Source organism: Haliotis cracherodii, unplaced genomic scaffold (genome assembly GCF_022045235.1).
Source record: "Haliotis cracherodii isolate W230 unplaced genomic scaffold, xgHalCrac1.p SCAF_17, whole genome shotgun sequence".
Taxonomy (NCBI): domain Eukaryota; kingdom Metazoa; phylum Mollusca; class Gastropoda; order Lepetellida; family Haliotidae; genus Haliotis; species Haliotis cracherodii.
The window spans coordinates 13617587-13689675 of NW_027266272.1; the positions used below are offsets into that span (position 1 = coordinate 13617587).

At 41.5% G+C, this 72089-nt stretch overlaps 3 protein-coding genes and 1 pseudogene across 3 annotated transcripts in view; 1 reads left to right on the forward strand and 3 right to left on the reverse strand.

Moving 5' to 3' along the window:
• Positions 1-5851: 5851 nt before the first annotated feature.
• On the reverse strand, positions 5852-23891 carry LOC139464417 (solute carrier family 28 member 3-like). Its single transcript, XM_071245950.1, has 12 exons — positions 23801-23891; positions 21875-21957; positions 21332-21750; positions 19730-19874; positions 18084-18275; positions 16347-16508; positions 15406-15531; positions 12685-12815; positions 12009-12177; positions 10914-11171; positions 7633-7813; positions 5852-7044 (listed from the first exon to the last, which is right to left on the reverse strand). The coding sequence occupies exons 1-12, from the start codon at positions 23817-23819 to the stop codon at positions 7010-7012; spliced, it is 1920 nt and encodes a 639-aa protein (XP_071102051.1). The 5' UTR covers positions 23820-23891; the 3' UTR covers positions 5852-7009.
• Positions 23892-27790: 3899 nt separating this feature from the next.
• On the reverse strand, positions 27791-36305 carry LOC139464418 (uncharacterized; annotated as a pseudogene).
• A 2487-nt stretch (positions 36306-38792) lies between these two features.
• Positions 38793-48833, forward strand: LOC139464627 (solute carrier family 28 member 3-like). The gene is made up of 11 exons (XM_071246152.1): positions 38793-38852; positions 39701-40107; positions 40560-40698; positions 41386-41577; positions 42328-42489; positions 43994-44119; positions 45299-45429; positions 45892-46060; positions 46989-47246; positions 48209-48389; positions 48783-48833. Exons 1-11 carry the CDS (start codon positions 38793-38795, stop codon positions 48809-48811), a joined length of 1854 nt encoding a protein of 617 aa, XP_071102253.1. The 3' UTR covers positions 48812-48833.
• Positions 48834-55555: 6722 nt separating this feature from the next.
• LOC139464611 (uncharacterized) overlaps positions 55556-72089 on the reverse strand; it is a 20353-nt gene continuing 3819 nt past the window's right edge. The window contains exons 2-5 of the mRNA XM_071246139.1: positions 62016-62144; positions 59861-59974; positions 56859-57041; positions 55556-55839 (exon numbers count right to left, since the gene is read on the reverse strand). Coding sequence (XP_071102240.1) covers positions 55556-55839; positions 56859-57041; positions 59861-59974; positions 62016-62144 — 710 coding nt within the window. The remainder of the gene's footprint in view (positions 55840-56858; positions 57042-59860; positions 59975-62015; positions 62145-72089) is intronic.

Sequence of the window (72089 nt, forward strand, 5' to 3'; positions counted from 1 at the left end):
CACACATACAAGACGGACCATGAGATCATAACTTGAATTTGGACCTGGCTTTCTGGTGTGATATAACCACTAGTTTATACCCCATCATCTCTTGTAGAAAAAGATCCAAAAGCACGAATATGGGTCAAGAGAACGAACTGATGTATATGTATTGACATATTTTATGTGTGGTAATACTACTTTAATTAAACAGCATATGTGTTTTGCGCAAAAGGATATTGAAGGATCTACGCTGACATGCACATATAACGAATCCACCAGTGTTAAAAAACAAATTCGAGAAGATGTTGAAACTGATACGTTTAGCAAGCAGGTCAATTAACAGACACTCTGAATTAAAAAAAAAAGAAATCATTTGTCTTTTGACACATATTGAAAGGAACATGGAGAGTCTGTCTGAAGAAATCTAGACTTGCATGGGATATTTTGGTCTCTTAGTCTCTGAAAATATATTATTTTGATAAACACGTTCTACTATATTAAAACTGAAAAGAAGCCCCATTGAGAGGGAAGTTTCAGTCTGAACCTGTGGAACCAAGGTGTGCTTCATTTTGGGCTGTAGCATTACAGTAAGGCCTAGACGGAAAGGAAAATAATATGGTTCAGGGACGGTTGGACAAACTACTTCACGGTCTGTATTGCAGTCGTGATCTTTAGAGCTAAGCAAGTTGGGCCGTCTGAGACAGCGACTCGACACCCGTTTGCACCCATCAGATACAAGTCACTACCCTCACGACTTCTTTCTCCCAAGGAAAAATAAAACGAAAAATATCGGAATTGTATATTTCTAAACCCGCAAACTCACTATTTAGATACATGTTTAAACTTAAAGTAATCAATGTATCCAGTGTACAAAATGTATTTTTGATATATGTGATCATGATTCAGTTTTGTAGGTTTTGTGTAGCAACAGCAGAAGCGGAATAGTTCTTTTCAAAACATAAATTACAATCATTTCAAAGAATTAGTGTTAGTCTATGTGACTTACCACCCTTCTTCGTGTGCCCTTGTTCTGTTCTGTAAACGGTCCAGACTCAGCAACATATCCGATTACACTGGCCCAGGCTGTCCCCAGCAGGATTCTCCTTCCACACGATACGGACCCTGCAGTACGTCTCCCCACGCACCTGTACAACTGGGTTATATAGGTCCCTGGTCTCCCAGGCCATAGAAAATAAATTTGAAAAGGATGTCTTCTGTTGGAGATGAGTGCCACTTTGCCTTTACATGTAGAGCTCTTCACCAACTGAGGTTATTGAAATGACAAATGTTGGAATAAAGGAATGTTCAACATCCGAATCTGAACAATCTGAAAAACAAAACCAACTCGAAGTTTGCAAACATGTGTAACTGTTTCCTCAACTGTGTATATAACTTTTTTTTCATCGAAATAATGATTATAATTGTCGATGTACTAAACGATGCCACACGAAACAAACAGGTTAATTATTTAACATACGTTCTATTATTCAAGATAACATAAGAGGAAGTCAGTGTGAACCCAGTGGTACTGGCAAATGTACCACAATGTTTCAACTGGATTTTGATGGTTTTATTTGCAATGTGAAATCCATTGGATCTTGTTGGAACTAGGGGCATTATTTTATTGTTTTCATTCACTCCCAGAAATAAATAATTCTTAAATTGTTGTGATATATATATTTGTCATGGATGGAGACTGTGTAATGGTACACCTATGCACGTTTTATGATGACATCCGCTCTGCAGAATTACAACCATATTTAACCAAAATTGTACTGATAATATGAATATGTAATTTAATGACCATCATCTAGGTTTTTTGGGTTTATTTTTTTTGTTTAACGCCGCACTCAGCAATATTCCAGCTATATGACGGCGGTCTGTAAATACTCGAGTCTGGACCAGACAATCCAGTGATTGACATCATGAACATTGATTCACGCAATTGGGATATGATGACATGCATCAACCAAGTCAACGAGCCTTACCACCCGATCCCGTTAATTAGTCGCCTCTTGCTACAAGCATGGTCGCCTTTTACGGCAAGCATGGGTTGCTTAAGACATATTCTACCCTTGATCTTCACGGGTCTTGCAGCTGAACTTATATAATGTCCAGAGAAAAACATTTGAATCCATTGTTGAGTACATCACTATCCAATAGTATGTAATGAAAAAAAAAAGACGATGATCGTATTTCAGACCAACTGGCAACGTCAATGTATTGAGTCCTAAAGACGTTGATGCAGCCATGGTACAATTCAAGAAAGGACGAAGGCCAATAAAATACCAATTATTTGCAAGATTTGTTGCCTCTCCTTCAGGAACCACTGAGGCTGCGCGAAGTATGAACAGGACTATACTCTGTGAAGTTACTCATTACTGGAAGGTTGGAGTGTGCTCTGATTTCACTTTGAGTCAATTGTAACACACTCATTATTGAAAGTTTTATTATATTTTGATAAGTATAAGTATTTATGGCCACTGTTCTGTAAATATAAAATGACTTTTATGTTCACAGAAACTAAAGGTGCAGAAAACAATGCCTAGATTTTTACAGCTGATAACTGACACAGTCAACACGTAATAGGTAAACATGTATTCCGTCCTACCATCTTGGCATGTATGTAACGATGTCCGATGCAGTCCCCTATTTTGACTCGAACCATATGTTCACGTGTTTTTGCAAGTGAATAACCAATTTGCCTTTGCATGTGTTTGTGTGGGGTGCCGCCGGCGGGGCAGATACGAACACCCGGTATCATCAGTCTTTGACAATGATTCATAAACACATGTTCATGATATAGTCAGAATCGTACAATCAAATCTGCTTTGAGCAGAGATTTCTTGCTGCTATCGAAAGGATTGTGTCTCTTATATATATGTAAATGAGGTGTAATATATTCTGGACACTATGGTCCCTATGATAATAAAGGTTGATTGATAACTATTCACACTGACTGCTTACAAGCTGGTACAGCTGTGCAATGTGGCATGCTGTTGTACATGGAAAGCTTGTGTTCAAAGTTAATTAAGTCACTCATTCGTGTGAAGGATTTGTCATCTGTAACATAACCATGGGGCAACGAGGTGAGGACAGTTTTGGAGAACTTCATGAAATGCACATTGTCTTTAAAAAAGGCCTTAATATTAAAAGCAGTTTACCTTCCTGCCATGACAGCGAGACAATGAGTAAACAGTGACTATTATTTACTGGATGACGTGAGGTGAATTCGGGTTTAACGTCGCGTCAAAGATATTGCACTTATATAGCAAGTGCATGCACGTCTGTGTGTGGCTGCTTGTACTTGTCCGGGCTGATGCCGATTTATAGTGCTAGCCTAATGAGATACCATGCCGCCGTTTAACATGAATACCCCACTCAGACAGAATACTGACTCCGAGCCGACCAGTCCTTGTTTTAGTCCCTTAATGCAGAGCGCCAGACAGGGTAACAACAAGTACCATATTTTAACGTCTTTTGGTATGACGCTCTCCGGGCAGACGCTCTACCACTAGACCACGGAGTCGGTCTCTTACTGGATGACTATGAATATACGAGTGTGAAGATGTCGAGAAACAAATAAATATTATAACAACTATATACTTAAAATGAACATGAACGATTTGTGAGAACGGGTTTGCGGTCGGGTAGACTAGAGGTTAAAGCGTTCGCTCGTAACGCTGAAGACCCGGGTTCGATTCCCGCATTGGTGCAATGTGTGAAGCCCATTTCTGGTCTCTCCCGCCGTTATATTGCTGGAATATTGCTAAAGGCGGCGTAAATGTGGGACATAGTTGACAGTTAGAGGCTCCATTACTTTGCTCATATCTGAGAAGATAGCACTATCTTCCTCCTTAAATCTGTATTTAATGTTTTTGGACAGATTTATAGAATAAGGTGCTTTAACAGTTACTACAGGTTACTGGATCTTTCTATATGTCAGAGTTCTGTTGCTTGATGCACTCATGAAATTGTACAACGCATTAAATTTGTCCCTAAACTTTACCATGAAGTCATGTTTCTTGATTGAGTCAACACAGGCCAAATTAAGTCTATTGGCCACACAGTGTGTTTGTACAGAGAAAGGTGAGTATTTAGCCTTGATTTGCTTGCCTGCGCCTGTGTGTTTGCCGATCATTACAGCAGCACATCAGTGGAGAGTGACACACACTTTGTAAAGTCAATGCCTAACTTGTCAAACTCTGCAGCCATACACCTAACTATGGTGTGAGCACATCCATCATCAATAGGCTGATTACACAGAAATGATGTAATAGGTTCTCCACCTTTCACATATCTCACACATATGCTGAGTCGTTTTTCAGTCACATATGCTGATTCCTTTTAACAGTCACATCTGTACTTTCGTCAAGCATAATTGCAAATATAGGGGAAGAATTAATATCATTCACAAGCGTCTTTGTCAAAACATGACAAATTGATTTCTGTACTTCTGTAATAGTTGTCCAGCTCAAGTTTATATATTTTACATCCAATCCATTCATTGTCTGCAACAACAATAATCCATTCACTTGTTCAGATGGGCATTCAGACTTTGCTGTATAATATACAGTGTTAAACAAAATGTTTATCCAGTAATGTTGTCATCACTGGAGCAGATACCCCAACTATCAACATTTACATCTGGGTCATTTAATAAATCTGCTCCCAAATCTCTCTCAATCTTTTATGATGCACGTTTATGTTCAGTACTGTCGTCATGTCTGATAATACTAGAAATATGTGTGTTTTGTGTGCCCAGAGAAGCCCAGACATGTGTAAGCAAAAGTGTAGATTTTGCACCCTGACACGCCGAAAAACACAATCGCATATCACTATCAAACACTGCTGAAATTTAGCCACGGATACTTAGCTTTCCATTCGGCCATAGTTTTCTTTGAAAGTTTATTCCCATCATGTTTTTTCGATGCTTTACGAGAGATGGCAGCAGTAGTAAGCTCGTTCAGTATATCGCTAATAATCACCTCAGATTCGAAACAAAGTCCGATCATTTCTTCAATAAAAGATTTTACTACCTTCGTAGTTGTGTAAGAACCTTTGCCAATGCTTAGGAAGGCCGATATTTTAGTCTGACCGGCTAGGTTTCGTCCATGTGACTGCCGAGACGCCATGTTTGTTTGTAACTAACTTCATCATTGTACGTTATGAATAATTTCATTGGACACTCATTACTAGCGCGACCAATCAACGACAGTGTTACAATAAATTAGGCTGCGTTCGTTAGGCGTGTTCAATGTTGATTGCAAACGATCTGTTATCTTTTTCAGAATGTGAAAACCATTTTGATTTCAATATTACGGGCTGGACAAAATAAGGTCCTGCAGCGACACGCACGTATTTTTATGGATGATTATCATTACACATTCAAAACATACCTAGGGCGTTTCAGTGATTTCCTTAGCGTATTTGATACACTACAATATTTTCCATCAGCGTTTTTGATATATTTTCATGCGTATTTCACGAACCTTATCTGGGTCTCTGTATTCACACAATTAAAGATCTTTGCAATGATGAAGGTATACTGCCCTTTACCGTATTTAAGGAAAAATATAATGTCAATGGTACTTTTCTAGACTATGCAAAATGTTTTAAGAATATTCCTAGATCCATGAGAAAATCTGTTAGCGGTGCAAATACTGTGTTACAGAATATGAGAATTATAATGTGCAGAAAAGTTTGATTACGCCTTCAAAAGGTTGACGAATATTTTATGATATACTCGTGAAAGCTGACACCCAGGTTGCTATAAATGGGAAAACCTGATAAATGTCACTGTACCGTGGAATAATATATTTACTGATTATATAAGATGCACAAAAGACTTAAGTTCCTAGACCTTCAATATAGATTTATTCCTCAAATAGTATACACCAAAAGGGAACTGCAACAGATGGAGAACTAATAACAATGTGTGTACGTTTTAACGGAATGAGCCTGGAAATAGGAAACATCTCTTTGTGTCCTGTGATCATGTGAAGGGATTTTGGAGTGAGTTGTCATTATATGTTAAAACACAATTGGATATATACAGACATTACTGCATATATTAATGCTGGTTACGATTTGATGTATTGTATCATTTTTTGTGCTAAAAGAAAAATCTACAGTTCAAGTATTAAAGCCAGTACACTTCACCTAGATGCATTCTTGAGACTTCTAGGAATACTATAGTTGTGGAAAAATACGTGGCTAGAAAAAAAAGAGTCTTGCAAAATTTGAGTGAAAATGGATTTAACAAAATACAATGTATTTTTTAGATATGAATTACTTCATACCATGACGTTCTGTACAACATTCTTTTGAAATGGGAATTACATTGTATATAACTGATGTATGTTGTATACACTTACTGAAATGAATAAAATATTTTCGGAGATGTTGCTCCTTCCTTTGCGATTGTAAAGAGGTAGGCAGCGGAGTTAAAGAGGGGAAGTGAGAACCTCAAAGATGATCCAAGATCAGGACGACCAACCGTCACATAGCCAATAAACCGGACACCTCTCATAGGAGAGGTAAAACAATTCTAAGTAATGAAATGGGCATGAATGACAAAGGTTTCAGCACGCTGTGGTGTTCAAATGCTTCTGACTCCAGATCAGAAACGCCCCAATTCACTATCATTCGAGAGAATCAACAAGTTTCGAAGAAGACCGAGCTCATTTTGTTTAGTGATTTGAAACCATGGGTTCCCCACTATGAGAGACTAAACAGTCAAAACATCTAACGGCACCTCCGACGAAGAAGGCAAAGTCTGTTCTACCTGCTGGAAAAGTGATGGTTTCGGTTTTCTGATATTCTAAGGAGATCCTAATGGCAGATTACCCCCGAATCGTCAGACCATTAAGGGCCAAAATGGTATTCATGATACGGAAACACACTCATCTATAATCCGTTTATTGCAAACATGGGTGGTGTTCCAAATCTGAAACTAATGATAAAATGTAATATTGAACTGGTCCCCATTGTACCAGCTACAAGACAACCGCACTGTTAAAGTTGTTCACGCTGACTGTAAAGATTCATCGTATAGCAAACCTGAGAGAAACAGAAAAAAAGTTCATTAAACATAAACACGAGTGAGTGAATATGGATTTCTGGATTTTTGCAATATTCCAACCACACCACAGCAGAGTAACGCCATCAATGGCCTTCTCGCTTGTGGGTTGCACCAAAATGTAAACATCGCATACCTGAATCAGTTCGGGCTTTTCTCACACTTGGTGGAATAACTGATATATACTGTATAAATCAGCGTCAAACATAACTAAGTCACTCATTGGTTGGTATGGTTTGTTGTTTAACGTCGCACTCAGCAATATTCCAGCTATATGACGGCGGACTGTAACCAGACAATCCAGTGATTGATATCATGAGCATCGATCCACGCAATTGGGATACGATGACATGCATCAACCAAGTCAGCGAGCCTTACCACCCGATCCCGTTAGTCGCCTCCTACGACAAGCATAGTCGCATTTTACGGCAAGCATGGGTTGCTGAAGACTTGTCTACCCCGCATCTTCACGTTCCGTTTTCACTCATGGGTCTTCAGCAACCCATGCTTGTCATAAGAGGCGACTAACGGGATCGTATCACATATTTCACCCACTTCTACTCGCTCACCTGCGATGCATGCTGTCATAAAACAGGCCATCTGCCCAGTCACGTTCGCCCTCAGTACATATTTGGTGATAGTGGTCCTCCGTTCAGGGCAAAGCGCGATCAACGTTCCCATGGCAACACCAACAGCTCCTATATGGTTGAGTCCACATAAGGCATACGTACCAAGCACCTCAGAACGTTTCTGAAATTAAATGTTGGACAAGACAACCATTACTATATATTCCGTTTTGACCATTAAAATCCCGCATTCTGATCGGCGGTCTTTAACGTGATTTAGTTGATGACATCACCGCAAAAAAGTACTTATTTGGAAGAAAAGATATCTCAAACCTGATCAATAGATAGTAACAAATGCTGATTTTAAGTTGCGAAATGTCACGTAAACGATAACAGTGAGTGGTTTGGATTTTATGCCGCTTGTAGCCATATCCGAGCACTGTCCGACACCAGAAAAAGGGTTCACACTTTGTACCCATGTGAAACGATTCCGGATTTTTGTGACATAATGACAAAACCTTATTTGACACAGTAAGACCTGGCGTCCCTTCATAATGCATTGCAGTAACGACAAGCAGACTACCTTTTAATTCTTAAACTTTCAGCTAACATTACGACGTCATACCAATTTAGAAATACATGTTGCAAGTGTCGCTTCATCTTTTTGGAGTCCTTAATTATGTTTGATAGCTTCTCACTGAAGTATCATGATGAAAGCCTCAGTTTGACAATATGAAAGGAAAATACGCAGATTAATGCCGACGCTGACCGACACCTGAATTCCCACATCCAACCTACTGGTAATATGCACATGCGCCGAACAGATCGGACCTTGTTTAAGGAGCACGCGTGTCTACCCTCTGTATCTACCAAATAGCCACACAGACTTGAACATTGAAATTTGCGTGTGAATTCAAGTAATTGGGATAATGTTGGAACTGTTGAGATACAGGATTGGATGGTTTTCTACTCAACGCGGTCGGACCGAAAGAAGGACATGGACAACCAGCAGTCTTCAGGACTGTGTTTTCCAACTGTTTGGACATGTCGGTGAGTTAATCCAACGATCTGCTGACGTATTTTCATACGCATGTCCGTTTATGAAAAAAAGGAAACGACGTGACAGTGACGAACTTTAGACATTGCACGCAGATCATGCAGCCTCAAGATACTTAGTACTGGTCCAGTTTTGGGTCGACAAAGAGTTTACATGCATTCTGTCTTGCGTTGGAGACATGGGAAGACATGCCGAATCGACTGATGCGCCACAAACCCGTTAAACAACACAATAGACAGTGTAGTCGATGAAACACGTAACACAGCATCTCTTACGAAAACAATCTTCCTCTTTCTTTGTTCAATCATCGATCATTAGTCAGTCCTCGAATAAGTACATGTATGAAGTCTTTCCATATTCAAGCGCTTTGATCATAAATGGAATGAGTAGCTTCCTACAAGCCTGTACTCAGCCTGTAAATCCTTTTTTGTCTCCTTGTCAAGTCTTTAGCTGCAGCCAGTACAGTCATCTCCCGAGACGAATTTAGCAATAATAGAGCAGATTTCTGTCTTTGATTTCAACCTAAGAACTGTGTCACACGTTATGTTTGAAGCACTGGACTTACAAGCATCTAAGGTATCTGTGTAAAACCTTTCACGTGCTCCTGGCATTCACTTGTGTTTAATATTACCAGCTATTCCGAAAAATACCAGATTGTTATCTTTTGATTTATCAAGAGCTTCCTCCAGCTCCCTAAATGTCACGTTCTGATCAACAGGTTTTCACATGTCCATTCCCTCCCTTTTAACTTCCGTTAGACTATCTTCGATATTCCTTAAATCCATCTACAATCAGATAAGGCAGTCATATCAGATTCACTGTTAGGAAGCAATATTCTTGTGCTAATCCGCCCTGCTATTTTTTCGTAGACCCGCGAAGATCCGGTGTAGAATAGGTCTTCAGCAACCCATGTTTGCCATAAAAGGCAACTGACGGGATCGAGTGGTCAGGCTCGCTGACTTGGTCGATGCATGTCATCCGATCCCAATTGCGTGGATCGTTGCTCATGACATCAATCACTGGATTGTCTGACAGACCACCGTCATATAGATGGAATCAATAATTGTGCGGCGTAAGTAAACAACAGACAAACAAACAAACAACAATGTATAGGCATCTGGCCTTGACAACTCCGCCTCTACATCAGCTACATCCTCCTAATGCTGGGACATCAACGGGTTATACAGCTATCATGGTCTTTTAGATATTTTAAAGATTAATAAATCACCGTAAGATGATCGTCTCCCATCTGAATTCTTTTAAAATATTAAAGAACCAGTTGTATTGTACCGTGCTTGATTGTTACAGAAATTATAACGGTCAGTTTCCTTATGCTTGGACTACTGCTATTATTACTAAAGAAAGATGTTGATCGTCTTTTGTAGAATAGTCTATATAGAATGATTTTAAAGGTGCTTCAAAGTTTGTATGCTAGTGTTAAATCTGTTGTAGTCATTGAGCAGGGAATAAAACTATCTATTTTGACTGTTCTACCGGTTCTCAGACAAGGGTGTACACTGAGCCCTTTCATTTTCCCAACATTTATGAAAGAAATGGTTGAATCTATGAACGCCAGTACCAAAAAAAGCACACCTGTTTGCAGATATCTGATATCGGTTACAGACAGACTCGATACACCTGCAGAAACATGTTGACTTTCCCCATGGTTGTTGTATTGAACAGGGCATCGAAATGTATTTACATGACAGCCCTACCTCCTAACCTGACACTGTGATGATCCGGGGTAGAATAGGTCTTCAACAACCCATGTTTTCCGTAGAAGGCGACTATGCTTGTCGTAAAAGGCGACTAACGGGATCGGGTGGTCATACTCGCTGAGTTGGTTGATACATGTCATCGGATCCCAATTGCGTAGACCCGAGAAGATCCGGGCTAGAATAGGTCTTCAGCAACCCATACTTGCCGTAGAAGGCGACTATGCTTGTCGTGAAAGGCGACTTACGGGATCGGGTGGTCAGTCTCGCTGACTTGGTTGATGCATGTCATCGATCCCAATTGCGTGGATCGATGTTCATGATGTAATTCACTTGATTGTCTGGTCCAGACTCGATTATTTACAGACCGCCGTCATGTAGCTGGAATATTGCTGAGTGCGGCGTAAAACAACAAACTAAACCAAACCAAAACCCAATTGCGTAGATCGATTCTCATGATGTCAGTCACTGGATTGTTTGCTCGTTAAACAACAAACAAACAAACTACTAACCTCAAGAATTCCACCGACCAATGTTACATTTGTTGCGTCCAATATAACGTTGCCATCTTGCCAGTGCCAGGTGCCATTGTGAACAAGCTGGTAGTGCTCGAGATCCTTTCTGTTAAGGACCAGCCTGCCAAACTCCATAAATCCAACAAAAGAATTGGCGAAGATTTTGATGCCCATCAGTTCCCCTATCTTGAAGAGGTCAACCTTGGGGAATCCCATAATATAGGCCAGGGGATAGAACATATAGGAACAGAGGAGCTGCGGAGGAGAGAAGAGGGACAACTTTCAGCACATGGAAAACATGAATGAGCGTGACACCTTCAATTCGTATTGTGTAACAATCTCTGGATGGTTTATTCTCAATTATTTAAACTGATCAAAATGACCGAGCTTGCATACGAGCAACGTTTCAGAGTCGAATGACCTCCATTCGAATACTATTTGGCTGTTGAGCACAGACACAGAGTCAGAGTCGAACCCAAGCGACACATGCTCCATAGAATAGGAAAAACTACCCTTAGCTTATGTTGTCTTTGGCTTTATCAGGAAATGATATCTATGATCCAATTTGGTTAGCTTATGCCACATAACGAATATAAAGACATTAAAAAAATACACACATACTGATTCATTTTGTTTTTTAACGCATGATATATGGACATGCATTGTATATGAACTATCCTCAGGTAATAGATTATGGCGTATCATATGTTTGTGCCATGCCTAAGGGTCGTCTAAGGTCGTCGAGTTGCGTCCCTTGGACACGCCAGAAACCTAAGAGTGTGGGTTCGAATCCCGGTTCGCCCCGATTATGTTTCTAGGTTTGTCAGCACCATACCCGTGCTCTTGGGTTTCACCGAAGTGGTAAACGTCTGAGACCTGCATCACTTCGGGCTTTGCTCCAGCATTAAGCTGACACGCCGCGATATAACTGGAATACTGTTAAAAGCGGTGTTAAACCCAACTCACTCTCCATGCCTAAGGTGTACAATAATAGGTGTTTGAAATGTATGGCTAGGCGAGACGCCTCAGCGTTTCGCCAGTTTATGTCAATACACTACGTCAACCTCTACAAAAGCCTGACAATAGACATACCGAAAACGTCACGCCAGTCACTCCAACCCTGAGACCAAACCATTGAAATGCGGTGTCTATACATTCAATAGCAGCGATGAAGACGATCTGGTTGACAACGACTGTGGACGCCAGTGTGATGCCGTCAACCGCGCCGATGGATATCGCTTCTAGTACGCTCTGAAATTTGCTGGAAGATTAATAATAAGTTCTTATGAACCCCGTTTAGAGACACAGATATTAGACAGAGGCTTGCTTTTGTTACAGTTTTCAGGTTTCACTCATCGTATGTTTGATCCAGCGGACAATAGGGTTCCAAAGGCCTGACATCCATTACATGTGATGATACCCCCAATACACAATAAACAATTTACTAAGATTTCTGTGCGTGTTTATGGTGAAACACATGTGTTCCTTATGTGAGATTACAATTTGTTACGTCTGACATTTCCGAAGTATATTTGGGTACTTTGATTATTGTGAACTTGATGACATTATGTATTATGTGAAAACCGAAGATATCAACTTTGTCAGGTCACACGATGAGATAATTATGTTGGTTGGCAAATAAAAAAAAACTTTCTCTATTTTTTTACAACAAATCGTGTGCCTGCATGAACATTAGCGCCAGTGTAATGGTCAGTTTAATTGTGGGCGGTACCATGTCGAGTGTAATGCATTACGTATTGCAACTCACGCCATTCTTATATTGTAAGCATCCTCTGGTTGGACCCTTGTCCTTCTTGTCTCCGGCATGGTCAGTTTGGCCATGGCGAGGGCGGCGGGGGCAGACATCACAGACGCTGTGAGAAGGTGGTTGGCCGGTGCCTGCAAGAGAATACTTATGACAGGAAACATCACACAGAAACCCCATTTAAGTGTGAGTGAGTGGGTTTATTTTACGCCAGAAATAGACTTCACATGAATCAAACCTGGGTCTTCAGTGTGATGAGCGAACGCTTTTCCCACTATGCTACATGGTGTCAGCCAAAGTGTGATCAGCAGGCCATGGAATCGATACCAGACGTTTGGATCAGCTAACCAACGACATGCACGTGGTCGACATCGTCCCACAACACAGAAATAAGACACGTTTCATCTGATTGCAACGAGACGTCATCACTGCGTGACTGCCACCACACTCAGAAATGACCTGCGGAAAGTGGCAATGACGTTTCTACTTAGACAGTGCATAATCATCCCCTTGAGGCTGGTCTCCGGTCATGGAGAGCATGATTTTGCATCCCACTAACCCGATATCTTAGGCAGGCACTTTTGAATTGGGCTGAAGATGACGTCAATTAGACAGACCAGGACTGGGCTCCAGAGCCTTTCACTGATGAATCGAAATACTGGCTAGATCAATCATGATTTGGGGTGGTGTCAGACCTCCTTGTCCTACAGCAGGGCACGGTGCTAGGTGTGCGCCACAGGGATGACATTCTGGATGTGAACACCATCTGCTGGTGACATCGGACCATCCTCATGGACGATAAATATAATGACCTATCATGCCAGGGTCGTTGATGCCTACTTAGTGCAGATTACCATTGTCTGCATGGAGTGGCCAGCCCGGTCACTAGACCTCAACCCTTTCGAAGACATGTGGAACGAACTCCATATCTCCTGTCTCGGCGTCATGTACTTCCAGCTAATCAACAGGAACACGGCAATGCTCTAATTAAGAGAGGAACAAACTTCCCTTGGCAACCATGATGAATGGATCCAGAGACTTATTGGGAGCATGAGACATGGTGCCAGGGTATTATCGCATCACGTACATCACATACGCGCTTCTGGGAATTTGTTTTCACTGTTACACTGGTTTGGTCAGATACTCTCATTTTGACGGGTGATCTGACTGATTATTGGTCATATGGTGTGTTATGGCATTGTGTGGAAAATGACGGAATTTTGTTAACATTTATTCACGCAATATTGCCTTTGGCTATTTCAACAGATGCGCACAATTTGACGTATTACCTTTTATAGTTATGAACACACAATGCCATTTAGAAAGTGGTCAAGTGTAACAAATGTTATATTTAAGATAACACTTTGTGTGCTGGCGATTAGGTGCCTCACTCTGGCGGTGTGGCGGTACGTGAATCTTTACTTCTCTCAGAAAGTGTTATCAACATTTGTTACATTTGACCACTTTCTTAATGGTATTGTGTGTTCATAGCTTTCGGCCATGGTAGCCGTGCCAATTTACACCTGTCAGAGGGGTACACAAAGTATGTGATCTAGACTACCAGTTGTCAAACTTTCGTTTTGTGGAAGCCTCGGTGGCTGAGTGGGATAGATCGCTGACTTTGTGTGCTGGCGATTAGGTGCCTCATTCTGGCAGTGTGGGTTCGAATCCCGGACGGGACTCAAACCAAAAAATAACGAGAATCTGTACTTTACTCAGAAAGTGTTATCCCAAACATAACATGTGTTATCCTTTAAAGTTTTTATCCTCAGCAAATTGTAGTAGCATATAGTTAATACATACATGTACAACATGTCTGGGACTTAACTAACAGCAAATATACAACAATATTACTGACTGTATTGTCCTGTTATTGATTTAGATTACTTCAGTATTGTTACAATAACATATCCTCAAACAGAGCTGTAATGCTGGTTTGAAGAATGTAATTTGTTTACTGTGATAAAAGTCGTTTCAATATTTCAATATTTTTTACTCCAACAAAACATTAAGGCAGCAGCATACACGCAGAAACGTTAACGTTTTAAGCGGTGTTATTATATTCTGAGATTCCCATGACAGCGAATTTAGTTTCGCTCACGTCTGACATAAATGAGAAACTGAAAGTTAATGTTACTGTAAAACAAAATTCAGTATTGTGCTGTACTCACGTTACCTCTTATCAATACACCCTGAACATTGCCAGAAATATCGACCAGATGGGGTGTCAGACAAGATGAGGGTAGACAAGTTGATGGAGAGTCAGACTAGATGGGGTGTCAGACAAGATGGGGGTAGACAAGTTGATGGAGAGTCAGACTAGATGGGGTGTCAGACAAGATGGGGGTAGACAAGTTGATGGAGAGTCAGACTAGATGGTGTGTCAGACAAGATGGGGGTAGACCAGACGGGTAGATAGAGTATATGTTTACCTTCAACGGTTCTGTTGCACACATGCTACCTCTAGTCAAGGAGTTTAATGCACACAGGAAATTGCCAGAACTATTGACTAGATGGGGTGTCAGACTAGATTGGGTAGATTAGATGGGGGATCATATTAGATGGGGTAGACTAGATTGGGAGGGGGCTGCTGGATGGGGAGGATGGTGACTAGATATGGGTAGATCCACCGACAAAGAACGGCACTATCTGCATTATGAAGCCGCTATCTAGCCGCTAATTATGTGTATATTGATGAAGAGACAATGATAAGATATTACTTACTCCAAAGTTCACAAGCATTCCAAAAACACTTCCAGAAATACTGGCGAATGTTGCCACCATGATGGCATGCATCTCGGATGCAGTCAGTAGTGGCAGGAAGGGTTTAATAGCCATTGGAGCCTCGGACTGAAGTGGGAACATCCGAAGAATCAGGCAATACATCACAGCTTGGTAAACAAATACAATTCTGATTATTACATTTAACATTTGATGTTCACTTAGTTTCATTGTCATATGAGTATACCTACAAAGAGGGCCAATCTGCATGAGCATGAGTGACGTCGATATACAAAGGGCGGTTGAAAAGATCTGGGTCCAGCTATGATTGCCTGAGTTGATGGAGTTGGTTGCTGATTATTTTCAACATAAAATCCCAATGGTCCATACACTTCTGACAATGACACCATATCTGCCTGCATATTTTCATTTGGAGATATTGGTCATCCTCATACCAATTTTGTCCATTTTCATAAACAGGGAATACCAAGTCACTTTGATGTCTTCAGAAATAATGCATCCTCTTATTATGATTTGGTTGGTTGGTTGGTTGGTTGTTTAACGCCGCACTCAGCAATATTCCAGCTATATGACGGCGGTCTGTAAATAATCGAGTCTGGACCCGACAATCCAGTGATTGACATCATGAGCATCGATCCACGCAATTGGGATCGATGATATTATCAACCACGTCAGCGAGCCTGACCACCCGTTCCCATTAGTCGCCCTTTACGACAAGCATAATCACCTTTTACGGCAAGCATGGGTTGCTGAAGACCTATTCTACCCCGGAATCTTCACGGGTCCCTCTTATCATGAAAACTGATATGAGAGTACTATACATCCTTTGTAGTTAGGCTCAGAACGTGCCACGCTGTACAAGAAAGGTTAGGCTTGAGACAATGGAGAAGATTCTAGTCACAGTAAGCATTTCGTGTACTCACAGGTCCAAGAAACATGTTGAAGGCAGCGTTCACAGATTCAATAGCGCTCGTACCCATACAGAAATAGAGAAACTTCCCGAAGTTCTTGACAATAGCTTGGAGCACCCCATAGTGGTAGAGCATGTTGACTGTGGAACTCATGAAAATAATCAGTGGCATTGTCTGAAATGATAAAACAAATCACATCTGAAACGATGTCACCATTACAATTCTTCTTTGATGGTACACAAGAACATTTACCATCAGTGTTTGGCATGATTCAAAGATCAAATATAAATAAAATAAGTGTCAGCTAAAGTTGGTTTGTTGCTTAACGCCGCACTCAGCAATATTCCAGCTATATGACGGCGGTCTGTAAATAATCGAGTCTGGACCAGACAATCCAGTGATTGGCATCATGAGCATCGATCCACGCAATTGGGATCGATGACATCATCAACCAAGTCAGCGAGCCTGACCACCCGATCCCGTTAGTCGCCTTTAACGACAAGCATAGTCGCCTTTTACGGCAAGCATGGGTTGCTGAAGACCTAGTCAACTAAAAGAATTGTTCATTTACTACAAAAGTTGTCAATGGTTTACCCAGTTTTCTGTCAGGATTCACGTTATTTGAACTTTGAAATGATCATTCGATTTGTGCTTCGTCGTATGAAGATGTCTTTCTATGTATAAAATATTCAGATTGTTTCATACAATCCTGTCTTGCCATTATGACGAGTGCGGTTATCGACAACCATATGATCACAACACCATATACCCACCTTAGGCACGCCAGAAACCTATGATTGTGGGTTCGAATCCCGGTTCGCCCCGATTATGTTTCTAGGTTTCACATTAAGCTGACACGCCGCGATATAACTGAAATACTGTTAAAAGCGGCGTTAAACCCAATTCACTCACTCACTCACCATATACCCACCACATCTACATGTAGTGATGCTGACTGCTTTTGTCAGCTACAAGATCAAAAAAGAAACCATATACCGGACACCTCGAGGGGCATGTATCTACAGGAGTGAGTGAGTTGGGTTAACGCTGCTTTTAACAGTATTCCAGTTATATCACGGCGTGTCAGCTTAATGTGGGAGGAAAGCCCGAAGTGATGCAGGCCTCAGACGTTTATCACTTCGGTGAAACCCACGAGCACGGGTATGGTGCTAACAAACCTAGAAACATAATCGGGGCGAACCGGGATTCGAACCCACAATCATAGGGAAGCAACTCTGTCAGCGAATCACGGTGCCTAAGACGACTGGGCCACCCGTACCCCCGTATCTACAGGACGTTATGCTGATGGCTATTGTCTACATGGTCATCACGAAGGATTATATCGGCCACCTCCAGGTACAGACATATACAGTAGGTGTTCCGGACAGCTATTGTTTTCCACATGATCATAAAGATACTACATACCAGCCACATCGGCATTCATGTATTCAAAGGGAGGGATGGTTGGTTGGTTGGTTTGTTGTTTAACGCCGCACTCAGCAATATTCCAGCTATATGACGGCGGTCTCCAAATAATCGAGTCTGGACCAGACAATCCAGTGATTTATATCATGAACATCGATCCACGCAATTGGGATAGATGACATGCATCAACCAAGTCAGCGAGCCTGACCACCCGATCCCGTTAGTCGCCTTTTACGACAAGCATAGTCGCCTTTTACGGCAAGTATTGGTTGCTGAAGGGAGGGGTGGGGACGGCTAATGTCAACTACAAAAGGACAAACGCACCACAAATACAAACTGGTGATCTCTGAAGCTGTCCCCAAACACAAATTGGGAGCCTTTGTCTGTGTGCCTCATGTACTCTTCGAGTCTCGCCCCCAGCCAGTTGAAAACACTGTATCCAAATCTGGACCTGAGGATGAACAGCGCAAACAGGAACTGTGTGGTAATCCCCCAAAACACTGCATGCCAGTTGACCTGCAGGAAATGAGTGATTTCTCAATACAGATTTTAAGTGGTTTCCGCATTTAGTGTATGTTAACTGACAATCCGTAATTGAATTTGTTAGTGAATGAGTTTTCGGTATCATTGCTGGATAAATATAACATGAAATTCAAACATCAAGACAACTGAATCAAAAGTATTCATGCATAGCTTCATAACTGACAGCCAGTCGATACTTGATGGGTGTTGAGTGTGTGAGTCTAAAGCTATATTTCGGGTGTTGAGTGTGTGAGTCTAAAGCTATATTTCAGTTATGTCACAGGGTTTCGGCTTAATGTTATCACTTTGGTGAAACCCATGATCACTATCACAGGTTTGGTGCTGAAAGACCGAGAATAATGATCATATGCATTGCGGATGCGAGATTGGAGCCACGATCTTAGGATTCTGACATGCCAAGGGCAACTCTGGACATAGAATTGTGATGCATTAGAAACTAGGCCAACCCTGCACTAGGTTTATTAAAAGTTTGTTTGTTGTTTAACACCGCACTCAGCAATATTTCAGCGGTCTGTAAATAATCGAATCTGGACAAGATAATCCAATGATTGACATCATGAGCATCGATCTACGCAATTGGGATACGATGACATGTATCAACCAAGTCAGCTAGCCTGACCATCCGATTCCGTTAGTCGCCTCTTAAGACAAGCATGGTCGCCTTTTACGGCAAGCATGAGTTGCTGAAGACCTATTATAACCCGATTTATTAAATGATGTAATTGACATAATTGTAATGAATAAACCTATTACCAGATCTCTCTTGAAGATTCTTAGTTCCTATCCCGAATATTTCTGTGATCGCCGTCATACAGCTGGACTATTGATCAGTGCGCCGTTAAACACATCTTCCCAAGGCAAGAGAGTTAACTGACTTTAAATGTCCAGTTTCCACCCTTGCCGTACCAGGCTGGAATTACTGGGCTGGATCGTAGCGCCACCAGTGGCTATTACCAGTTATGTCCCTTTTAAGCCTGTCCTAGCTATGGACCAATCAGATTCCACCTCTCGTATCACTTGCGTTTACTTCACACAAAATGGATGCGCCCAGTCAAAACGATCTGATCGATAATCAAGATCTATATTGTGATAAAACGGGTGTTACATCGCGAAATGCATCAAATCACGTAAGCACCTTGATTAAAAGTTTGAAAAGATTTGGAAAATATCTGCTGACAAGGAGTTGGCAATGCACATGCTTTGCAAATCCTGCAATCGACCGAAATCTGCACGACAGTTTACGAACCGGATTTCGATTTCGGTGCGCGAATTTGATTGGACTATGCATAGACTCGTTAGTCCAGCCAAAATGTAACTCCATAATACCAGTCCATTTCGGCAAGGGTGGAAACTGGACTTTTATAGTCAGTTAACTCTCTTGCCTCGGGAAGATGCGTTAAACAAGTAACAAAACAAAGAAATATTACCAGGTCTGGGCGTTTGGAGAAAATGTAACCAATAGTTATGAAGAAGACCAGTCCTGCGAGGGAGATGAAGTTCTCTGGACTTGTTTGTAGAATGGTTAGACACAGGTAAGTGATAATCAACGCAAGTATGGACAGGTAGAGGAACCTGAAACAGCAGCAGAAAATGGTATCAGGAACGGTTTTAACAGATGTAATACAGCTTCTTATCACATTACAATATAATAATTAAACATCATATGCCAGAACACATACAATGATTGAACCATCACAATCACTTGTGAACTGTTTCGGCAATTTCAGACAATATTAGTGAGAGTTTGGTTTGGTTGATATTTAACGCCGCACTCAGCAATATTCCAGCAACATGACGGCAGTTTGTAAATAATCGAGTCTGAACAGTTGGTCCAGTTTGTTTGTTGTTTAATGCCGCACTCAGGAACATTCAAGTTATGTGACAGTGGTCTGCAAATAATAGTCTGGACCAGACAATCAGGTGATTGAATTGAAATGCATCAACCAAGTCACCGAGCCTGACAACCTCATCCCGATATTCGCCTCTTATGGCAAGCATGGGTTGCTTGAGACCAATTCTAACCCGGAATCTTCAAGGGACAGTGTGTGAAGGAGTGAGCATGCTGGTATTACAACATTCCATAAAGTCACTGACTCCTGAAAATATGTTAAGGACAACCCGATTCTTTCATATTACCAGTGGGTGAGTGAGTATGGTTTTACACCGCTTTTAGCACTATTCCAGCAATATCACGGCGGGGGACACCAGAAATGGGCTCCACACATTGTACCTATGTCGGGAATCGAACCCGGGTCTTCGGCGTGAGGAGCGAACGGTTTAACCACTAGGCTACCCCACCGCCCCCCATATTACCATAGGTAATCATTTTACTATGGCATATTACCATAGGCAATCTGCCATAGTAATATGAAAGAATCGGATGGTCCATATATTTTGAGTAGTATAAAAAAAATATAAATGGACCATCCGATTCTTTTATATTACCAGGGGCGGTCGGGTAGCCTAGTGGTTAAAGCGTTGGCTCGTCACGCCGAAGACCCGGGTTCGATTCCCGACATGGGTACAATGTGTGAAGCCCATTTCTGGTGTCCCCCGCCGTGATATTGCTGGAATATTGCTAAAAGCGGCGTAAAACCATACTCACTCAATTTTATATTACCATAGGTAATCTGCCATAGTAATATGAAAGAATCGGATAGTCTATATATTTTGAGTAGTATAGAAAAATAATATATGGACTATCCGATCCTTTCATATTACGATGGCAAATTCCTTTTTAGAAGTATATAAAGGCGACTATGCTTGCCGTAAAAGGCGACTAACGGGATTGAGTGATCAGGCTCGCTGACTTGGTTGATGCATGTCATCGATCCCAATTGCGTGGATCGATGTTCATGATGTCAATCACTGGATTGTCTGGTCCAGACTCGATTATTTTACAGACCGCCGTCATATAGCTGGAATATTGCTGAGTGCGGCGTTAAACAACAAACAAACAAAAACAAAACAATAGTAGTATATAGAACAAAAATGAATAATATCCATCTCAAAGACGGTATAAATCTCACCATCTGATTCCCTTCCGAACCACGGGCCTTCTCAGCGTCTGGCATCTGCAAACACCTCCAATCTTTTTGAAGATTTTCTCACTGAAGTTGCTGTACCCAATAATAAACAGAACAAAACACGTCCCCCAGACAAGCCTGATTGAGCCTTCATCTCCAAATGCGTAGTCCATGCAGAACCCAAGGTACACAAGATAGACTATTAATATAACTGACCCTACAACGCGACCGATAATCGTTTTGTGTTGACTCAATTTGTGTAAGATTGCTGCTCTCGTTTTAGCCACGCTTCCTCCACATTTCAAGTAGAACTCTCGAAACTCCTCCTCATCTTCTCTCTCTTCTTCTCTTTCCTCCTCCTCGACCGACAGGTCATCCAAATGTGTCAGAAGTCCATTTTCCTCGAAGTCTGCTTTGTCCACCTTTATCATTTGCAAATGGAGAAATGGATTTATTTTTTTGATATTATAATACACGTTTTTCACTTTTGAGTGCGGCGTTAAACAACTAACAAACACACAAACATAGAAACATCAGTCTACTCACATCTGACTTGCCAGTCTCTACAAGAGCAAAGGCCCCGGTGTCGAGTAGTCCCTTCTCAGCTGACATCTTTATTATAGCGGACCCTGTGACAAGAAAACCCATTTCACAATCCCAAAGAAGAACAACATATCCCTATTTACCTCGTAGAAGTGTTCAAGCTTCTGATGGTTGGTTAGCTGGTTTGGTTGCTTTGTTGTTTAACGCCGCACTCAGCAATATTCCAGCTATATGACGGCGGTCGGTAAATAATCGAGTCTGGACCAGACAATCCAACCAAGTCAGCGAGCCTGACCACCCGATCCCGTTAGTCGCATTTACGACAAGCATAGTCGCCTTTTACGGCAAGTATGTTTTGCTGAAGACCGATCCCGTTAGTCGCCTTTTACAACAAGCATAGTCGCCTTTTACGGCAAGTATGGGTTGCTGAAGACCTAGTCAACTAAAAGAATTGTTCATTTACTACAAAAGTTGTCAATGGTTTACCCAGTTTTCTGTCAAGATTCACGTAATTTGAACTTTGAAATGATCATTCGATTTGTGCTTCGACGTATGAAGTCTTTCTTTGTATAGAATATTCAGATGGTTTCATACAATCCTGTCTTGCCATTATGACGAGAGTGGTTATCGACAACCATATGGTCATCACAATACCATATACCCACCACATCTACATGTAGTGATGCTGACTGCTTTTGTCAGCTACAAGATCAAAAAAGAAACCATATACCGGACACCTCGAGGGGCATGTATCTACAGGAGTGAGTGAGTTGGGTTAACGCTGCTTTTAACAGTATTCCAGTTACATCACGGCGTGTCAGTTAAATGTGGGAGGAAAGCCCGATGTGATGCAGGCCTCAGACGTTTATCACTTCGGTGAAACCCACGAGCACGGGTATGGTGCTGACAAACCTAGAAACATAATCGGGGCGAACCGGGATTCGAACCCACAATCAAAGGTTTTTGCGGGCCCAAGGGACGCAACTCTGTCAGCGAATCACGGTGCCTAAGACGACAATAAACGTTTTCTGGCGTGTCCACGGATCGCAGCTCTGCTCATGTGTCAGTACATTTCTATAGATAATGATGCTATGTATATTTGTATAACGCGAATATGTTATTGTGCAACCCGTGAAGATTCCGGACTAGAATAGGTCTTCAGAAATCCATGCTTGCCGTAAAAGGCGACTAACGGGATCGGGTGGTCAGGCTCGCTGACTTGCTTGATGCATGCCATCGTGTCCCAATTGCGTGGATCGATGCCCATGATGCCAATCACTGGAATGTCTGGTCCAGACTCGATTACTTACAGACCGCCGTCATATAACTGGAATATTGCTGAATTCGGCGTTAAACAACAAACAAACAAACAATAGTATTGTGCAATCCAGTGATTGACATCATGAGCATTGATCCATGCAATTGGGATCGATGACGTGCATCAACCAAGCCTGACCACCCGATCACGTTAGTCGCCTCTTATGGGATAAGTAAACACAGACTAGAGATAGCCATTGGTGACATCCGACATTGCGACATAAAGGACATTCTTTGTTGTGAATTAGTCTATGCATAGTTGGGGCTGATCGATATTCGTGACAGACAAAATGTACATATGTATGTTATCTAGTGAGTGAGTAAGTGAGTTGGGTTTAACGCCGCTTTTAAGAGTATTCCAGTTATATCACGGCGTGTCAGCTTAATGTGGGAGGAAAGCCCCAAGTGATGCAGGTCTCAGACGTTTACCACTTCGGTGAAACCAACGAGCACGGGTATGGTGCTGACAAACCTAGAAACATCGGGGCGAACCGGGATTCGAACCCACAATCATAGGTCTCTAGCGTGCCCAAGGGACGCAACTCTGCACAGCGAATTGCGGTGCCTTAGACGACTGGGCCAGCCGTGCCCGATGTATGTTATCTAACTTACCTGTAGTTGTAGGAGCCATAGGTGTTTCTCAGCAGTCACACACGTCCGACGTGTGTGGATCAGCTTGAAGGAAACTGATGCGAGTCGGCCCCATGGCCCCTGGTGGTTGGTGAAAACAAAAGTCATTTTACAGTTTGTATTTATACATATCTTGTATAAAATGACATCTAATTTGTTTTACAAATGCATTTAGTGGGATTGTTGACAGTTGACGTTGTTTCCAGGGTTTGACAGTATTCTGTATTCCGATTTATGCACGTATCTAATATGAATAATTCAAAAACCGCCTGGGTTATTTTGTGGCTCATAAATAAAACTGACATTAAATATTCTGTTATATATTATTATCTCGCTTACGGTAGAATAAAACAATTTCTCTGATTTTTTAATGTTTTGAATTTATTTTTTCAATCATCGTTTAAACTAGAATGTGGCATATTAAGCAATTTCACTTATTTTCATCTGAATAAGTGGGCGTTCGTTGATTCGGACTGAAGGTTTGTGATACGATTTCTTGTGTAATAATTATAGGCCAGTTATATTGCGCTATACTCCCACAACACACAGGGGAATGCTCAAGTACACCATTAGTACACCGGTCAGTGGATCAGTGTGCATTCGATTTCGTTCTCAACTCCCTTTGGAGTATACAGCCCAAGGTACTTGAGAGGCGCTAGAATGTTAACAGTCATTTCTGTTTTAACTACACACGAGTGAAAGGCATGTTGTTTAAAACAAGCAAAACAATTCAATAATAGAGTTAACTTATTATAATGATTTATCATCCACAGTGAGACTTACAGAAAAGTATAACCCCGTTCTATCCGTCTACCGCTATTTGCCACAGTGTAGATTACAGAGGTTCGGGACTGCAATTGATCAGTAAACTACGGTTACAACGAACTGAAAGGGGCCACTAATTGTAATTCGTTATAACCGTAGCTCATTATAAGCGCATTTATATAGCAAATGTCCGGGACCAAAATAACAGTACGTTATATCCGTTAGTTTGTTATAAACGTAGTTCAGTATAAGCACATATATATAGCAAATGCCCGGGACCAAAATAATAGTACGTTATATCCGTCAGTTTGTTATAAACGTACTTTACTGTACATGTATTAACGATGACACCCTTGAAAGTTCAAGACGAGGGTGAGGGTTGAGATAATCGTCAAAGAAGATCCATAATCAATTCGCTGTACAGAGCTGTGTCTCTTAGGCATGACCTAATCCGATGGCTGTAGATTCGAATCCCATATTTGCCCTGATTACAGTTAAAACTCATAAAAGTTAAAGAATTAAAAGGCGTACCAGTCATTGATGTTCTGTAATTAACAGTCCTGAGTGTTTCTTTGTTTGTTGATTAACGCACTCAGCAGTGCCCCAACCAAACTAACAATTAGTCTCTGAAATCTTATATTACACAATATCCTTCTTGATTCAAAAAATTTATAAAAAAAAATCCCTATGCTGATTTCAGAATAGAGCTAGCTTGAGCTGGCTAGACTTGATTTTGTATGCATTTCTAGATTATTATTTTTTCATAAAATAAATATATTCCACGGTCATGGTGCAGGACTATGCCCCAACCATATGAAGGTAGCACAGGTTGTCAAGTCACCTAAGACGCTGTGTCCCTTGGGTACGCCACAAACCTATGATTGTTGGTTCAAATCCCGGTTCGCCCTGATTATGTTACTAGGTTTGTCCGTACCTTCCACGTGATTGTGAGTTTCACCAAAACCAACGTTTGAGACCTGCACCATTTAGAGCTTTCCTCCCACATTAAGCGGACACGGTGTGATATAACTGGAATACTTATCAAAGCGGCGTTAAACCCAACTCACTCACACAACTTTATGACGGCGGTATCTGTCCATACAATACAGCGACTGACATGAGTCTCTATCCTGCAATTAGGATACAACAATATTCAATTGGCCGCGTTACCGAGCCTATCCACCCGATCCATTTGGTATCTTCTTATGACAAGCATAAGTTGCTGCGAACCTGTATGTATCCGCAATATTGAGGTGCTGAGTTAGATAACATACATGGGGCACGGGTGGCCAAGTCGTCTAAGGCGCCGCAATTCGCTGTGCAGAGTTGCGTCCCTTGGGCACGCCAGAAACCTATGGTTGTGGATTCGAATCCCGGTTCGCCCCGATGTTTCTAGGTTTGTCAGCACCATACCCGTGCTCGTGGGTTTCACCGAAGTGGTAAACGTCTGAGTCCTGCATCACTTGGGGCTTTCCTTCCACATCAAGTTGACACGCCGTGATATAACTGGAATACTGTTAAAAGCGGCGTTAAACCCAACTCACTCACTCACTAGATAACATACATATGTACATTTTGTCTGTCACGAATATCGATCAGCCCCAACTATGCATAGACTAATCCAATGTCGGGTGTCATCAATGGCTATTACGAGTTATGTCTTCTCGGGTTCGATCTCTCATATCACGGTGCTCGAGTTTCAAGGTTCCACTGTATATATTTACCATTCCATATATACCTATATCTAGCTGGAATATTGTCGAGTGGGGCGTTAAACAACATTCAATACAATACAATATATATCTTCCGAGACCTGTCAAGCCGTTAGCTGCTGTTCTACTGAACATTCACTGAGAAAATGGCCATTTCGTACTGGCGACCTGTTGGCATAACCAGATTTTAGTGACATGCAAGCTGAAGGCATATCGTCATATCGCTGGGAGCACGGGTGGCCCAGTGGTCTAAGGTGATCCAATGCGTTGTGCAACACTGCACGCGTCCCGCACTCATTCTATTCTAAGTTTGCCAGTACCATACCCCTACTCGTGAGTTTAACAAACTGGTAAGGGTCTTCACCTGCACTTTGGGTTTCTTCCAGCATCAGACCGCCTCCGTGGCCTAGAGGTAGAGCGTCCGCCCGGAGACCAACAGACCTTAAAAGATGGTACTTGTTGTTACCCTGTCTGGCGCTCGGCATTAAGGGACTAAAGCAAGGACTGGTCGGCTCGGGGTCAGTATACTGTGTCTGAGTGGGGTATTCATGTTAAACTGCGGCATGGTATCTCAGTGGGCTATCACTATAAATGGGCATCAGTCCGGACTAGTACAAGCAGCCACACACACACAAACACATACTCGCACACGCAAACACACACACACAAACACACGCGCGCGCACGCACGCACGCGCACACGCACGCACACACACACACACACACACACACGTGTAGCACGTCGCTATATAAGTGCAATAATCTTGGACGTGACGTTAAACCCAATTTCACCTCATCTCACATCTTCCAACATCAAGCTCACACGCAGCGATAGGACTGAACTGCGGTTCAAAGAGGGGGGTAAATCCAACTCACTCTAGTAAAGGAAAATTCCAGTATCATCTGGTTGAGTCAATAGTAACGTGTGCTTCAAAAACGTCGGCTAAAATTGGAATCAGCTTGCGGGTGTGTCATCCCTATACCCCAGAGGTAGCAGTCATTACTTTGCCTGGACTTTTTTATTTAGCGGGACCCGTGAAGATCCGATGTGGAAAAGGTCTTCCGTAACACATGCTAACCGTAAAAGGTGACTATGCTTGTCGCTAGAGGCGACCATGCTTGTCGTAAGAGGCGACTAACGGGATCGGGTGGTCAGGCTCGCTGACTTGGTTGATGCATGCCATCGTATCTCAATTGCGTGGATGGATGCTCATGATGTCAATCACAGGGCTGTCTGGTCAAGACCGCCGTCATATAGCTGGAATATTGTTGAATGCGGCGTTTAACAACAAACGCACAAACAAATCTTATTCAGTGGTGATATGGCCAGAAACGGGGGGACCACTATGACCTAAACGGCAGAGGGGCAGAGACAGGGGTGCCGCTATCCCCCGGCTGGAGGAAACAGGCATTGACTATGTCCAGAATACTGCTGACTGCGGCGTTAACAACATTCGCGCACCCACTCAACGTCCCTTAGGGGATCATAACACGCGTTAAGACTGCAGTTTATTCGCAAGATCTTTTTCAGGTACACAGTTTGGATTGCATCTTTGGATGACAGTGCTTTGCATCTTTGGACAACAGTGCTGACTTCTCAGAATGAAATGCTGAAAAGGTAAAAAGTAAGTTTGGCGAAAAGTAAAAGGGCTCATACAAATCATGTGCACATGTCGAAACCGTCTCTCTTATCTACACTGCAGTAGAAATATTTAAGCAGCGAACAAACGTTATCATCATCATCGTTGTCGTCCCCGTTACCCTCATTACAAAAATTATTACAATCATTAATACCATCATTACAGTTAAATAATTACTATGATTTTTGTCATTAATATCATCATTACAATTAAGGGCGGTCGGGTAGCCAAGTGGTTAAAGCGTTGGCTCGTCACGCCGAAGACCCGGGTTCGATTTCCGACATGGGTACAATGTGTGAAGCCAATTTCTGGTGTCCCCCGATGTGATATTGCTGGAATATAGCTAAAAGCGGCGTAAAACTATACTCATTCACTCACTCATTACAATTAAAATAATTACCATTATTAATGTCTTCATTATCATCATTAATATCCCCATCGTTGGCATTAAAATTATCATTACCATCATTAGTACTATTACCGTCATTAATATTAGCATCACCATCCTTACAAGTATCATTAATTTACCATTATTAAGACACTCTAACATCAATGATCGATATCTTCATTCCCATCAAGTAAAAATCAGTATCATCATAAATATTCCCTTACAGCATTACTATCATCATCTTATAATTGTCCTCGTTGTTATATTGTCATCGTCATGGTATCATCCTTTATGTAAGAGGTGAGGTGAAGTGGGGTTTAACGTCGCGTCCAAGATTATTGCACCAATATAGCTAGCGTGCGTGCATGCGTGCGTGCGTGCGTGCGGCTTGTACTAGTCCGGACTGATACCGATTTATAGTGCTAGCCCACTGAGATACCAACCCGCCGTATATCATGAATACCCTACTCAGACACAGTATACTGACTCCGAGCCGACCAGTTCTTGGTTTAGCCCCTTAATGCCGAGCGTCAGACAGGGTAACAACAAGTACCATCTGATAGAGTCTTTTGGTATGACGCGGCCGGGGATCGAACCCCGGGTCTACCACAAGACCACGGAGGCTGTCTCCTACATGTATATGTAAGAGAGGGAGAAAGACGCGTACGACGAATCTTGACGGTAAAGGTGTTTAGAGTTACACGTGTACTGCGAAGCTGGTTTGATTAATTTTGTTTCTTTGTTGTTTAACGCCGCACTCAGCAATATTCCAGCTATATGACGGCTGTCTGTAAATAATAGAGTCTGGACCAGACAAACCAGTGACTGACATCATGAGCATCGATCCACGCAATTGGGATACGATTACATGCACCAACCAAGTCAGCGAGCCACCGATCCCGTAAGTCACCTCTTATACGACAAGCATAGTCACCTTTTACGGCAAGCATGGGTTGCTGAAGACCTATTCTACCCCGGATCTTCACGGGTCGAAGTTGGTTTGAGCAATGATGAGCATCACATCTCGTGCTCGGATGGATACGGATATGAATATATGTTTATTGTATGTATTTCACATCTGAAATTAACATAATGAGGCATCATAAAATGTGACATCCCGTTATGAATAAGATATTTGATATCCGCTTGTCACCTGTTATCGGCCAATATCAGAACGATATGAATATAAAATTACGTCTAAAGGTCATCTCGGACAGGATGAGTGAGATATCATAGTTTTTGTTCAACTAATGTATGTTAACGGATGTATTTTTTTAGAGTTTATGAAATGCACATGTGTGACCACAAAAACCGTTATAATAAAACATGAACGGCATTAATTATAAAATGTGTCTGAAACATGTTCTGTCAAACATGTTTAATGTGCAAAATATAGCCATGCAGGTCGGTATAGGTTGTCCTTAATATTTACAGTTGAAATCAATAAGTATCAGCTCTAATCGTCATATTTATTTACGACCCGTGAAGATTCCGGGGTGGAATAGGTCTTCAGCAACCCATGCTTGCCGTAAAAGGTGACTATGCTTGTCGTATAAGAGGTGACTAACGGGATCGGGTGGTCAGGCTCGCTGACTTGGTTGGTGCATGTCATCGTATCCCAATTGCGTGGATCGATACTCATGATGTCAGTCACTGGATTGTCTGGTCCAGACTCGATTATTTACAGACCGCCGTCATATAGCTGGAATATTGTTGAGTGCGGCGTTAAACAACAAACCAACCAAACCAAACCACATTTATTTACACTGAGAAATATCACAACATCAGTACGGGTATCGATGATTGCAACGTGCAACAGAATGGAATAGAAAGTTTATAAATTGCACATTTGATACAATTAATAACGTTCGAATGGATGGGTATTTACGGGTTATTCAGAGTCCGGTGGAACGTTTATCATCGTATTTACGTGAATCTGTATTTGTTACATTAAGTCATTTCATTCAAATTTGTTTGGTATGATTATGTCTTATAATTATTTTAGGATGGAAGGTACAGTTACCAAATAAAATATGCTGAAATATCAATTCATTATGACCATATTTCATAATCTGTTTTTTTAAAGTAACCTTCCTTACATTAAAGATAACTATTTAAAGAATATAGTACTTAAAGACATTGCAACAAACGAAAACTAAGGAGGGAGACTTTATACTGAGGGGGGCGCGAAAAATATCCGCCCGGGGGAGATTTTATTTCAGAACAGATTCTCCGGGGGAGAATCTGTACCGGTATAAAATCTCCGGGGGGTGAATTTGTACGGGGCAGAGTTTATACCGGGACACCGGCATCAACGAGTATTCATTGAAGAGCAAAATAAACTTTTTCTCTCAGTTGGTTTTATCGTATGTTTGATTTTCAGTTGAAAATATCTTAAGGTAGCGACATTATATCCTCTACTTTGTTGGCGATTGGTCAGAGCATAGTATGCTCTCAAAGAATACTTCTACGTGATTTTATATGTAATATTTGTTTTTGATTTGAAGCTTTTTAAACTTTTCAAAATATATTTCGCATAATACTCGAACCACTTCAACCCATCCGCCTACTATGAACCCTTTAAGCAGCAATCACCCCACCTATGTATACTTATTCTGTTTATTTGTCTTCCTCATCATGTGTTCTCCGTCCATCATGTTGTTACAGTATTGTCCTTCTGTTGTTATTAGTTAACCTCCTCATGTTAATGTCTCTCATGTATGCAGTTGTTGTCACTATTAATCCTCCACCTACCATATATAGTCTGTACCGTGTTTATTATTCATTGTTACTAGAATGTCAAGACCATGCCCCAGCCCGGGCTAGGTTAAAACAAGAATTGCAGTTTGATCCGCTATCTGTCATAGGTCTCCTAAAGCCAAGAGATGCAACCGCAAAGGCCAAACTAACTCTATTTCTGAGAGATGGACAGCTACTCGAATGTATATCAAAAGAGCAGCCAAGGATAAAAATGAAATTATACCAATATAAGAAAATAGAAATCATATCAATACAAAAACTGAAATTATGTGAATACCAAACTCACAATAGATATGTGTACCCTACTCACACACAGGAGTCCCAAAGAGGGACAGGTCAGCCGAAATTGCTTAGGCAGAAGGTGACCTCTTAAACACTTAAGATATATAACGACATGTCGCCATTACAGTAAAGTAAAGACGTTGCTGTGTCAACATTGTCATCCGTCAATTTCTAATTATATATATAAGTTATGCCAATCAAACGAATTACGATAACTCGTAGAAATAAAAATGTTTGGTATGAAGCAATAACAAAGGCTACGTGTCCTAGTCTCTGTTACAATCCTTTCTGTGGATATATATCACTAACGAGTATTAGCACAAATACAAACTAACATCTGGAATTTGTTTCCGTCTTAAATCGTTTGTATGTGTGAAGGTTCTATACAAACAGGCGAATGTTTCCAAATATGTTCGATATACATGTCGTTAGCTACGTATAGCAACGGTCTACATGATAAATAGACAATAGAGAAGTTAACGTACGTATTGTTGAGCTGGGCTGTCATCAACAACTTGGAATATACCTTCTTCGGTCAGGTCACATATGAGCTGGATAATCGAAATTCTGAAACAGTATATTTGCAAGGTGTCTAACGATTCATCTTAAATTCATAACGACAGCACGTACCAAGTTAATATGCATAATGACGATTTTTTTAAAATATAATGCGTTTTCGAATTTGATCACTATTTTTTGTTGCGTTGTGCTGCAATTGTTATTTGATGTTTTATTAATATGCTTTTACTACCACCAAAAAGTATTTCAAGACTCTTAAAGCAAATAAAATGTATGTGATATATATAAACAGTTCTGGTATAAACCGTATTTGTTCCTGAGTTATTTGTTGCTTAACGCCGCACTCAGCAATATTCTAGCTATGTAATCCAGTGATTGACATTATAAGCATCGATCTACGCAATTGGGATACAATGACATGCATCAACCAATTCAGGGCGACTGACCACCCGATTCCGTTGGTCGCCTCTTACGACACGCATGGGTTGTTGAAGACAATTAATTCTCACCCGGATCATCACGTTTATAGGTAAACATTATAAAACAGGCTGAAAATCACCAGCAACTACAGTTAGACACCATACTAGGGACAATGGGGACTATATCTGCTTCTTACACATTTTGTACATATCTCTCTCTCTCTCTCTCTCTCTCTTTCTTCCCCCCCCCCCCCCCCCCCCTCTCTCTCTCTCTCATGAAGCTATGTTGAAGTATGAGAGTTTCGATCATCTTGGCGCTAGCATTGCTTTGTGGAACGGGGCCCTCAAGGGGAGATTTAGTGATGTCCACGCCAGCGACATTACCAGTTGTTTCACCTTCTGTCGTAGATGTCAGAAGCGTTGTAAGCAAGGATAAGACCGAAACTGGGGTCGTGTATAAATCTGGCCTGTGAAGAATTCCCAAGGTTGTAGCTGAGGTCAAAGTGCGGAGTCAATGCGCACAACTGAAAGGCAGAATATCACAGTGATGAGTATGTCTGTGAACGTTTGTCGATCTGGGTTATTTCTCCGAGGTTAGACTGTCCACTAGCCTCTACAAAAGTCTAGTTTTCACCCTTGCCATTTCAGGCCTACATTTCGTAGCACGATCGCGGCGCCACCCCTTGTAGAACGCGAATTGTGTCCATTGTGATTAAAATGCGATATCCAATCAGATCGCTGTTCTTATTTCAAATGGCTTTACAATGATCACTAACTACCATATCAGATGACCTGGTCGATAAAGAAACTTACTGATGGCGCATTTCGATCTTATAATTATAGAGGCTCATGGACTACACAGTGTTAAGTAACCCTGCACATCGCAGGAATATGGAAACCTGAGCACGGATCGCCTAAAAACAGCACTGCTTCTCAATCACTGCGTTAAGCTTTCAGTTGTCCGAGTTAAAGTACAATGAAGTTTGCACTCAAATAAATAAAAGGAACTAAGTTCTTGGTACAGTTAATGAAAATCTTGAAAATATTTCGAAAATATTTCTTCGCTTAATTCTTGGAATATTTTCTGCGCAAATTCGACACACGGATGCTGATTTTGTAAAACGTTCTCTGATTGGTTGGTTGGTTGGTTTGTTGTTTTACGCCGCACTCAGCAATATTCCAGCAATGACGGCGGTCTGTTAATAATCGAGTCTGGACCAGACAACCCAGTGTTTAATATCATGAGCATCGATCCACGCAATTGGGATACGATGACATGCATCAACCAAGTCAGCGAGCCTGACCACCCGACCCCGTTAGTCGCCTCTTACGTCAAGCATAGTCGCCTGTTACGGCAAGCATGGGTTGCTGAAGACCTTTTCTACCCCGGTTCTTCATGGGTCCCATCTGACCACGAAAGTCCAGTTTCCACCCTTGCCGAACTAGGCTGGTATTATGGAGTTACATTTTGGCTGGACTAACGTGTCTATGCATAGTCCTATCAAAATCGCGCACCGAAATCGAAAACATTCGCACCGCCAACTCGTTGTCAGCAGATATTTTCAGAATCTTTTCATGTTTTTAATCAAGGTGCTTACGTGATTTGATGCATTTCGCGATGTAAGACCCGTTTTATCACAATAAAGATATTGATTATCGACTCGGCGCCGCCATTTTGTGTGAAGCAAACGCAAGTGATGGAATCTGATTGGTCCATAGGACAGGCTTAAAAGGGACATAACTGGTAATAGCATCCGGTGGCGCTACGATCGAGCCCAGTAATTCAAGCCTAGTTCGGCAAGGGTGGAAACTGGACTTTTAAAGTCAGTTAACTCTCTTGCCTTAGGGAAGATGCACGGGTCCAAGATGTGACCATATTTGGAGTCCGTGTGCAATAACCCCGTATTGGTCCCTATCAACGTTTGCTGGTAGGAGGATGGTCAGGCTCGGTGACTTTGTTGATGGCGTGTCAACGTTCCCCGATGGCGTGGATCGTAGCTCACAATATCAATCACTATATTATTTACAGGCTGCCGTCATATGGCTGGACTATTGTGCAGCGTTAAACGTTAAATGGCCTACTTAATCGAAGACTAAGAGTACATAGGTTTGAAAATACAACCTCCGCTTGATGGCAGCCTTGTTCGTCAAAGTTGAAACATGGGTTCCAAGAAAATCGCAGTGTGGATTCTTTGTCTTTCGTGACATCCACGAACCTGGAAAAGACAGAACCACTTTTCTTGTGTATAATGCAGCACTATCGGTGTGCCAAACATTAAAATTCAGCCTTAGAGAACACGCAAATTGTGTGAGTGTGGGGTGTTATCGATGGGGCAAGACATGCTCATCCTTTTCGCGAACGCCTGGTGCCATCATTGATTTTCAGTGAACCATTGATGTTTTTCATACGACCAGTAACATCTATTTTGTCAGATAATCGAGATTGGTTATTCTCTGGCGTAGGCGTTGGCGTTGGCGTCGGCGTTGGCGTTGGCGTTGATCGTTATGGTTGCCACAAAATCAAAGCATATTTATATGTTTCGGTTCGTAGCACTCTAAAACGCCTTCGAAATATTTCATACCAGTTTGGTTGCAGTGACGTCATCAAACAATATATGACCAAATATGTGTCCATGCCACGCCAAGGGAGTGAAAATCAAGAGAAACATTAATCACAAGAACCTGTTTCATATCAAATTAGGTATATTAACTTATTCACATCCACAAATAAATTAGCAACTTCAGACAGTTTTCTTACACAGTGTTTTTTCGAGTATTTCCTGGTACAGAAACCATTTTAACTAATTTTATTAACCACCCCCATTGTTATCTGCATGGTGTATGCCTATCTATTCAAAAAATCATAGACACACGTGACTGTTGACAACAACAGTGAACCCAAAGTACTAACTCACCAGTATGGATGTTGTTTGTTTGTTTGTTTGTTTGTAGTTCTCGCCGCACTCAGCAATATTCCAGCTATATGACGGCGGTCTGTAAATAATCGAGTCTGGACCAGACAATCCAGTGATTGATATCATGAGCATCGATCCACGCAATTGGGATTGATGACATGCATCAACCAAGTCAGCGAGCCTGACCACCCGATCCCGTTGGTCGCCTTTTACGACAAGCATAGTCGCCTTTTACGGTAAGCATGTGTTGCAGAAGACCTATTCTACCCCGAATCTTCACGGGTCACCAGTATGGATGTAAAAAAGGAGCAAAAGACGCCACACCTCTTAGTTGATTGTATCATATGTTTGATTTAAACTGAAAATATCGTAGCAACATTATATTTTTTTTTAAATTAACCGTGCTGGCGCTTGGTCTGTACTCAAAGAATACATGATTTTATTTTTTTAAATATATTTAATTTAAATTTTTTTTTAAAAATCAAAAAATAAATCGCTGCTGATGGGTATCTTGGACATCTTTCCTTTGAAAATCTATAAATTTTGGGGTTTCTCGTCACAAATTTACAACATGTCATGGTATTAGGAGTCACGTGGTTGCAAATGCCTTTCTTATCTCAGTCTTCATTGAATCAATCAATTTACACAAAATTACCAAGCCACAGATTACTTTTTACAAACTGTTGCAGGAATGAGTGATGGTTGAAAAGACGCAATTCTTAAAATCAAATTTTACAACAGTTCTTTCAATAACATAAAACACAAACTCGGTATACTTTCTGTTGCCCCCCCCAGTTTATATTGCTTGAAGCGGCGTAAACCACTACTCACCCACTCACTGTACGGAGTACACTACCTTGGTGAGCTGTCATTGTTAGCCAGAGGTCGCAGATCTATAACGCCTTCGTCTGTGACGGCTGTGCACGATTTGTTGTTCACAACAGCTTGCTCTGCTACGGGGAATGTCACCATCAAGAGGGGCCATGTCGTCAGGTACATAATTATATATTTCATTTCACAATGAGCTAGCTTGAACTGAATAAATCAATAGTACTAGTGCAGGAAAGCCAAACATATAGCTTAGCTGGTGTGGCTTTCTGCTGGTCTGTAGATAAGATAAGGCCACATTTGATCAGCTTTGTTTTATCAAAGATCTCAAGCATATGTTTGGTCATGTGTAGTTTCATGACCTAATCTCATCAAAATCATATCTTAGTTCTCGCTACCGCTAAGCAAAGATCTGAGGACACCCAATTGCGGGTAACGTTAGTAAGATCTTTCATCCGACCAATCAGAGTGTCGTTTACCAGATCAGGAATGTGTTTTCTAATTATGCAACACCGACTACGTTAACACGAGGAACATGTATTTTGAGGGACAGTTACGGGCTGTACGACTGATTCCGGTACAATCATCTTTCGCTTCAATGAGATAAACATTTGATCGGAAAAGACTTTGAATAGCTCGTAGGAAGTACTGCTATACAATTCCGCCATCTATTAGACATTCCAGTTTTCAAATTGTGAATCGAGATCCTTGTAAAATAAAATGAAAAGCGTAGTCTTGAATAATGGAAACTGGTCCCATATAGCTAGAAAATGCGGCTTTCTGACTGGCTAATGTTGACTTCTCGTTAGTAAATTCATTGGTCGGCCAAAGTTCGCGAAAGGTCGTTCTGAAGAGACCTGTAATGGGATGTCCTCAGATCTTTGTTTAGCGGTAGCGAGAACTAAGATGTGTTTGTTATGAGATTGTTCACGCATTATAATACTTTGGATATATTATACAATGTTATCAGCAACAGGTTACGTTCACAAAGTTAGAGCTGATCACAGAACTATCATTTAGCTATTATCGAACAATCTGATATACTTGTTTTGGAAAAGACGTCTCAAAATTCTGAAGTACGATGTACATTTCAGAAATCATTTCATGAAAATTATTTGAAAAATGACTTTGCAATCAGCCAAATCACTGAGTCTGATCAACCGATCCATTAATTCCCGGCTTAACATCATCATCGCTGAAGGTATTACTTTTCGTTTCACACTTCAACTTCTGAACTATAGCATCTTTAAATTATGATGTCATTATTGAAAATAAGGGATGTAGAATATTTAATATATTTGATGGGACAATAAGATTGTTGATAATGGTTCGCAAACTGGGTTTACCATAACACCTACAATTCATATTATTAGTGTCTTTCTTTCTTAGAATAGGTCTTCAGCAACCCATGCTTGCCGTAAAAGGCTTGTCGCGAAAGGCAACTAACGGGATCGGGTGGTCAAGCTCGCTGACTTGGTTGATGCATGTCATCGATCCCAATTGCGCGGATCGATGTTCATGATATCAATCACTGGATTGTCTGGTTTTATTGTCTCGATTATATACAGACCGCCGTCATAAAGCTATTGCCGAGTGCGGCGTAAAACAACAAACCAGCCAATTCTGAAATGTTTTATGTTATCCGATCTTGAACTCGGCACTATTAAGTACAATTTATACAAAACTTACATTAATATGATATATTAATATTGCCATTTTGGAAATGAGTTTTGCCGGTTATTGTCAGATTGGAAATGTTTTTGTGTGTTTTCATTACATATCGTATTAAAGCAAAACTCGTTCGTTTTAATTGAATGCAATATGTTCACCAACATACACATTTGTCTGTGCTGACGGACTTATTAGCCCTGAATACATCACAGAGCAAATAAAGTACATCCAGTTCAGATAATTGATACTAAATAATAATCAACAATGTTGTTGCTCATAAATATTATTAAGGCTTGTATTGTGTCCTCTGTTGTACTTTGTTCTGTCCGCAATGTTAATATTTCTCAATTAGGTGTGTATCTTGTGTGCATAGATACCACACACATCTTTTTTATTTTAAACTGTGTAAGGCTCCGGGGCAATTTTTCAAAATTATGAAAAACGAAAGATCTCTCCTCATCCAGGCCTACAGCAGTTGCTCAGCAAATATCCGTGAAAATGCGGGTTAGAATAGATCTTCAGCGACTATGCTTGTCGTAAGAGGCGACTAACTTGATCGGATGGTCAGGTTCGCTGACTTGGTTGATGCTTGTCATCGTATCCAAATTGCGTTGGTCGATGCTCATGATATCAAACACTGGGTCGGGTGGTCCAGACTCGATTATTTACAGAAATAAAAGTTCCTTCCTCAACATGTACACCTAGAAAAGGGGCGGTCGGGTAGCCTGGTGGTTAAAGCGTTCGCTCGTCACGCCGAAGACCCGGGTTAGATTCCTGACATGGGTACATTGCGTGAAGCCCATTTCTTGTGTCCCCGCCGTGATATTGCTGGAATATAGTTATAAGCGGCGTAAAACCATACTCACTCCTCAAGAATAAAAACTGCCTTCACCCATCCACGTTTGTAGTGTCAGCTGTGAAATGTGATGTTTTAATAACACAATGGCTTGTTTCACTGATTGGTTATCTATTATTAAACCACTATATCTTGCTCGCGCTCATACGTGAATATATAAAACAATTATGCCTACTAATTAATAGAGAGTAGCGGAATCGCTCCTGGTTATTGATGACATATGGCGAAGTGCCAAGTCGAAGAAGAGATGGATCTCGTCAAAATGGATGATACTCCCAATGTGAGTTTGCTTCTCATAAAATAATTTAGTTAATAATGATCACATTTTATAACATCATTCGTATTTGCTGATGACATTAGGTTTAGTTTTGTTTGATGTTTAACGCCGCACTCAGCAATATTCCAGCTATATGACGGCGGTCTGTAAATCATCGAGTCTGGACCAAACAATCCAGTGATTAACATCATGAACATCGATCCACGCAATTGGGATCGATGACATGCATCAACCAAGTCAGCGAGCCTGACCATCCGATCCCGTTCGTCGCCTTTTACGACAAGCATAGTCGCCTTTTACAGCAAGCATGGGTTGCTGAAGACATATTCTACCCCGGAATCTTCACGGGTCGCTGATGACATTCATACCTCTCACTGAACTATTAGCTACATATGTACCATGCGCCTTTAACAACTTTCCTTTGACTGTGGTCGTTGGTTGCAAGAACGCAAATCACCTTGGGTTATTAGCTATTATGCCTTTATAAAGCTGAAATACTTTAATTTCAATACGTCGTGATATCCACTGGACTATTCGATTTGATAGTGACTACTACTGATATAACATGGCGAGATGGGGTAGCCGAGTGGTTAAAGCGCTCTCGCATCACGACGAAGACCCAGGTTCGATGTCCCACATTGCTACAATATGTGAAGCCCATTTCTCGTGTCCCCAATCTTGATATTGCTGGATTATTGCTCAAAGCGTAAAACCACACTCACTCACTGACATAACATACTTTTTCCCGCCAGTCGCCTCCTACGACAACGAATTGCTGAAGTCCAATTCTATCCTGGATCTTTACGGGTTTATATGACATTCTTAAAGAACGAAACTGGGCTTGTTTTCAGGAGGCGCTATTTACAGTACAAAATTGTCCAAAGGCAACATTCGACTCTGAAGAAGAAGATGTATCCAAGAACACACATGGTGAAGAACATGACTATATGGAACATTATCTACCATGCGGTGCAGTGGTCACACGGACAAGGGCGTCTGTCTGGAGAATGATGGTCCGCCATAAGAAACCAATTGGAATGATGAGTTCACTGGTTCTTTTGACAGTCTATATCGTATACTTTTGTTTCTGCATGAGGTTTTCTTTCGGAGATGAGGGCTCTCTGCGACTAATGGTTGGAACTGTTTTTTTAGTTTTCATTTATGGCAAAATAAAACTCGAAGCTCAGGTGCAGAACGTTTTCCGCACATGGTCGAAGAGGATAAAGAAGTTAACTTCATTAAGGAGGATAATCAGATGGTAAAGTACTGGTATTTTATCAATTCTTTATTTTCGTAACACCGCATATTTTTAATCATAACCTGTAATGTTAACTAGATGTTTTCCGAACAGTTGAAATTGAGGTTTCTTAACAGAACATTAGATTACCTGGTGTGAGACCCGTGAAGATCCGGGATAGAATAGGTCTTCAGGGACCCAAGCTTGCTGCAAACGGCGACTATGCTTGTCGTAAGAGGCGACTAAAGGAATCGAGTGGTGAGGCTCGCTGACTTGGTTGATGCATGTCATCATATGCCAAATGCGTGAATCGATGCTCATGTCGCCAACTACTGAATTGTCTGGTCCAGACTCGATTACTTACAGACCGCCGTCATAAAGCTGGAATATTGCTGAGTGAGGCGTTAAACAATAGCAAACACACAAACGAACGAGAACATTAGATTACCTGGTGGTGACGTTGCTGTTAACAGGCTGCTGTATGTTGCTCTGGTGGTGTTCATCGTTGTCTACTTGACAACCAGCAACCTGAACGCGGACAACTTCGTGTCCCTTGCTGGCCTCACGTTCTTCATTCTGCTAGGATATCTGATATCGGAACACCCTGCCAGAGTAATGTATTTGATTCATACCATTGACTATATCGAGTGCAGTGAGCAATTCACGTCGGCAGTATTTTCGCAATACTGTGACTAGACAAAGTAAATGCATTCACAGTTTCTGAAACTCTGTCATCATGGGACAGTGGGTTTGTTTGCTGGTTAACGCCGCACTCGGCTATATTTCAGCTATATGACGGCAGTCTGAAAATAAACATCCAGGATAGAATAGGTCTTCAGCAACCCATGCTTGCCGTAAAAGGTGACTATGCTTGTCGTAAAAGGCGACTAACGGGATCGGGTGGTCAGGCTCGCTGACTTGGTTGATGCATGTCATCGATCTCAATTGCGTGGATCGATGCTCATGATATCAAATCACTGGATAATCTGGTCCAGACTCGATTATTTACAGACCGCCGTCATATAGCTGGAATATTGCTGAGTGCGGCGTTAAACAACAAACCAACCAACCAACCGGTAGGCTCGTACACAGCATACATAACATCCTTTACCAAGGGAGACCGGTTGACAACAAGTTTATTTTGGAAGCATTATAAAGTTGCGTCCGCTTATCTAAAATGACTTCATCAGTATGGCTACCGAACACATGTTAATCAATATCAATACATTGCTAATTTTCGTCCAACTGATGTGCTTATTTAATGGTCTAATCATAATACAACATGTGTGATCATTTCAGGTAAATTGGCATGCGGTGTTCTGGGGAATTGGTACTCAGTTTTTGTTCGCTTTGCTAATACTGAGAACTAATTTTGGCTACGAAATCTTCCGATGGCTTGGAGACAGGATAGAAGAGTTCCTGGAACATACCGACAAAGGCTCGGAATTTGTTTTTGGCAAGAGTTACAGAGACCACATGTTTGCGTTCAGGGTATGCGTGGTGTTTCTTCCCAGTTACAAGTAAATCTGTAAAACAAATAGAACTACCATGTCGATATAAACGCTTGGAAAATACTCAAACACCCTTTACAGTTTATTTCCACATAGTATAGCCGTTGGTTTTGAAGCGGCTTATACTTATATTTCTGACAAAACACATTTGTTGTTTGTTTACAATGTCATATACTCATTGACATAAAGAAAGAAAATATATAACGTAATTACATGTTTCACATGCTTACACTTTTGCTTTGAACACCTGGTGAAATCCTTGACATCCATGCCCCATTCATAAATTGTTCACTGCTGTTTTTCCTTTCACAGCCAGTGGAATTTGTTTCTTCTCTGGCGTGGACGTATTATATTTACTGATTTCATAGAAACCTTTTTTCGAGTTAAATCGTTGTTTGTTTTAATTTAGAGACACACATCACAAGTGAGTGAAGTTATAAACTGGTCATGGCTTTGGTTTGTTTGTTATGTAACGCCGCACTCAGCAATTTTCCATCCACATGACGGTGGTCTGTAAATAACCAAGTCTGGACCAGACAATCCAGTGATTGACATCATACGCATAGATCCACGCAATTGAGTTCGATGACATGCATCAAACCAAGTCAGCGAGCCTGACCACCCGATCCCGTTAGTCGCCTCTTACGACAAGCAGTCTAGTTATTGCTGTAAGGGTTTAAGCGTTCATATATGTTTGGCGTACATCTCAAAGTATCTTGTATGTTTTCAGATCATGCCATTAGTGATGATGTTCTGTTCCACTATAAACGTGCTGTACTACTACGGGATTCTCCAAGCGTTTGTGGCCAATTTCGGATGGTTCCTTACCTTCTGCCTTGGTACAAGTCCAGTTGAATCCGTCAACTCAGCCCTCAACATTCTCTTTGGCCCAGTAAGAATATTGTTCATTCTTGAAAATGTGTTCACATATAGTTACTTTAAGAAGGATAATCTTATTGGTTTGCCAACCTAAAATGAACCAATGATTGAGGATACCATCATTCCAAGAGAAGAGTGTCCACAAGCCTATATCAAGTTCTAGTTTTCATCCTAACTCTTTTAGTGAGTGAGTGAGTGAGTTGGGTTTAACGCCGCTTTTAACAGTATTCCAGTTATATCGCGGCGTGTCAGCTTAATGTGGGAGGAAAAACCGAAGTGATGCAGGTCTCAGACGTTTACCACTTTGGTGAAACCCACGAGCACGGGTATGGTGCTGACATCCTAACTCTTTTAAGTCGAATTCGTGATGATGATCTGGGTTAGAATTGGTATTCAACAACTATTGTACGATTCCGACTATATCACAAGCATATATGTATGCATCGCTATCAATCAGTGTTGATACCAGGTGTTCGTGAAACGGTGAGCGTATACTGCCTCATGGCAACCGTCACAAACACAAACAATTGTTCACCTGAAGAAAAATGTTGCAAGTCAAAATAAGGAATTGCATCGGACACTGATGCGTCACATTTGAAAGTACACTCCACATGTGTACACTCCACATGAAAGCCTTGAATGTTATAACCATGATTAATTAACTATTGAGCAAGGGTCTGATGACGCTTTCTGAAATGTACTTTGAAAGAGCATGCTCGGTTGTACCTCAAAAGGTTGTGAAATGAAGACACCAAAGGCTGAAGTTGCAGGAATATTGCTTGATAAAATTCACAATTGAAAAGTTGAAGTCATCGATCCTGTCGATCTAAATATAAAACAGATGAGGCGATTTCACTGGGCTCTTTTATTTCTGGCTCATGTGGCCATTCATAAATGTGGAAGGGACATGGCTACTTAACAGACCATCTTTACACATGAACCTGAAGTTAAACCTGGCCCTTGTTTTGTTTTTGTGATTATGAGCAGAAATTATCAGGAAAGATATCAACTAGGAGGGAAGCACAACTGGTGCCCATTGGGAAGTGTCCTTCTTGCCTAAATATCATATCCAATAATTTCACATATATGTTGTCTTAGAAGTGCAGCATTTCACACATTGTTTCTCAGTAAACTTCAGATGACATTTGTACGGAAGCCTTTTAGGGCCATGTCCCAAAAAAAATTCATATCCCTATTAACTGGAAATTTCCACTTAGTATCTGGAAAATTTCACTGAGATTCCACTTAGTATCTGGAAATTTCCACTTAGTATCTGGAAAATTCCACTGAGTGGAATTTTCCAGATACTAAGTGGAAACTTCCAGACACTAAGTGGAAATTTCCAGATACTTAGTGGAATTTTCCAGATACTTAGTGGAAATTTCCAGTAAATAGGGATATGATTTTTTTGGGACATGGCCCTAAAAAGCTTCCCTACATTTGCTTTTATTTTTGACGAATAAGTCAGTAGTTAAAACAATGCACTATAATATGTTTAAGTTGTATATCATTCCCAGGCTGAATCTCCAATTGCCATCAAACCATTCCTGCCGTTGTTGACGCCTTCTGAGCTGCATGCGGTGATGGCGGCGGGATTTGCGAGTATTGCAGGCTCAGTGTTTGGGATGCTCACATCCTTCGGGGTAGGTAGTTCAGGCGTACCACTCACCCCGGTGGTGCTTCATGGTGGTAACAGTGCCACATGTCCCACATGTACCACATGTATCTTCTCCATAGCCATGCCTACATTAACTCGAGCCGTACCATCGACGGTACGTACAGTCGACAGCTAGAATATTGCTGAGTGCAGTGTTAAACAATAAACAATTATACCAAGCCAAATATTGCCACTTCCCGACAATTGTTTCCAACTTTTTGGGTCACTAACTGCACTTTTAAGATCACATTAATACACTCTGTAAATTGCAACACAAGATTATATTATAGTATACTTGTTTGGAAATGCTTGGAAACAATTTCCATAAATTATTCATCAAACCATAACAACGACCATAACATTGTAACATCCCTTCTGAAATCGACCCGTGAAGATCCGGGGTAGAATTGGTCTTCAGCAACCCATACTTTTCGTAAAAGGCGACTATGCTTGTCGTAAGTGGGGTGAGTGAGTGAGGTTTTAAGCCGCTTTTAGCAATATTCCAGCAATATCAGGGCGGGGGTCACCAGTAATGGGCTTCACACATTGTACCCATGTCGGGAATCGAACCCGGATCGTCGGGGTGACGAGCGAACGCTTTAACCACTAGGCTACCCGACCGCCCTGTTGTAAGAGGAGACTAACGGGATCGGGTGGTCAAGCTAACTGAAGTGGTTGATGCATGTCATCGATCCCAATTACGTGGATCGATGCTCATGGTATTAATCACTGGATTGTCCAGTCCAGACTCGAGTGTTTACAGACCACCGTCATATTGCTGGAATATTGCTGAGTGCGGGGTTAAACAACAAAGCAACCAACCATCCAAACCTTTTGAAATCCGAGTCAATATACATTCCTCGTCATCCGTTTGATGAAATAACATTACGTTCGTGATCAATATTGACCAATACCGTTGAAGTTGTTTTTCCAGTTAACACCATTTGCCAAGATTCAGTTTTATTTTTGAATTGTTTTTACTGTAAATTCTGTAATTCTGATTAGTAAAGGCGGTTGATACAATCAATGCCTGCGAGGTACATTTCCTGTCTCGCGAACGTTGCGATAAGCTGCCACTGCTAAATTCATTCGTTTGCTTAACACCGCAGTCAGCAATATTCCAGTTGTATTCAAGTCTCTTCTGCGCATGTTGCATGGCCCCTAGGCTCCAGCCAATCACCTGCTAGCTGCCAGCGTTATGTCTGCCCCAGCTGCCCTGGCCATGTCCAAGCTGATCGTTCCGGAGACACAGTGGACCAAGATCAAACCAAGAGACGCATACAACATCCCCGTCCCGTCAGTAACGTATCACATCAAACTCGTCACTTTATGAGATCTGTAAGGAGGGGCGCCCTGTGATTTAAAAAAGATACCCATCTCACCCAGGACTTACTGGAACTAAATTACCCCTGTGTTTTACGAAAGAAACGAAATTGTGTTGAGAACAAATGTTCGGGTCCTTTCAGAGATACAATGTGTGTGTTTTGAAGCAGTGATCCACAAGGTACCGTGTCTCTAACAAAATTCTCCCATGCCTAATAGTGCAATGATATAAGACAGTAGTGTAAAACGGAAAACACAATTTAGAATGGGTTTTCATTGAAATGGTTACCGTATTAACTGCATTGCCGTAAGTGGGTTCCTTCTTGGTTTCGACTTTTACCAAAGTTTGTACTGCTGATAGTACCTGACCCGCATTAACTGGGAGGTTCGTCATTGTAATAACATAATCACATCAAACACAATTATGATCTGCAGAAAATTCAACAACATTCTGGAAGCGGTGTCTGAAGGTGCTAGAGAATCTCTGCCAATTCTGACAAGTATCATTGCTAACCAGATCATTTACATCGCCATCGTCCAGTTCGTGGACTCGGCGCTCATCTGGTTTGGTAACAGAGTTGGGGTGTCAGGACTTTCCTTTGCGGTAAATTCAACATTAATGCTATAATCTTAAACACTGTTAAGTTAAAATTGTGAATCCCATCCACCCGAACAAAAACGGTTTAAATATGTGAAAGACATTCATATTGAAACCTCGTTATTCTGGAGGGGCGGTGAGTTAGCCTAGTTGTTAAAGCGTTTGCTCGGCATGCCGAAGGCCCGGGTTCGATTCCCATCATGGTACAGTATGTGAAGCCCAATTATCTTAAGTCCCCCGCCGTCATATTGGACATTGCTGATAAAAGCGGCGTGACACCATACTCACTCACTCACTCACTCTTTTTTCCTGGAGGGAAGCGTTAACAGGAGGGCAGGATACGCTCACCTTTTCGCGAACACCAGTATCATTGGGGTGAGTGAGTGAGTTGGGTTTAACGCCGCTTTTAACAGTATTCCAGTTATATCACGGCGTGTCAGCTTCATGTAGGAGGAAAGCCCGAAGTGATGCAGGTCTCAGACGTTTACCACTTCGGTGAAACCCACGAGCACGGGTACGGTGTTGACAAACCTAGAACCATAATCGGGGCGAACCGGGATTCGAACCCACAATCATAGGTTTGTGGCGTTCCCAAGGGACGCAACACTGCACAGCGAAAACACCAGTTTCATCACCGTTTGATAGTGATCAACAAACATATGCTTATCATTTAGTTAGAATCGTACAATGGATTTTGCATTTAGCAGAGATTTCTTATGATTGTGGAAATGGCTTTGTCTCGTATTTATCGTTATGAAATTGTCCGCATTAACAAATTAACCAATCACGAGTGAAATGTTCAATTGTATACAAATGAATATTGTCTGTAGCACCGCGCCCAAGTGAGGTGGTTGTCCGCGCTATCCATGTCCGTAATATCGAGCTTTCAATGTATGTCATCATACGAAAACACTTTTCATAATATATGTTTCAGTTCCTGTGTTCCTACTGCTTCTACCCGTTAAACTACATTATGGGTTTCTCGAGGTCAGATATCCTGAAAATTGGTGAGCTGTTAGGAATTAAGACGTTTGCAAATTCCTACTATGGTTACCATCTATTCGGGAAACTCATCAAGAACCGCGAGGTGCTAGAAAACTACGTGGCGTCCACTAATGGAACGTGGCACTGGGAAGGAAGTGACGTCATATTAGACTGGACCAATAGGACACTTCCTGGAGGGATACTAACGGTAAGTGATGGAGTAGGTGATCATGAGTTAAGCGTAGTCAGCAAATCAGCCGTACCAGGACGGACCTCTTCTATTCGTCAACCAGGTCAACACAAATGACACATAACACGAAAACAGGAGACATAGGTGAACGTGTACCCGCACTTGGATTTATTTTCAGGGTTAAATGAAAGAGGTTATTTAGTGATGATTGATTTAGAGTTTTGTCGACGTCAGTCAGATATGTCATGTCAGCCGGACCACTGAAGCCTTTACGTAATCGAGCCTTGGCTGGTAACAGCGGGTAATTGGTAAAAGTCCCAAATTTGACTAGTCAAGCGAGGTCACGAAACCTGACATCTTCCCGAGTCAAGCGTGTCCATAGCCTCTATCAAAGCCTAGTTGCTACCCTTACCACACCAAGGCCACTTTTCTTGGCTCGACCGTGGCGTCACCTCGCGTACATCACGAGTTGTGCCCCTTGTAAGGTAACGCGATATCCAATCAAATCGCTGTTCACAAACCATAGATGACGACCTTGTCGATCAGATTGTGAAAACATTTGCCATTTCATCCCTGACAAAAAAACATAGGCAATCGTTGTTGGGTTTTAAAGATGAAAAAGACACATTCGTGTCAACAAAGACAGACAGCGTTAAATCACTTCATACGAGGGTATGCCAGTCGTGCAAGTTGAATTTGTGAAACATTCTCTGATTGGACTATCGATATGTGCGATAGTCCAATCATATGTAGCACAGGAAAGTGGGCTTGATGTGGCAAGGGTGGAAACAAGACTTGGATAAAAAGACTACTGGACGCCCTTGCCTCGGGAAGACGGGAACCTGATGACCCGATCCCAAATTTACTTTTCTTTTAGCATGACGAAATAGAAACTATTGTAACCCGACCTCCACTATGTTAAAATATATACGAGAAAATGGGTTTTCTTTCATTCTAAGAGCCACACTTCTAATTTTCAGAAACGATCGGAGGTGATTGGAACCTATGCGTTCTGTGGACAGAACCACCTCGCTGCTCTAGGAGTCGCCATCGGAGTCTTCAATACTTTAATTCCACAGAGAAAACACACCATTACAAAATACATCATCCGTGCTAATATCACCGGGCAGTTGGCATGCTACATGACCGCATGTATAGCAGGTGAGTTGTAAATGACATTATCTTAAAGCATTCACATACCAACTTTCAAGTAGACTCCCTTAGTCGCCTCTTACGACAATAGGTCTTCAGCAACCCATGCTTGCTGTAAAAGGTGACTATGCTTGTCGTAATTATAAAAGGCGACTAACGGATCGGGTGGTCAGGCTCGCTGACTTGGTTTGATCCATGTCATCGATCCCAATTGCGTGGATCGATGCTCATGATATCAATCACTGGATTGTCTGGTCCAGGCTCGGTTATTTACAGACCGCTGTCATACAGCTGGAATATTGCTGGGTGCGGCGTTAAACAACAAAAGAAACCAAACCAAACAACCATAGTCGTCTTTTACGGCAATACAACCAATTATTGAATACTTGCCTATGATCACAGGTATGCTGTATGACGAAACACTAACGTAACAAATGATTTGGATTTGACTGGCAAGCTTCAGACGCAAGGATCCAAGCATCAGCTCGCATTCTCATTACAGTCTTCGTGTAAGTTGACAATCGTTTGTGATCACTTATCTTTACCAATTCCGAGTAGGTCTAAATAATAAACAACTGAGATAATAAACATGGTCTTGGTAGCTGTTATTCTGTTGACTTCCTAAATACTGTGGTGATCATGCTCTCTGACTTGGTTGATGCATGTCATCGTATACCAATTGCGTGGCTCAATACTCCTGGTGTCAGTCACTTGATTGTCTGTTCCAGATACGATTATATACAGACCGCAGTCATATAGCTGGAATAATCCAGGCCTATATGAAGCGACAAGCACGGAATTGAAACTTGTAGCGTATTTACTGGTCGTTGTGAACAAGGTATACATATCTATACTGAACCGCAAAAGAAACGTCACCATGGATAGATATATGAGAAGCCTTATTTGTCAAAACACTGTAAACATACTTTGAGACATATTAAAAAGATTAAACTTGGCAAATCTGCTCTTCATGGTTGAAATTAAAGTGTCAAATGTTCTTAAAGTGAAACACAACACTAGTCTCTGAGAAAATGGCATCACAAATCAGTATCTCGTGTGTCCGCCATGTGCATTGATGACTGCCGCGCAACGTCGATACATGGAATGAATGAGGAGGTTGATGAAGGCCATAGGCACTTGAGCCCACTTGAGTCAGGAACGCCTGACGCAGTTCAGCTGCAGTTGTCGACCTTGGTCGGACGTCATTCAGCCGTCTTTGAATCTCGTCCCACGGTGCTCAATGGGATTTAAATCGGGACTGAGGGCAGGCCATTGCATGGTTCTGATTCCATTCTGCTAGAGGAAGTCACTTGTTGCTCTCGGCAATCGTCGACGCACGGTGTCCGCACTAATGTGTCGCTGGGGTGTCCCTTGGTCTGTCGAGCAGTTTCCGCAGCAGTAACAAAGCGATCTTGAAGATGCTGTCGCACAATCTGAATTGAAATGCATTGGCTACTTGCTGGGCGGTTTGTCCAGCTTGCAATCGTCCAAGGGCTTGGTGTCGCCGTGGTAGCAATAAAATAATGAATGAATGTTATCCGATCTGGGTGGATTTTTTAGGGCAAGAAATGGGGGAACCCATTTGCATTTCAATTTGCACGGAACTCACGTGCATCGGGCTACCATGGCCGTTGCTGTGATGCGTTTGGGCGATCGGTTTTATTGTCATCTGCTTTGTTTTTTTAGCATCAAAATTCATTTTTCCGGACAAGGTAATGTTAAATTTTAGAAACTTTGACAAAAATTACCCAGACATTTAAATGACAACTTTTCATGCAATGTTACTTTGGGTGACGTTTCTTTTGCGGTTCAGTATATTTCAGGTGAGTGTTGTGTTTAAAACCCTGATACAAAAGTGTATTCCAGTAAATATTGATGTACAGCGACGAAAACCTGCCGTGAGGTAATGTATGTCCAAGTGATCACCAGCTGGTGATGTATAATACATCATTAATATTTATTACCGTGTTATCAGTTGCCTCCCATTCGTTTTTACTCTGATGTTTGGGGGCACGGATGGCCCATTCGTCTTCGGCACCCCAAAAACATGATTGTCAGACAGACAGACAGACAGACAGACAGACATGTTTATTCAGTAAAAGGCCAATGGCCCAAAATACAGACACGTGAGCATGACATTTACAGGGCACAGAAATTATCATTAATTATTTTGTGAGTATAATATAAGAATTTACAAACTAAAAATAATGTTTGCTCATTATAATTACTATGAATATTTATTACATGAGAATTACTGTAATGAGTAGGCATAGGAAGATTAACAAGGTATTTTTGTCTTAGGGCAGAATATAAATTACAATTAAAGAGTACATGAAATTCATCCTCAATGACATTAACTCCCTTACTACTACAATAGTTACAGAATCTGAGTGAACGGTCTGTTTTACTATATCTGCCAGTTTCTAAAGTTATTTAAAAATTTGAACATCTGAATTTAGTAAAAACAATTCTTAAATGGGTAGGGAGTGGACATGACAAGTACCTTTCAACATTTAACATGGATTTAAAATGCTTATAAAGATCACATTTTGGAGAAGAGTTTACAGAAGCACTCCAGAATTGCTGTAAATTATCTTTGAGCCTTTGCTTAAAATGGAGAATTAAAGCTTTAGAATCACCCACCTCTTGATTGAGCCATACAAAACCAAACCCAAATTGGAATAAAATATTTAGTTTAAAATATATAAAAAATTAAGTCGCCCAAGTTACCCGCCCAACATCATCTAAAGATTTAAGCATTGAATAGCATTGGGAAGGTAATCTGTGGGGTTGAAGATGTAAGAGCCTGCACCAATATTTAATTACTTTAGTCATGTAAGTGAGTTGTAAAGGAAACTTCACACAGTCCCTTAAAACCATATTTTAGCAGATTGATTTGTTTACTTTTAATTAATGCTTACAAGAGGCGATTTGGACAGATTCGATTTTTTTACAATAGCAAGTACGCAAAACTTCAGAGCCAATATTACCAATTTTCCTTTGAAAAGAGTTAATGGCTAAAATTGCTTTGGTGGCTTGGGATGCTAGAGTAGTTTGTGCCTTACTCCACACAAGCTTAGGTGTAAACATGAAGCCAAGATATCTATAACTTGAAACAGTTTCAATAGGTTCACCATGATAAAACCACTTTTCATAACTGCGAAGATGGCCACCTTGCCTAAATACAATTACATTTGTCTTTTTTTTAAAGTTAATTTGCATGCCTGTTTTATTACAAAATATTTCCAAAGCATTAATTTTCTTTTGAAGCTGGGCACAACTATCTGAGAGTGCAGAAACATCATCAGCAAAGAGAAGAGCACATAAATTATCTATATCAGGAGAAATATGTATACCTTTACCACCTAATTCCTCAAATACTGTGGACAAATTATTACTAAAAATTAAGAACTGTTGTGGGCTTAAGACACAACCTTGGTGAGTACCTACATTACATGGAAACACTTGAGATAAACCTTTGGCTGATCTTACACACGCTGATAAACCACTGTACATGGAAACTAGGACATTATAAATGGGACCCGATATACCTACTTTCTTTATTGAATCTAACAGAACATCATGTTTTACAGTGTCGAAAGCTTTCGAAAAATCAATAAAGAGGCAGTAAAATCTTCCCTTCTTTTTGCCAGAATATTTTGTTGTAATAGCTGGTAATGTAAAAATATGGTCAATAGTAGAATAGTCAGCTCTAAAACCAGCCTAAACTTCACTGAGGATGTTATTGGTGTCACACCATTGCGGTAATCTGCTGTTTAGGATAGATGTAAAAACCTTGCATAAAGTATCTATACGAGATATTCCTCTGTAGATGTCTCTATTTGATTTATCACCAGATTTATGTAATGGACAGATTATACTCTTACCCCATGAAGATGGGAAGGAACCAGTAGAGAATATTGGATTAAAAATCTTGGTGAGAATAGGTGCATTTGATATGCCATCTGGACCTGGGGATTTGTTGTTAGGTAGATTTTTGATGTGGGATAATACTTCTTGTTCAGAGATGGGATGGTTTAAACTATCGGAGGCAGAGGGGGCAGAATCATCATAGAGTGGATACTGGGTGCTATTGTCAGTGGATAAAGTGATCTAAAATGGTCAAACCATTGCTGGCATGAAATATTTTCAGAAATTGTGTTACCAAATTTGTTTTCTTTAATGATTTTCCAGAAAAGACTTGGGTCAAATCTAGCTGCGACTAAAGTGTCCCTCTGAGTTTGTAGATACTGCTGTTTTTTGGAATTGAAACTTTCCTTAAACAAGCGTTTAGATCTAGATCAGCATTGTGGTGTCTGTGGCCTCTCAGAGCAGCATACTTATCATGTTTCAAGTTTTCAAGATCTTGGTCCCACCATGGTGGCTGACATAATATTAATGGTTTGCGGAATTGTGTATAAAGCTTTTTGGTATGGTCAGCAGCACATTGAATAATATTAACTATGTGAACTAGGCCACTCTCTACATTTGTATCACTCATATCACATAGTTCAGATTTAATATCATAAAAGGCAGCTTTAAAATTATCAAAGAAAGTGTTACCAAAGTCTCTACTCCAGACATACTTATACCATTTACATGGCTCAGTACTGACATCTTGCGGAAGATCATTTTGTGGCAATTTACAATCAGGTTCATATAAACAGTTAAAATCTATATTAAGACTGCAGTATAATGGAAAGTGGCATGAATTATCTCTTGTACCAATACCAGAGTCAGTTACAGGGTCAAACAGGGATGATGAAGCTAACGTATAATCAACAACACTTGCTCCATTGTGTGTAACACAAGTGAACTCTCCTCTCTGATCATTAAAGAGCCTGCCATTAAAGACGTGAAGATTAAAAGAACGACAAAGTTCTGCTAGCTTAACACCATGATTGTGGGTTCGCCAAAGTGCTTAACGTGCTCACTCACTCACTCACTACTCTCATTTTGATCTTGTGATTTATAACACATCGACCGCATGCACGTACATAGCGGTAGTACCTTTCGTTATTCCTGTACATCTGCTTCATAATCAATAGTTTAGTTTTGAGCCTTTTATTCGAATGTGAAGCAAACAAATACAGCCCCATTTCTCATCGGACACTGTATTGGTTTAAGTGATGAATCACGAAATATGTTAAAAGAGCAACAGACTTGCCCGTCATGCAATCAATGGTTTGTACTTATTAATGTACTTGAAAGACATTACGCTTTGTTACCTCAACCAACAAGTCTGCTTTTATCGGAAGGGTAAGACAAACTTTCCCTTTCCTCGAACACTTGCTTTTCAGTCATCCATTCATATAAGGTGTCATATAAACTAATATTTTGTCCAGTTGTCCTTTGGCGTTGACGTTTACATACACAATCAAAGTTGAGCTATGCCTTTTTTCGAATGTTTAGCAAACACAGACCTAATTTGCACTGCACAATGTCGTGAGGACACTCGATTGTGTTTGGCATGATTCTCTAAAATAGGTTTAAAGAAACACAGAGTAAACATAATATAATAAAGGATAGAGTTGCTACTAATGATTCGTCCGTTGATGTACTTAGGGACTGTCCTTTTTATATTGGGCTGGGAGGATGAGTGTTGGGGGTCAGGGCGATGGGATTTGTTATGGGTATTATTTATTATATACATATGAATTAAATACTGGATTTTATCAGTGACGATAGATCAAGTTATCAGTCACTAGTGACTGATACCGGAACAACTTTCTCCTGAATTAAAACATTAAAGAGTTATCCATTTTAAACAGGAATGTTTAATTATGACAAACAAAAATGTCCACGAAACTTAATACTCGATATGAAATAATATATTTCGCATAACATATATTACCAGGGCTAGTTTTCTTCACGAACTATATTCTTTTCGCAAAACCCTTTATACGGCGGTGGTAAAGGGGCGACAGGGAGAACTTAGTAATTTATCAGACACTGTTTTCGAAAAAATATATAAATTGCAAGTAATAAAAATAAAACATGTATATAATAAATAGAAAATTCAATGTGTTTTCTCAAATACCACTTTTATCTCATCTCGTGAAGTGGGGAGAGTCTAATATGTTCACTCGTGACTGCGTCACTCGTGAAAATATTAGACTCTCCCCTCTTCACTCGAAGACGCACCGACCGCCTCCCTGGTCTAGTGGTAGAGCGTCCGCCCGGAGAGCGGAAGGTCCGGGGTTCGATACCCGGCCGCGTCATACAAAAAGACGTTAAAAGATACTTGTACTTGTTGTTACCCTGTCTGGCGCTCGGCATTAAGGAGCTAAAACAAGGACTGGTCGGCTCGGAGTCAGTATACTGTGTCTGAGTGGGGTATCCATGTTAAACTGTGGCATGGTATCTCATTGAGCTAGCACTATAAATCGGCATCAGTCCGGACTAGTACAAGCCGCCACACAAACACATAAACGTACATGCACGTCGCTATATAAGTGCAATAATCTTGGACGCGACGTTAAACCAAATTTCACCTCACCTCACCTCGAAGACGCACCCAGCAATATTCCAGCTATATGAAGGCGGTCTGTAAATAATCGAGTCTGGACCAGACAATCCAGTGATTGACATCATGAGCATCGACCCACGTAATTGGGATCCGATGACATGTATCAACCAAGTCAGCGGGCCTGACCACCCGATCCCGTACCAATCTTTGAGCATGCTCCATTATTGATCGAGTCATCTCAAACGTTTTATTCTTGACTACACGCCCCTGTCGTCCTTCGTGGTTGCTTACAGCCTTATAATACACATGTTCAACTGATTGTCATGTCAAACCGAATCCTTCTTCTTTCATATCCATCCATAACCATCACTGGAAACCTCTTTGTATTTCTGTAATTATATGGTATTTTCGAGGGGCATCTAATATATGGCGCCGCAATTCGCTGTGCAAAGTTGTGTTCCTTGTGCACGTCAGAAACCTTTGATCGTGCGTTCGAATCCCGGTTGGCCCGATTTCTTGGTTTATCAGCATCATACCTGTGCTCAAGGATACCTGTGCTCAAGGATTTCCCCCAAGAGATTAACGTCTAAGATCTGCATCACAGCACGCCGTGATATGACTGGAATACTGTTCAAAGCGACGTTTAACCTAATCCACTCACTGCTGTTTTTGAACAGCCCCACTCATTTTGGAGGGTAGAGCTAATTTAACTGTAGTATGTAACTGGCAGAACATGGAACACTTTTTTCCACACGCTTCCACCCTCGGCTGTTGTGAACCCACTTCGAACAACGTTGTAATAAAGAAAGCACTTCCTAGTGACTTGATCATGGGCAAGGTATGAACACCCCGGCACCCTCAAGCACATGTCCGAGCACTCCAAGAGGTTGGTGTCTTGAGCCGAGTCCAGGATCCCAACTCCGTCCACTGACGTAGACCAAGGTACAAATGCTTTCACTTGAACCGGGCAAGGTACCAGGAGACTTGAATCTGTAAATTGGAGCATCAGTGCCAGTGATATATACTATCCAAAAAAGAAACGCATAGGTGTTACTGATATGTCAAAACGAAGGTAATACCTTTTGTATTCATATTATCGTCAAAATATGTATAAATATTGGTAAGAGCATCAATGGACACATTCTGTTTGCAACAAATCCATTTGGCTTGAAAATGTTGCCTTTGGTGTGATTTCTTTAGAATGAGTAAGAAATGCATCGCCACGACGTAACAAGTGGCATCTTGCACGTTGAAATTGGGCAGGAAAAGCATGCAGTGTTTGGCAATAAAAAGCAAGCTTGCTTTCGGAAATAGGCATTCGTTCAGAAGGTGTTTCCAAGCCAAATGAACATGCCACGTCTTGATGCTGCCACAAGGAACATCGCCATTGGAAGACTGCAGGCTGGAGAGTCCCAATCTTCTGTTGCCCGACGTCTGAATGTTAGCCAAGGCACAATTTCACGGCTTGCAGCTCGCTACAACCAAACAGGCACAACAAATGACCGTCCCCGTACAGGAAGACCTAGAGTCACCACACCAGCCCAGGATCGCTACATCCGGGTCCTCCATTTGCGTGACCGTACTGCTACGGATGAGAGCACTGCAGCCAGGGTGCTAGGACTTAGGAGGATATCAGGCCAGACTGTACGAAACAGGCTGAGAGAACATGGACTGAGAGCCAGGAGACCCTACGTCGGGAACGTGCTACGTCGTCAACTGGCGACGCATTTGGTTTAGCGATGAGTCCAGATTCCTGTTGCAGAGACGTGATGGTAGGAACCGGGTCTACAGACGTGTTCATGAACGTTATACCCCTAACTGCGTGCGTCAAGTGGACAGATTTGGTGAAGGGAGTGTGATGATGTGGGCGGAAATATCCTACACTGATCGTACCGATCTTGTCCACGTCCAGGGAAACCTGCTAGGCTAGACTTCGTAACCTGATTCAAGAGAGTGTCGAAATATTCCTCTTCCATTCTACATTCGGTTGGAAACGTGCGGCTACTCACCATAAGTACAGATCGGTGGTTGACCCACTACCCTCCATATCCCTGGTGCGTCACACACCCGAAGCCCGACGTCACCATCGTTACGGTATCCATGGCGACATATGTACGTCACTCGATCAAGGTATCTCCGCTGACCAACAGGTATAGCATTTGGATAGGGTTCATGAGGGGGGCACGTGACAGCTGTAAAATGTATTGAACACATGTGAGCGAGTAAGTGACTGGGATTAACGACGCTTTTAAGAGTATTCCAGTTATCTAACGGTGACCACTTAGTTGAAACCCGTGAGCACGAAGATGTAGCAGACAAATTCAGAAACGGAGTTGGGTCAAAAGGAGGATCGAACCCACAATAATAGGACTTGGCGTGTCCAAGGGACGCATCTATGCATGGTGAATTGCGGCGCCTTAATTGACCCCTGTAAACATGCAATAACTAGTATATATTTAGTATGGTCAAAGTGAAGAATAACTGTAATTATGCTCTTTTCATCATTCTGCTATATTTAGAAACCTATACAATTAAGCAAAAAAAGTTTTTATGAATATCATAGGAAGTGTTTCATGATTTTAACATGTAATCAATTTATAAAAATCAACAATCTTACAAAGTTTCCATTAGAGGGACATAAATAACAATGATATTGTCAAACACCTTTTTTAAATGGTAACTCAATGGATGTAAGTGTGAAAGGGTGTACATTCGCGAAGAAGGTAAACATGTATGTTGGGCCTTACGGGTAAGGCTTGAGGAACAGGTGACTGTACTCAAACGAAGTGATGACTGACGCTGTCTGCGAGACCAACCGGTGCAGAGGTATGTGGTGGTGATGCTTACACTGATGAAACAACAGGGGTGGAGGCACATGACGGTAACACTAACTCTGAACACGAGGTGTGGAGGCGTTTGACGGTGACACTTACTGTATCTTAGGGAACAACAGGTGTGGAGGCATATGGCGGTGACGCTTACTCTGATTGAACAACAGGTGTGGAGGCATATGACGGTCACACTTACTCTGAGGGAACAACAGGTGTGGAGGCTTATGGCGGTGACACTTACTCTGACTGAACAACAGGTATGGAGGCATATGGCGGTGACACTTACTCTGAGGGAACTACAGGTGTGGAGGTATATGGCGGTGACACTTACTCTGGTGGAACAACAGGTGTGGAGGCATATGACGGTGACATTTACTCTGAGGGAACAACAGGTGTGGAGGCTTATGGCGGTGACACTTACTCTGAGGGAACAACAGGTGTGGAGGCTTATGGCGGTGACACTTACTCTGACTGAACAACAGGTATGGAGGTATATGGCGGTGACACTTACTCTGAGGGAACAACAGGTGTGGAGGCATATGGCGGTGACACTTAGTCTGACTGAACAACAGGTGTGGAGGCATATGACGGTGACACATACTCTGAAGGAACAACAGGTGTGGAGGCATATGGCGGTGACACTTACTCTGACTGAACAACAGGTATGGAGGTATATGGCGGTGACACTTAGTCTGACTGAACAACAGGTGTGGAGGCATATGGCGGTGACACTTAGTCTGACTGAACAACAGGTGTGGAGGCATATGGCGGTGACACTTACTCTGACTGAACAACAGTTGTGGAGGCATATGGCGGTGACACTTACTCGGACTGAACAACAGGTATGGAGGCATATGGCGGTGACACATACTCTGACTGAACAACAGGTGTGGAGGCATATGACGGTGACACTTACTCTGACTGAACAACAGGTGTGGAGGCATATGGCGGTGACACTTAGTCTGACTGAACAACAGGTATGGAGGCATATATGGCGGTGAAACATACTCTGACTGAACAACGGGTGTGGAGGCATATGGCGGTGACACTTAGTCTGACTGAACAACAGGTATGGAGGCATATATGGCGGTGACACATACCCAGAAGGAACAACTGGTGTGGAGGCAAATGATGGTGACACTTACTCTGAAGGACCAACAGGTGTGGATGCATATGGCGGTGACACTTACTCTGACTGAACATGAGGTGTGGAGGCATTTGACGGTGACACTTACTCTGACTGAACAACAGGTGTGGAGCCATATGACGGTGACACTTACTCTGACTGAACAACAGGTGTGGAGGCATATGGCGGTGACACATACTCTGACTGAACAACAGGTGTGGAGCCATATGACGGTGACACTTACTCTGATGGAACAACAGGTGTGGAGGCATATGGCGGTGACACATACTCTGACTGAACAACAGGTGTGGAGGCTTATGGCGGTGACACTTACTCTGACTAAACAACAGGTGTGGAGGCATATGGCGGTGACACATACTCTGACTGAACAACAGGTGTGGAGGCATATGGCGGTGACACTTACTCTGACTGAACAACAGGTGTGGAGCCATATGACGGTGACACTTACTCTGATGGAACAACAGGTGTGGAGCCATATGACGGTGACACTTACTCTGATGGAACAACAGGTGTGGAGGCATATGGCGGTGACACTTACTCTGACTGAACAACAGGTGTGGAGGCATATGGCGGTGACACTTACTCTGACTGAACAACAGGTGTGGAGGCATTCAACGGTGACACTTACTCTGGTGGAACAACAGGTGTGGAGGCATATGGCGGTGACACATAGTCTGACTGAACAACAGGTGTGGAGCCATATGACGGTGACACTTACTCTGATGGAACAACAGGTGTGGAGCCATATGACGGTGACACTTACTCTGATGGAACAACAGGTGTGGAGGCATATGGCGGTGACACTTACTCTGACTGAACAACAGGTGTGGAGGCATATGGCGGTGACACATACTCTGACTGAACAACAGGTGTGGAGGCATTCAACGGTGACACTTACTCTGGTGGAACAACAGGTGTGGAGGCATATGACGGTGACACTTACTCTTACTGAACAACAGGTGTGGAGACATTCAACGGTGACACTTACTCTGAGGGAACAACAGTTGTGGAGACATATGACGGTGACACTTACTCTGTCTGAGAGAACATGTATGAGGACACGTTGTAGCTAGGTTTTTGGTCTCACAGAATCCCCTCGATGCATTGAAGAAACACTGGCAGTGTGTGTCAGCACCTTCACCTGCAGCTGAATGCCAATCAACAGGTCATGATGTTCTTTGAAATAACTGGCTCAGAAAGGCATGCATACAACACATAGTGTGGTAACTTCAGTTATTAAGTGCCGCCGAAGTGATTCAACAAGTACCGTATTCGACGTAATAAGCGCTCAGGGCGCTCTCAAAATTAGAAATAGGGGGCTCTTATTAGAATATAATTTTGGTGAAAAAAAGAGAGTTGAAAGATAAATTCGTGGTTTATGCTGACAGCCTGAAATGTTTATATGCGACAGATATATTTTTCCAGAATTTAATTGCCCATAACTAAGGGTGTATATAACACACGAGTGCGTATTATACGCGAATAAAAAAGTCTTTTGTACATTGATCAATCGGAAGGGGTGCTAATTGGGATAGTTCACTAGCCAATATATTAGCAAATATCGCCGTGGGCGCTTATTAAAGCGAGGCGGTTATTACGTCGAATCCGGTAATCGCGATTGTAAGTACAACACCCGAAGGGCCGAGGCTTCATAACATTTGCAGCAACATACGGAGGTGAGGACCTTCTCGAAAATTTACACAACATTCCCGAAATCGGTGTAGTCTGTAATTTTTTTACTTTGTGAGTCGCTGCTGCACGTGGAGTATTTCCTCTATTGCTTCTCAATGTGCAGCAAGGTCGGACGCGTGTTTTGCTTTTTTCATGCATGGTGCGAGGATGTTTATACTATAGTGGCGTTCAAAGCGAATATTTTGTCAAACATATTTTGTTAAGAACATGTTAACGTGGATCATTTGAAATATCGAGCCCTTAACAACGATACATATGATTCTCCTGTTTTTCAGTTTTTCTGTTCATTCAGTGAGTGAGGGAGATGGGTTCAACGCCGCTTTGAACAATATTCCATTTACATCACGGCGTGTCAGCATAATGTCGTATTTAAAGCGCGAAGTGATGCAGGTCTTAGACGTTTACCACTTTGGTGAAAGCCACGAGCACGGGTATTGTGTTAAAATACCTAAATCATAATCGGGGCGAATCGGTATTTCAATAATCATCGGTTTCTGGCATGCCCAAGGGACGCAACTCTGCACAGCGAATTAGGGTGCCTTACACGAAGTGTCGTCTGTGTGCCAAACGCTGCTTTGAACAGTAATTTAGTTATAACATGAAATGTTAGCTTGATATAAAGGTAAAGACCAAAATGATATTAGCCTTAGTTTGCCACTTTTGTGAAACCCCGATCACGAGTCTGGTACAAACAAATCCTAGAAACATACTCCGGGCGAATAATAATAGGTAACATTAGAGAAGTGCATTAGAGATTTCATTTATGCTTGTCGTAAGAGGTGACTAACGGTTTCGAACATGATTGATTGTTTGTTGTATAACGCCGCACTCGGGAAAATTCCGGCTGTATGATGGCGGTTTGTAAATAATCGAGTCTGTGACAGACAATCCAGTGATTCATATCATGAGCATAGATCCATGCAATTAGGATACCATGACATGTATCACCAAGTCAGCGAGCCTGACCACCCGATCCCGTTAGTCGCCTCTTTCGACAAGCATAGTCGCCTTTCACGGCAAGCATGGGTTGCTGAAGACCTGTTCTACCCCGGATCTCGGAACTTGCTACATGGTGCACCAGCAGGGTTTCCTTAGTCGCTGGCGACAGTTAGTATGTTAGCCAAAAATTATAACGGCAAATATTCTACGTTTAAACCGTTCTTAGAATGGCATGGACCTACGATACTAACCATGACATTATGAGTGAGTGAGTATGGTTTTACGCCGCTTTTAGCAATATCCCAGCAATATCACGGCGGGGGACACCAGAAATGGGCTTCACACATTGTACCCATGTCGGGAATGGAACCTTGGTCTTCGGCGTGACGAGCGAACGCTTTAACCACTAGGCTACCCGTCCGCCCCCATGTCATTATGAGCCAAATACATTGAAAAATAGATGGCCATAGAAGACCATCAAGGTTGTACATTTCAAAATGGGCCCTTCTCATTCCTCGCCCTTTCCAGCCACATTGATAGCACAAGAAGATCATCACCTGAGCACTCGGAGGTGGTGTTGCAGGACATGGCACAGGAACACATCATGTAGTTCGGATTGAGGACGCACTCGTGTAACCCTTTCCAGAAGTTGCATAGAGAATGGTCATCTGTGCACCCCGCTGATGCTGAAACAAATACAGTATATTAGTGAAGGTTTGTTTGCTTGTCTAACGCCGCACTCAGCAGTCTTACAGCTATATGACGGCGGTCTGTAAATAATCGAGTCTGGATCAGAAAATTCAGTGATTGACATCATGAGCATCGATCCACGCAATTGGGCACGATGACATGCTTCAACCAAGTCAGCGAGCCTGACCACCCGATCCCGTAAGTCACCTCTTACAAGCACAGTCGCCTTTTACGGCAAGCATGGGTTACTGAAGACGTGTTCTACCCCGGATCTTCGCCAGTGAGTACAGCAATGTGAAAACTCATAGTATCGGACAGTAACGCGCGCCATGTTGACATGCTCTTTAATTCTTTCTGAATGTCTACCAGGAAATCTCATGAATAACTTAATAAGACCGTTGCGTATTTCCGTTGTTTTGAGCAGTATTTCAGTTCTCTCACGGTATGTCATATAATATGGGAAGGAAGCCCGAAACATCGCTTTTCTACGCATGCGTAGTGGGGCCACGATGAATTTTATTTTTGTCTAAGTATCTCCTACGTAGGACTTAGTATCTTCTATGTAGGACTTAGTATCTTCTATGTAGGACTTAGTATCTCCTACGTAGGACTTAGTATCTTCTATGTAGGACTTAGTATCTTCTATGTAGGACTTAGTATCTCCTACGTAGGACTTAATATCTCCTACGTAGGACTAAGTATCTCTTACGTAGGACTTAGTATCTCCTACGTAGGACTAAGTATCTCCTACGTAGGAGATACTAAGTCCGACGTAGGAGATACTAAGTCCTACGTAGAAGATACTATGTCCTACTTAGGAGATTCTTAGACAAAAAAATCACCGTGGCCCTACTACGCTTCAGTACATTTCCTTGACATTTACCAATATGTCGATATGTTGTTGACAAACTTACGATCAGCTGATACTTGAACGGTACGGAATGCAAACCAGCACAACGAACTTTGCTTATACTGCAGTAATAACCGTACATAGTTGGTACGTTAACCTGGAACAGGCCATCACGTACGAAATAATGAGCAAGGTTAAGGGCGTGTATTTAAGAGTCTCAACGAGCAAATTCTGTCATGTAAAGAACACAGCGATTAGCCTTTGCTTTTGTTTCATAAATATTTCCATCCCACTTTGAACCTAACTCTCTTTGTTATTGTACAGTAAACTTTGTGATCAATGTAAGACCAGTTTTTCTCCACCACTATTTTAATCGTAGAATATAAGTTCATTTAACTTTGGCTACATTTGTAATAATCGCCAACAACTGTAGGGATGATGGAAATCCGGCTGGGGGCAATGCAGGTAGCTCAGGTTCTGTAAGTCGCCAAGTATGTGGCCTACCTTCAGTTGCTTGCGATCTATATCCCTTTTTTGCTATTGTACAGTTACATATAGTGACATCTTTTTATGGTTGTATGCTAGTTTAAAAAAAAATATTTTGATATTCTAGTTATTTTACTGTCCATCGATGACATTTGGTTTGGTTTGGTTTGTTGTTTTACTCCGCCCTCAGCAATATTCCAGCTATATGACGGCGGTCTGTTATTAATCGAGTCTGAATCAGACAATCCAGCGATTTACCTGGGTTGCTGAAGACCTATTCTACCAGAGATCTTCACGGGTTTCCCATCCATCGATGACAGGTTTTTATTTAATCTCTCGTCACGATGTGGCTGAAATATTGCCGATGGGACTCACTCACTCACTCACTCACTCGTCGCTATATGGCTGAAATAATGCAGATACGACGTTAAATTCTAATTTACTCACTCACTCACTTGTAATCAATGGAACAATCATGTCACTTATTCATGAAATCCGCTACGACTGATCAAAGTCAGACACAGAGGGAGGCTGAGTTATGTTTGCTTGTTTGTTGTTTAACGCCACATTCAGCAGTATTCCAGCTATATGACGGCGGTCTGTAAATAATCGAGTCTGGACCAGACAATCCAGTGGTTGATATCATGAGCATCGTTCCACGCAATTGGGATCGATGACATGCATCAATCAAGTCAGCGAGCCTGACCACCCGATCCGGTTAGTCGCATTTTACCACAAGCATAGTCACCTTTTACGGCAAGCATGGGTTGCCGAAGACCCATTCTAACCCGAATCTTCACGACACTTCTGTGCACTGGACCAGGTATGAAGAGCTGGTCTTCGCATGAAATTGAGAAATACTTGAGTGGAAGGAACAATATTCACTTTGACACAAAACATATGTTAGATGTTAATTTTTCCCTTGGGTAAGGAAAGATGAAATTTTGTCCCCACTTCTGTTTTCAACATTTCTGAACGACTTGGAAATATGTTTTCATCAAAAACTTTGTAGTAATTACAACTTGAGCATATCACTTATAACCCAACATTGTATCAAAAATGTCTCGTTCTCGTGTACACGGGTGATCCGTTCTTCTCGCAGAAGGGGGCACAAATGGCCCAGTCGTCTGAGGTGCCGCTATTCGATGTGCAGAGTTGCGTCCCTTGGACAACCCAGAAACCTATGATTTTGGGTTCAAATCCCAGTTCGCCCCAATTATGTTTCTAGGTTTGTCAGCGCCATACCCGTGCTCGTGGGTTTCACCAAAGTGGTAAACGTCCGAGACCTGCATCACTTCGGGCTTTCCTCCCACATTAAGCTGACACGCCGTGATGTAACTGGAATACTGTGTAACCCAACTCACTCACTTCTATTAGAAATCCATGTAAATTTACCACGTACGATAGATTATGTTGCCAAATATAACAACAACAAAAAACGATGTTGACGATAAACACTAAGAAAACCAGCCTCTACTATCCTGGAGCAGTGATGTGAAATTTCTATCTGAAGGTATATAGCATTTTATTTTTTTTAAAACTACTCTTGATCGTTGTTTATCATACAAAAAACACTGCAGCGAGAGTCAACTATGAAAGGCGCAGCCCCGAGTGGTTAATTCTCCCTGCAATGTTGTTCTGTACGATAAACAGCGACCACGAGTCGTTTATTTGTTATGATATAATAACATTTATATGCAGCCTCTTTTAGGGCGTTTAATAAAAAGTACAAACTTTCAAAAATATTTACCAGTATTATAATAATGAGGATTCCCTGAATACAATCAGACGACAAATCCATTTTATGAACAGGGGAGCTATATATGTTTGGTATTTCACGGATATTCTCACAATTCTCACTGCGATTATATGTATCGTTCACCCTAATACAGATTGCCATATCTCGCCCACTTACGGCTGAGATCGTTGGGCCATTGCGTTTTTCTGTGTTGCCCAGCTGCATCTGTGGACAGGAACTCACTAGAAACTTCCATCTAAAAAATAACGTGTCCAATCTACAACAATGTCTTATCGTGAAATAAACCATGTTTCGGCCTTCATTGTTCTTTGCGAACCTATCTTTTATAAAGGACTCGCCCTCTTTCGAACATTTATTACTTCATCCAGATCACTTCTCCATACATATATGCTTTATTTTAGAACAAGAAATCATAAAGCCTGGAAGAGGGCTGTACCCCCAATCCCCCAACCGCAGCCCCCACACTGGAACACAAAGTGTGTACTTAATGCCATTCACTCGCGTCACGAGCGAATGCTTTAACCACAAAGCTATCCCATCGCCTCTTAACAACATCTCAAACTCAAGAACCTACATGTAACCAAGTTCTTAAAGCATCTTAACGTGAAGCTCAAATCACTCATTGTCATCTTGCTGAACATATTGTATAGTGATATATTCCTTTCGTTCTCATGGACCCCCATGGTGGTTTTCTTTCAGAAATTAACTTCAGTTATATTCAGCCTGCATACTTAAAACCAAATCAATAAACACGAACGTCAACTAAAATACCTGGCGGCATAGCAGTTCTTGTTCTTGTGTATTATTCAAATAGTTTTTCCAATGGCAACAACAAACAATGCCTGTTTGGAATCACCCTGAGATTACATGGAATAATATATTTATTCACATAAATATTTATGGTTCAGAAACTGTTTCATGGAACCTTTGGTTTTGACAGTTCTAGATTTTTTTCTAGGCTGATCTGAAAACAGTATTGTCATGAAACCAAAAAATGTTTACACAGAGCCATGTGAAGCAACATGCTTTGTAAAGAACCATGACATCGAAATAGCTCAGAGCTAGAGTGCCAAAGTTCAAAATGCAAAACAAACTGTTCTCAATATACACAATATGTGTTTGCCTGTCTTTGACGTAAGAGGCACACTGATGGCCCGGTCCGCAATTCATCGTGAAGAAGATGCTATTTGTAAACAATTTGGTTTGTTGGATTGTTGTTTAACGCCGCACTCAGCAATATTCAAGCCATATGACGGCGGTCTGTAAATAAATGAGTCCATTAGTTCTTGTTTGCACAGGCGTGAAATTAGCTGTTACATTTCAGTCAAGATTGATTTTTGTTTTGTTTGTTGTTTAACGCCGCACTCTGCAATAATCCAGCTATATGACGGCGGTCTATAAATAATCAAGTCTAGACCAGACAATCCAGTCACTGACATCATGAGCATCGATCGATACACGATGACATGCATCAACCAAGTCAGCGGGCCTGACCATCCGATCCCGTTAGGCGCCTTTTACGACAAACATAGTCACCTTTTACGGCAAGCATGGGTTGTTGGAGACCTATTCTACCCCGGAATCTCCACGGGTCCTGGCCAAAGTACAGGCCAAAGTCAAGGATATGGGGTTCATTCGGTATGTTTTAATATTGCTTGTTAACTTTAGTTACAAGTCTATACATGAGTTGAGACCAAAATAGTCAACATTGTATCAGATGTAACAGTTCCCGTACACGGTGTCCTGAATGGTTGGTTGGTTTGTTTGTTTAACGCTGCACTCAGTAATACCCCAGCTATATGACGGCGGTCTGTAAATAATCGAGTCTGGACCAGACAATCCAGTGATTAATATCATGAGCATCGATCCACGCCATTGTGATCAATGACATGCATCAACCAAGTCAGCGAGCCTGACCATCCGATCCCGTAAGTCGCCTTTGACGACAAGCATAGTCGTCTTGTACGGCAAGCATGGGTTGCTGAAGACCTATTGACGTTAGCGAAACAATACGCCATATCAACTGTCAGCTATCATGTTCCAAGCAAGGACATGACTTGGGACATGACCATTAATGTGAATCACTGGTGCATAATTCATGTTGCCAGTGTCATATAATATGGACAAAAAGCAGCAGATCAATGTGCTATAAATATTTAATATTTTCCGTGTTTTGTTTATGCTTTTTCGCAGTTTCAAATCAATATTATGACATGTGCATGCGGTTGAAACGTTGAAACAAACATCAGGGGACCTTGATGCTATCTTTGCCCGAAGTGAACTGAACTGAATTCTATTCGCTTTTGGCCGCTATCCATGGGACAAGAGGTTTACAGGAGGAATATTTAACGGCATTAAACATCCCGCTCCATACAAAACATATAACAATATATAATTATATACATGGCGAGTTTGTTTACAAATAGGACCCGTGAAGATTCCGGGGTAGAATAGGTCTTCAGCAACCCATGCTTGCCGTAAAAGGCGACTATGCTTGTCGTAAAAGGTGTCGTGCCGGGTTAGCGAAAATCCAATTTTCCCTAGTATCAGTAGAGCGAAAACAAAAGTTGGGGTATTTGTCCTACGAAAGCGAAAAAATGAGTAATTGCTATAAAAACACCGGATTACCGTAGTTTAGATTGGCGCCCGACTCCCAAACAACCAATCAATATTCACGGCAGAACTAATGGGCATGGCCTCAGCCCCCCATAATCAAGAATCCAAAAACCACAAAAACAATCCTAATACTTACCGACTCCCTAAGTGGACTGCAAGCCCTCCAAAACAAAAATACCCAAAACCGACCTAAATTAATAAATCAAATACTTAAAAGCTCCAACGACCTAACTAAGGCAGGCAAACAAATAACATTCTTGTGGATACCCGCCCACGTAGGAATATACGGTAATATAAAGCAGCTAAACTATCCCTCAAAATCCCAGAAATAAGCTTAATTCTCCTCCCCAACCCAATCGGCATCTATTCAAAATCTCAAAATTCCCAAATTCTATATAAGCAACCCCTAAAGCCCCCTCTTGGGTTGCACACACCACTTTCGCCCCTTTCGGAAACACATAAAATGGCCAGGCCGGGCCCGTGTGCGAAATACGAATCAGTCGGAAAGCGCACGTTAAATCTCCAAAGTAAGTAAGTAAGTTATCCATGTCCAAAATGGCTAACGCACAAGTTGGAGTGACCATGGTTGATACCGTGCGAGGTGGTCAGCACTTGTTCAGGCTCTGAAAGACAATCTCGTCAACAACGTCATCGGCGACGTTGAGTGCACAGATCACGTTGGTGACCTGATCCACTTGGAGTGAATGAAATTATAATGTACATCTATGAAATATTAAAGTATTAGAGTTATTGAATTTGTTAAATGTAAAGTACTTTTGTGCAACTATACTATACTTCAGCATCTAATAAATTACTACTGTAAATACGGTATACGCATTTCTGTGTTTTTCGTGTAATTTGAGAGTTTAGCTTCACGAAAGCGAAGAGCTTTTAGAGTTCATTATGGCTAGGTTTCGCTCTCCCGGTCCAGAACCGTCGTAAAAGGCGACTAACGGGATCGGGTGGCCAGGCTCGCTGCCTTGGTTGATGCATGACATCGATCCCAATGGCGTGGATCGATGCTCATGATATTAATCACTGGATTGTCAGGTTCAGACTCTATTATTTACAGACCGCCGTCATATAGCTGGAATATTGCTGAGTGCGACGTTAAACAACAAACCAACCAACCAAATCATATTAAACACTCAGTTTATTACAAACATCTAGCAAAACATCTATTGAATTGCTAATATACTCGTTTATAACGCCTTGAGCGTTTTTATTTTTTTACCTTTTGAGCATGTCATTTTATTTCATGTATTATAATAGTTCCAATTTAGAATATGTTCTATTTCGGCGTGTTTGTTTTGGGTCAAACTCAATGCAGTTATCATCACTATGTTGACCCGCATACATATCTCGATTATATGAATAGTGTTTGTCTTTGTAAGGGAAAGCTTTTACAGTCCTTTTTATGACGTTAATCTGCTTTTGAAGTTTTAATAATGTTTCCGGGCGTTTGTAAGCCGTTTTGTAATGAAGGCTTCTTTTCTAAGATGCGCGTTGCCTTGAAGTATTCACCTCGTAGACCTGTTTTTCAGACCATGTCTTGGCCTGTTTCACACGTTTGTTTGTTTACACCCGAAGGTCGCTGCGGCAGAGTGAAGCAATAACTCTACTTTTACTTAGCAAGGTTACTTTGTCTACCGTGTCATTTACTTACAGAACTCGGCCCGGACAGCGAAGGTCATGGGTTCGATCCCCGGCGTACTGAAATACGTTAAAATATGGTACTTGTTGGTGCCTTGCCTGGCGTTCGGAATTTAGGGGGTTTAAACAAGGACTGATCGGTTCGGAGTGAGTAAACTGGGTCTGTGTGGGCTATTCATGTTAAACTCAGGCATGGTGTAACACTCAAACATCGGCATTAGTTCGGACTAGTACATACGGTCTCTCTCTCTCTCTCTCTCTCTCTCTCTCTCTCTCTCTCTCTCTCTCTCTCTCTCTCTCTCTCTCTCTCTCTCTCTCTCTCTCTCTCTCTCTCTCTCTCAGTACCCAACACATCACAATCACTTATTTTTAAAGTGGTGATATATCAGAGGACGCGATGACATAATCCTCCGTGCTCGCTCCCTTGCACCTGGCCGTACCAAAGCGTTCATCGTACCCCAGTTAATTAATTGATACTGGGATGGAGCTTACTTCTTGCAGCAGTGCTAACATACATTTAATGCCAAGTCCTTTTCTGCACTCGCCCACCCCTAAGATTGTAACACTCATACTAATTTTGGCCTTTAACATAATAAAGTTCACTGTATATACACGCGGAGACTCGCATGACCATCATGATCAAAATATTTTTCAGTCCTTTTTTACTGGTACAATTATGCTTGGACCGGTAATTCGTATGCCTGCCAGTCCCTGTGAACAGGCAAATCTTAAATCTTAAATCTTTGTCGTTGAATAAAGTATATTTTTCGAACGAAGTCGGCTTGTCTGTTATCTGCAGGGTTTCCCTGTTTTTCCTGTGAAGTGCAAATAAATATCATCACGCTTTTCTTCGAGGTTAAATATCTATTAATAGCGACTAAGTCTCGAACCAAAGTGAAATGTCATTCAAACCACGTGCTTCGAGATTATGTAAGTTGGCGTCATCAAAACAGACGAAGATTTTAATTTTTTTCGGTGTCAACCCCGAGAATCCCCGCAAACGTACAAATTGAAGAGCTTAGAGCCAAAAGGTGCCAAAATGCACTTTGGCCCTTTTTGCATATTATTGCATAAATGAAATCTATGAGTACTTGTCTTCTTATAGAAAAAATTTTTGTATGTTTTCATTGATAAGTTTTTGAAATATATCTACTTAAAATTATGTAAAAAGGCCAAAGTCTAGTTCCAAAATGGCCAAAGTCAATTTGCGAGATTTTGGTCCTTTTAGCTCTCACTTCCGTTAGTGGTTCATCGCGGTTGCAGAGGCGGTTGCCAAGTATGCTGCCAAAGGTATATGTCGTTTTGCTTGAAAGAGCTCTCATTTATGTCAGATGGTAACTCACAGAAATTTAGGGATTATTAAGAAACGTTTTTTATGGTGAAAGAATGCATTTTATTGAAGGTAACTTTTACGAATGGCATAAATTCAACGTACGTTGGCCCTTTTTGCTCAGTCCATAATAACTGTATAAAAAAGTACCTGTTTCTTTAATACACAATGTTTGCAAAACATTTGTTAACAGCTGGAAATGCCATAAGGTGGTAAAATATGAACATATGCAAATGACATAGTAATTTCACATTTATAGTGCTAATAATGTCATAATTGTTTTATTTTACTTTGGCCCTTTCTGCTCTCACAAATCTGTCAGAATGTTTATATGATTATGATTTCAGATTAACTTTGTTTGGCCCAAAACGACAATAAAGGATCTTTTGGAATGTGAAAGATTAATTAACAGGAACGTTTATATTATCTTCTGCATCTCTTCGTGGAAGAAGGGACTCAGCGTTTTCGTGAATGGGCACATGAAGTATGTTACTTAAATGACGAAGGCAGGAGACATATTGTTTCTGTGAAGTATTCTTAAATAATTTCTACAATGCCTTCTAAAAGATTCAACGTTGTTGAAGCATCAAAAGTGTTGTCTAGCCTCCTTGATGATGATTCATCTGATTCATCGGAGAACTGTGACAATAATGATGTGAGTTTCATGTCAGAGACGACAGTGCCTTCTGCTATGTTGCACAGTGAATCTGTTGGTAACTCTACTGTTGTGAATTTACAACATATTTCAGCCGCCAAGAGCAGTGACAAATTGGTCGTTGCAAAAAGTACCCATGAAGTAACAGAGGTTACATCATTTAATCATAAAGAAAATCCCCAGGAAGAAACAGAAGTTACATCATTCAATCATAAAGAAAATCCCCAGGAAGAAACAGAAGATACATCATTCAATCATACAGGAAAGCCCCAGGAAGAAACAGAGGTTACATCATTTAATCATACAAAAAATCCCCAGGAAGAAACAGAAGTTACATCATTCAATCACACAGGAAAGCCCCAGGAAGAAACAGAAGATACATCATTCAATCAAACAGGAAGCCCAAGGAAGAAACAGAAGATACATCATTCAATCATACAGGAAAGCCCCAGGAAGAAACAGAAGTTATATCATTCAATCATACAGGAAAGCCCCAGGAAGAAACAGAAGATAAATCACTCAATCATACAGGAAAGCCCCAGGAAGTAACAGAAGTTACATCATTCAAACATACATCATACAATGAAAATGA

Coding starts and splice junctions, on each gene's coding strand:
- LOC139464627 (XM_071246152.1), top strand. CDS start 38,793: ATGGCGAAGTGCCAAGTCGAAGAAGAGATGGATCTCGTCAAAATGGAT. Junction 41,578..42,327: donor ACCACATGTTTGCGTTCAGG/GTATGCGTGGTG, acceptor GTATGTTTTCAG/ATCATGCCATTAGTGATGAT. Junction 45,430..45,891: donor GCATACAACATCCCCGTCCC/GTCAGTAACGTA, acceptor TATGATCTGCAG/AAAATTCAACAACATTCTGG.
- LOC139464417 (XM_071245950.1), bottom strand. Junction 19,875..21,331: donor GTTCGGAAGGGAATCAGATG/GTGAGATTTATA, acceptor CTGCTGTTTCAG/GTTCCTCTACCTGTCCATAC. Junction 16,509..18,083: donor ATCACCAGTTTGTATTTGTG/GTGCGTTTGTCC, acceptor TTATCATTTCAG/ACAATGCCACTGATTATTTT.